Source organism: Lissotriton vulgaris, chromosome 4_1, assembly GCF_964263255.1.
Source record: "Lissotriton vulgaris chromosome 4_1, aLisVul1.2, whole genome shotgun sequence".
NCBI lineage: Eukaryota > Metazoa > Chordata > Amphibia > Caudata > Salamandridae > Lissotriton > Lissotriton vulgaris.
In genome coordinates this window covers 1490704536-1490776624 of record NC_141691.1, presented here as the reverse complement: position 1 = coordinate 1490776624, position 72089 = coordinate 1490704536, and positions in this window count along the sequence as shown.

Below are 72089 nucleotides of genomic sequence, written 5' to 3'. Positions count from 1 at the left end.
AGGTACATCAGAGGCAGTACATCAGTATGAGGATAGCAACAGGGCAGTGTGGACACCAGAGCAGGTACATCAGATGCAGTACATCAGTATGAGAATAGCAACAGGGTAGTGTGGACACCAGAGCAGGTACATCAGAGGCAGTGCATCAGTATGAGAATAGCAACAGGGCAGTGTGGACACCGGAGCAGGCACATCAGATGCAGTACATCAGTATGAGAATAGCAACAGGGCAGTGTGGACACCAGAGCAGGTACATCAGAGGCAGTACATCAGAGGGCATACATCAGTATGACAATAGCAACAGGGCAGTGTGGACACCAGAGCAGGTACATCAGAGGCAGTACATCAGTATGACAATAGCAACAGGGCAGTGTGGACACCAGAGCAGGTACATCAGAGGCAGTGCATCAGTATGAGAATAGCAACAGGGCAGTGTGGACACCAGAGCAGGTACATCAGATGCAGTACATCAGTATGAGAATAGCAACAGGGTAGTGTGGACACCAGAGCAGGTACATCAGAAGGCATACAACAGCAACTTACATCACACTATCAGGTGGATTGCGTGAAGTACCCGCATCGGACAGACTGGCAGCACCAGAAACCGGAGTGTGACACACAGCCACAGATGTAGTGACTGACACGTGAGCCACAGACCCAGACACACTGCCAGCACCGGATACATGAGTGTGAGACACAGCCACAGCCCGAGTGACTGACACATGGCCCATAGACCCAGATACACTGCCAGCACCTGATACAGGAGTGTGAGACACAGCCACAGCCCGAGTGACTGACACATGGCCCATAGACCCAGATACACTGCCAGCACCTGATACAGGAGTGTGAGACACAGCCTCAGCCCGAGTGACTGACACATGGCCCATAGACCCAGATACACTGCCAGCACCTGATACAGGAGTGTGAGACACAGCCACAGCCCGAGTGACTGACACATGGCCCATAGACCCAGATACACTGCCAGCACCTGATACAGGAGTATGAGACACAGCCACAGCCCGAGTGACTGACACATGGCCCATAGACCCAGATACACTGCCAGCACCTGATACAGGAGTGTGAGACACAGCCACAGCCTGAGTGACTGACACATGGCCCATAGACCCAGATACACTGCCAGCACCTGATACAGGAGTGTGAGACACAGCCACAGCCCGAGTGACTGACACATGGCCCATAGACCCAGATACACTGCCAGCACCTGATACAGGAGTGTGAGACACAGCCACAGCCCGAGTGACTGACACATGGCCCATAGACCCAGATACACTGCCAGCACCTGATACAGGATAGGGCTCAACTGATACACTGCCACTACCTGACACATGCGAGTCAACTGCAGCAGCGCCACTTGGACCACTGAAATGAAGAGCCACAGGGCTGTATGGTCCAGGAGGCAGGGTGGCTCTGGGAGCGGGGGATAGTTGCAATTGTCCGACATCGGATTGGGCATGTGTCAATGCTGTGTGTCTACGTTTCTTGTGGACATGTGACTGCACCCTGGACAGGACAGGACTGACAAGTGGGCCGGACTGAGAAGAAATATCACCCACCATGGGAGGTGCATCTGCTGGCGGGGGAATGCTCTCTGGCGACGTGCTGGAGCCTGCTTGTCGTTTGCTGTGTGGCTGCCTTGTGGCCTCTGCAACATGTGTCATGGGGGATGCTACTACAGGGTCCACCTGCATCCGTCCCTGACGGGCCCTGATGGGAGTGGAGGTAAGGGGTGACTCCACTGCGGAGACATCTGTATTCCGTTTCCCAGAAAACAGCAGCCTCAGTGCATCAATGGGTGATGTATGCCTGTCCTTGACAGCGCCACTGTCCATGGGAGATGCCTTGGCCCTTGGATGTACCATTTCCGTAGGAGTAATGTTGTCTGCGGACTTTCCCTGTTTCCTGGATGGTGCCCTGTTCCAGGCAGCAGACTTGTCGTCTGTGGTGTACATATCCCCAGGACACACCTTCTCCCTGTGTGTGTCCCTGCCCCTGGGAGTGTCCGTGCTCTTCTTAGGTGCGTTTGTCTTGTGACTGTCCTTGTCCCTGCCCTTGGTAGAAGCTCCTTCCTTCCTAGTCTCCCTGCCCTTGGTAGAAGCTCCTTCCTTCCTAGTCTCCCTTCCCTTGGTAGAAGCTCCTTCCTTCATAGTCTCCCTGCCCTTGGGAGTGGCTCCTTCCTTCCTAGTCTCCCTGCCCTTGGCAGTGTCTCCTTCCTTCCTAGTCTCCCTGCCCTTGGCAGTGTCTCCTTCCTTCCTAGTCTCCCTGCCCTTGGTAGAAGCTCCTTCCTTCCTAGTCTCCCTGCCCTTGGTAGAAGCTCCTTCCTTCATAGTCTCCCTGCCCTTGGTAGAAGCTCCTTCCTTCATAGTCTCCCTGCCCTTGGGAGTGGCTCCTTCCTTCCTAGTCTCCCTGCCCTTGGTAGAAGCTCCATCCTTCCTAGTCTCCCTGCCCTTGGTAGAAGCTCCTTCCTTTATAGTCTCCCTGCCCTTGGGAGTGGCTCCTTCCTTCCTAGTCTCCCTGCCCTTGGGAGTGGCTCCTTCCTTCCTAGTCTCCCTGGCACTGGGACTGTCCGAGCTCTCAAGAGATGCCTTTGTCTTCTGAATGTCCTTGTCCAAGGTAGTGTCAATGGAAGTGGGAGTAAGGCTTGCCTTGGGAGTACCTTGTGTGTGGGATGGCTGTGCAGCATGTGTAGCCATTACACCCAACCCCTCTTTTGGTTCACGTGTGTGTACTCCACTGTATCTGACGTTGTCTTTGTGAACAGATTTAGCTGACCTAGGGGATGGGGTCTGAGGCCTCCGTGCCTTGACGTGCTGGCTGACGCTGCTTCTAGTGCAATAACCTGTATTAGAGTCCTGGTCAGAATATTCACTCCCCCCTGAGACATCCAGTGTTGTAGATGGTGTAACAGAAGTACCACCCAGTCCATGCGACTGTACAATGGCAGACGACACACTGTTAGCCAATGACTGCACTGTCCTGTGTACACCAGCTAGATCACCATGCATACCTTCCATGAAAGCCACCACCTGCCACAACTTCCTATCGTGGTCTTGGAAAGTATTTATCATATTGGTCTGCCCCACACACAGCTGTCGCAGCAGATCAACAGCCTCTGCACAAAGAGCATTTTGGCTCACCGAGGCTGGGGCAGCGGTGTCGACACCGAACGCCACTCTGCTCCCCCTACTCCTGCGTGCACGAACAGTACATGGTGCAGTTGGCGGCAGGGTGGGCCCGGTGTGCTGTGTCCCGACCGAAGGTGTTGATTGCCCACTCCCAGTCTGTGACAACAGTGCTGACTCACCAACACTGTCGGAAGATGATGACGATGTCGTCTCCACATGCGAGTCCTCCGGGACGGTCCTGTCCCCCTCTCCGGCGCTGGCCCCTTCGGTGTCAGTCTGCGTGTGCGCCGCGACGTCTGATCCGGATGCATTGCCTTCTATCATATCCTCCGTCTGTGGCTGAGTGCCCTCTGCCAAAGCTGAAATGCACATGAAATGGGTGTAAGTCATGGGCACACTCACGTACAGTACTGCTACGGAATCCCCAAAGCCACTGATGAAAATGTCCATCGATCCCCCAACCTGCACACGGCCCACCCCAACCAGTCATCCTCACAGGAATTAAGTGGCGTTGGCCGTAATACATGTACAGCATGCAGACTGGGCATGAGCAACTACATCTGCACACCAGTCTTGCCAAGGGGTGACGGAGCACTACAGCATGTGCATGAACACTCAACTGCTTAGCGAGTGGCGTCTCAACATGCCGCACCGGGAAGTGAAATGTTACTGCGCCAATGTCACCAACATGCCATTGGAACGAGCCACACGATACACGGAAGTCACTAATGTGTGTGGGCAACAATACATGCATTGCACTCACAAGCAACATACACTGACAGTATGCTTACCGCCACGTTGCTGTTCATCCACACGCAACCGCTCGGACAGGTCAGGATGCGTCACAGCTATGATACGGTGCATGAGAGGGGTCTTGGAGTGTCGTGCCAGACGTGCCGTCCTTGGAATCATCCCTAGTGTCACTTCCGCTACATTCTTGCTCAGCCTGGAAATGTCGTCCCAGCGTTTGTGGCAGTGTGTATGTCGTCTATTGGACACCCCCACTGCTCGTACATCACGTGCAATGCTCCTCCACACGTCCTTGCGAAGGTGCAGCTTGACCTACCATGATGGGAGACAAAAGGGTGCAAGTCAGTGGACAGTTGGCCAGTCGCACAGATAGGGGCAACACATTTCTCTCTGCAACCATGCACATTTCGGCTCATTTGTTGGTCACACTTCACACCGCCAAGATTCCAGAGCCCAGGTGTCATTGAACACCTCATGCACAACAACTTATCCCCCACTGCACTTACCACCTGTCCGGGTGCGCCGTACAGGCGTCCGTAGTTGCGGAGCACACCGTCCACGAGGACATCAAGCTCCGTGGCGGTGAAGGGACGAGACCGGATCTCTTTGACTCTCGACATGCCAAGGTCACGGAGTATGGCACTAGAGCGGCAGTCAGTGGTCAGCTCCGCAGCAGCAGGTGGAGGTGATGGTCACAGGCAGCAGTCGGTGGTCAGCTCCACAGCAGCAGGTGGAGGTTATGGTCACAGGCAGCAGTCGGTGGTCAGCTCCGCAGCAGCAGGTGGAGGTGATGGTCACAGGCAGCAGTCGGTGGTCAGCTCCGCAGCAGCAGGTGGAGGTGATGGTCACAGGCAGCAGTCGGTGGTCATCGTAGAATGTATGCTTTTGCACATCACACATATATAGGGCCCTGTGGCCATGTCAGTGGCATACGGCGCCAGCCATTGGTCAGCCGTGGAAGCGTGTTTGGAATAGGGCCAATGATTGGCCCTGGTGTTGGGGTGAACAGCATACAGTACTTTCTGTTGGGCACATGTGGCCCATGTTCACACCTCTCATTGGCTGCACGTGCACAGACCGTCACGCTCACACACCCGCAAGTGCATGTGCTAGACTCCGGGACGGATGCTTCATTTGCAACAAAGTTCGATCACTGGTGCCACCATGGCGGGGCACGTATTCGGCGGGGGAGGTGGAGGCCAACACATCCATAAGCTGATGTCAATGCACATGGCAGTTCATGACCCCCCTTACAGTGACATTGCATCAGCCAGCCTACACCGGCCGGCCCAGCCCTGCCCAGGCCCGCCGTGCTGGCCATGTCAACTACCGCCGTTTCAGGCCCTGCCCAGGACCGCCGTGCCGGCCATGTCAACTACCGCAGTGCCAGGCCCTGCCTAGGACCGCCATGCCGGCCATGTCAACTACCGCAGTTTCAGGCCCCGTCCACTACCGCCGTGCCAGGCCCTGCCAAGGACCGCCGTGCCGGCCATGTCAACTACCGACGTGCCAGGCCCTGCCTAGGACCGCCGTGCCGGCCATGTCAACTACCGCCGTGCCAGGCCCTGCCAGGGCACGGCCGTAGTGGACGAGGCCTGAAACGGCGGTAGTTGACGTGGCCGGCACGGCGGTCCTGGGCAGGGCCTGGCACGGCGGTAGTGGACGGGGCCTGAAACGGCGGTAGTTAACATGGCCGGCAGGGCGGTCCTTGGCAGGGCCTGGCATGGCGGTAGTTGACATGGCCGGCACCTCGGTCCTGGGCAGGGCCTGGCACGGCGGTAGTGGACGGGGCCTGAAACGGCGGTAGTTGACATGGCCGGCACGGCGGTCCTGGGCAGGGCCTGGCACGGCGGTAGTGGACGGGGCCTGAAACGGCGGTAGTTGACATGGCCGGCAGGGCGGTCCTAGGCAGGGCCTGGCATGGCGGTAGTTGACATGGCCGGCACGGCGGTCCTGGGCAGGGCCTGGCACGGCGGTAGTGGACGGGGCCTGAAACGGCGGTAGTTGACATGGCCGGCACGGCGGTCCTAGGCAGGGCCTGGCACGGCGGTAGTTGACATGGCCAGCACGGCGGTCCTGGGCAGGGCCTGGCACGGCGGTAGTTGACATGGCCGGAACTGCGGTCATGGCCAGGGCTGGGCCGGCCGGTGTAGGCTGGCTGATGCAATGTCACTGTAAGGGGGGTCATGAACTGCCATGTGCATTGACATCAGCTTATGGATGTGTTGGCCTCCACCTCCCCCGCCGAATACGTGCCCCGCCATGGTGGTGCCAGTGATCGAACTTTGTTGCAAATGAAGCATCCGTCCCGGAGTCTAGCACATGCACTTGCCGGTGTGTGAGCGTGACGGACGGTGCACATGCAGACAATGGGAATGTTGAACACGCGGGCCGCGTATGCCCAGACGTAAACAGCGGAAGCAGTGCACCGCCATGGCGGGGTCAATGATTGCATGTCAGCTGACGATGCACCTTGTTCCATTGTCTGCAGCTGCATGATGACGGTTGTGTGCGTGATTGCGTGACTCCACATGTCATGCTCTATCCCATGTGTGTCCATACCATGGCCATCGGTGTGCCACAAATGTCCATCACATGTGCATGTCGACATTGGTTATTTCCCTACACAAGTTTATCGTACCTCACATCTACACAGTAGATCCCGGATGTATCGGCACATTGTGATTCAGTTGTCAGTGAGTGGTATATGTGTGATATTGACTATGGTGGGGGTTCACTTGTGTTCAGTGCATGCGTCTTGCCTATTGTGTCACCATGCATGTGATGTCCGTTTGGTCAGCATTATTGGTGTTGCCATTGGTGCATCAAGAATTGGTGTGTGTGTATATTTTCGCTTGTGTGCATGCACTTGCATGTGTGTATGTCATGTTGCGCATACACATGTGGGTCATGTCACATGTCTTGTTGGCAGTAATGTTGAGGTGAGACAAAGTGCATTGCACATGTTGCAACACATCATGTAGCTAGTGGATGCACATTGTTGCTACGTCAATCCATGTTGTAGTGACAATCAGAGATGTCACATATATGCTAATTAAACACTGCCTATTACATGTTGGATAGAGTGCGATGACATGTGAGTGAGTTGCACAGACATGCGTTGTATGTGAATTGACTTCCATTCCATTTACTCCAACACAGGAGGGCTCAAAATGTCCATCGCCCATACACTGTGATGGAGGATATGGTGGACGAGGAGGTGATCAGGAAATTCAGGCTGGATCGACGTCGATTGCTGGAGCTTGTGAACCAATTGTCTCCTCACCTGCAGCCGCGAAGAACCTATCCAGGTTCCATTTCACCCACGCAAAAGGTGATGGCGGCACTCCATTTTTTTGCAACAGGCACATTTCAGTACACAGTTGGACATGCCGGGGGAATGTCACAGGCCATGTTCAGCACGGTACTTCGGGATGTACTGACAGCCATGATGCTGTACAAGCATGACTACATTCATTTCCCACAGGCGGCAGAGTTGGCTGCAGTCAAAGCAGACTTCTATGCGCTGGGTCGCACACCACACGTTGTGTGTTCCATTGATGGCACGCATATTGCGATCATTCCACCACGGGCACGTGAGCAGGTGTTTAGGAATCGGAAGCACTTCCATTCCCTAAACGTGCAGGTGGTGTGCCAGGCCGACAACATAATCTCACATGTGTGTGCAAGATTTCCTGGCTCTGCACATGACGCCCACATCATGCGGAGCAGCATTGTCCCCCAACTGATGGCAAATCTGCGTCCGGCACAAGCGTGGCTTGTTGGTGAGTATGCTGTGGTGACAGGAGTGATATCTGTGTGGCATGGTGTGCCCACATATTCAGGTTGTGATGTTTTTCTCTCTCTTATTTCCACAAACACAGGTGACTCGGCTTACCCTAACAGGCCTTGGCTTCTGAGTCCAATACGCAATCCAACTACAGCGGGAGAAATGCGATACAATGATGCCCATGGAAGGACACATCGAGTGGTAGAACGAACATTAGGCCTGCTTAAGTCTAGGTTTCGGTGCCTGGATAAGACTGGAGGGGCCCTGCCTTACTCACCAGGCAAAGTATGCAAGATCGTGATTGCCTGCTGCATGCTCCACAACCTGGCTGTGCGCAATAACATTGAACTGCTCTTGGACCCAGATGAACAGCAAGTTCCTCGCCCTCCCGACCCACACATGTCGACTGATGAGGATAGTGGTGAGGAGGAAGGTGTGGACCAGAAGCGCCAGCTCATTGATCGCTACTTCCCTTGATTGTGAGTGTGCCCCTCTTGTGCTGCTTGTGTATGCCCTGTGTAGGTTTGCTGGTCTTGTGTCATTGTGTTGGGCGTCATCTATGTGTTCTGTTATGTGATGTATGTGTGGGTGTCTCTTCATTTATGAGTACATGCACGTCTCCATGATGTGTGTAGTCTCATCCATTCCTGTTGTGATGTGTGTGGTTTGTTGAATGTTGCACTGCAATGTGTTGGGATGAGTGTGATGGTGTTTCCTAACGTGTCTTTGTGGTTTCTATGTTTCCCTAGGTCACTCCCTTGCGGCATGATTCTGTACCAGTTGGATCCCTGAACCTGGTAACGTCTGTTTCTGATGCAATCATGTGAATAAACATAGAGGCAACACATCATTGAGTGAGTAAGTGGTATTTATTTTCAGATTGTGCATAGGTGTAGGTGCATATTTACAAATGAGTGAAGGGGTGGGGGAGTGAGAGTTAAAGGTTATTGCAGATGAAATGTCCGTGCTGACACCACATAGGGTGGTGTCTGCCTAGTGCAGCAGGCCTGTGCCAGGTGGGACCGGATAGTTGGCAGGGTGAATGGCAGGCTCAGGCACTCAAAACAGTCATTGTCAACTCCTCTTGGAGCGTGTGGAAGGAGCTTCAACACTGCTCTCGCCCACTTCCAGCCTCGGACGGCCCCTCCGTCTTTGTGTCGGGACGGAGTCAGCTGGGGGCGCAGGCTGATCAGGTACCACATCCGCCGCCAGTGGCGCAGGTGGCGGTGGCGGTGGCGGAGGCGTTGTTTGAGGGGGTGTGGGGAGGGTGGTGTTGGCGGATATCCATGGCATCCACATGGTGTTAGAAAAGGTAAATATGTCCACGAGTTGGCCAAGCCGCCTCTCGATGGCCCCCAACATTGCAGTGTTCTCTACAAAGTCCTGGTGGGCCCGGTCTGCCTGTGCCTGGCCACGTAGATAGTTTTCCTCCACCCTGGCTAGTGCTTCTAGAGACTGTTGCACGGCACTGGCTGTAGTTGTTTCATCATGCCGTCTTTGTGCTGTGCTCCTGCCTGCCGTATCTGGCCTTGCATCTCTGCTTTGCCTCACACTCTCCATGCGTGGCTGGGATGGCGCTGGCACAGCGTTGGGCAGTGGGTTGGGCAGGGTGGCAGGGGCAGAAGTGGTGGTAGTAGTGGTGGTGGAGGTGGTGCTGGAGGTGGCTGTGCAGGTCACAGTGGCCGGTGTTGTGGCAATGGCAGAGGCCGTAGTGGTTGGTGCAGGTGTGACCTGGGAGCCAGATGTCCCTGGCTGCCTGCTTGAGCCGGCACCATCCTCAGCCCTGGAGGTGGCTGGCCAATCGTCCCCTGAGACTTCTGAGTGTGGCGAGGCTGGAGGCCGGGTGTTTATTCCAGCTGTCAGATTAGGATCCCCTGCAAAACAAAAATGTGAGGATGAGTCATGTGGCCATTACCTGTAAAATTATTTTATTTTTGAAATTTAGTCGGCACTGGCACACACCCCACCCACCACCACCACCCTCCCTATGGACATGTGGGCCTGTTGGGAGTTGCTCTAGTGACCTCTAGCACACCCCACCCACCACCACCACCCTCCCTATGGACATGTGGGCCTGTTGGGAGTTGTAGTTCCGTCCCGTCACACACCCCACCCACCACCACCACCCTCCCTATGGACATGTGGGCCTGTTGGGAGTTGTAGTTCCGTCCCCTCACACACCCCACCCACCACCTCCACCCTCCCTATGGACATGTGGGCCTGTTGGAAGTTGTGGGTCCATCCCCTCACACACCCCACCCACCACCACCACCCTCCCTATGGACATGTGGGCCTGTTGGGAGTTGCTCTAGTGACCTCTAGCACACCCCACCCACCACCACCACCCTCCCTATGGACATGTGGGCCTGTTGGGAGTTGCTCTAGTGACCTCTAGCGCACCCCACCCACCACCACCACCCTCCCTATGGACATGTGGGCCTGTTGGGAGTTGTAGTTCCGTCCCCTCACACACCCCACCCACCACCACCACCCTCCCTATGGACATGTGGGCCTGTTGGGAGTTGTGGGTCCGTCCCCTCACACACCCCACCCACCACCACCACCCTCCCTATGGACATGTGGGCCTGTTGGGAGTTGTAGTTCCGTCCCCTCACACACCCCACACACCACCACCACCCTCCCTATGGACATGTGGGCCTGTTGGGAGTTGCTCTAGTGACCTCTAGCACACCCCACCCACCACCACCACCCTCCCTATGGACATGTGGGCCTGTTGGGAGTTGCTCTAGTGACCTCTAGCACACCCCACCCACCACCACCACCCTCCATATGGACATGTGGGCCTGTTGGGAGTTGCTCTAGTGACCTCTAGCACACCCCACCCACCACCACCACCCTCCCTATGGACATGTGGGCCTGTTGGGAGTTGTGGGTCCATCCCCTCACACACCCCACCCACCACCACCACCCTCCCTATGGACATGTGGGCCTGTTGGGAGTTGCTCTAGTGACCTCTAGCACACCCCTCCCACCACCACCACCCTCCATATGGACATGTGGGCCTGTTGTGAGTTGCTCTAGTGACCTCTAGCACACCCCACCCACCACCACCACCCTCCCTATGGACATGTGGGCCTGTTGGGAGTTGTGGGTCCGTCCCCTCACACACCCCACCCACCACCACCACCCTCCCTATGGACATGTGGGCCTGTTGGGAGTTGCTGTTCCGTCCCCTCACACACCCCACCCACCACCACCGGCCTCCCTATGGACATGGGGGCCTGTAGGAGTGGTTTAGACGTTGGTGAGTATGTGGACTGCATGCATGGGTTGGGGTCTGGGAGATGTGGCTTCAGAGTTGTGTGAGGCACACCGTGTTGTTGTGCTTGTGGTGCTTGGTTGGTACTTACCAGCCTCTTCTCCCTCCTCAAGTCCATCAAGGCTCTCAGGGTGCAGGATGGTCAGCACCTTCTCCTCCCACTCGGTGCACGGTAAGGGCTCCGGGGGGGGGTCCACCGCCTGTGTGATTGGCCCGGAGATAGTTCTTAGCTCTGATGGATTTCACTCGGGTCTTGAGGTCATGCCACCGCCTCTGAATTTCCTGCTTCGTCCTCGGGACGGTCCCGGAGGCATTGACCCTGGTGACAATCCGGTCCCACATGCTGTTTTTCCTAGCTATGCTGGTCTGCTGCACTAGGGCCCCAAATAAGTGGGGTTCGACACGAATTATCTCATCTACCATAACCTTTAACTCGGTGTCAGTGAATTTAGGGGTTTTTTTGGTGCCATGGTGCTCGGGGTGTGTGTTTATGTGAATTGTGAGGTGCTTGTGTGTGGTGTTTAGGGATGGTGTTGTGGGTCTTTGTGTAGAGGGATGGTGTTTGGGTGTGGGTTATGTGTATGATATCTGTTTTGATGTTGGCTAAGTGGTGTCTCCTGCTAGCAGCTATGCTGTGATGCAGATGATTTCTGGAGTGGGTGGGAGTTAATTTATAGTCTGTGTGTTGGCCCTGTGTGAATGGTTATTGGCAGTCAGGTGATAGGTGGGTGTGTTGGCAGGTGTGCATTATGCGGATCTTGGGGGTGGGTCATTGTGTCTTGTGATTGGTTTGGATGTGTCAGGTGGGTGGTCGTTCTTTTTCCTGTGTTTGGTGATACATTCCGTCGCAATGTATGGCATTGGTTTGACTGTAGGGATGTTGTTCGTGTTGGACTTCCGCTGTGGAGCATGGTTTCTCGTAGCATTGGTACCGCCGCGGACGTGGATCGCAGTGGCTACCGGGGTACTTGCGGAGTTATCCTAATTGCGGACACGTACACTACGCAGGTATCGCGGGGGAAGTTGTTGTTTTCCTGGTCATGTGCGTACGCGGCGGTCGGTGTTCTTTCGGTTCCGTCCGCCTGCCGCGGCCTCAGGTGTACTTCGACCGCCGCGGACGGAGATTGGTGTGCTCCGTCCGCCGCGATCGGCGTTTCTATCAAATTTGAACCTAATCGCTATTGCGGTTTTTCCGCGGACAGGTCCGGAGTATCTTGCCACCTTCCTCGGCGGACGGAACACGTTTCCGTCCGCTATCCTAATCGACCCCCAAATTTGGAATCGTCAGGAGGACACTACAGCTTGCACCACTCAGTGCTACTGCTAGCTCTGCCATAGACACTACCTACACAACTATTAACCGTAAAACTGCTACAAGTGTGACGTTTTAGACTGTTCGAGGCCCCCAGAGCTTTAAGAAGGCTTGGGCAGCTGGTGTTAGTTGTTTTTCATGTTTATTGAATTAATAAAACTACTGTTGTTCTGCTCATCTTTTAATTGCACAAACAGCGCCACCATGTGTCAGCTGTCATAAGTGGCAGTGTTGACAATTAGGTGCCGGAGTCAAGTACCGTAAACCACATGTGGCAGCTTCTCCGCTAAGACGGAGGAGCGTTGCTCCACTGCTATTTGAGCAGTGGAGAAACAAAATTAAAATGATAATAACAGGAAGTTATTTGTAGTGCCCCAGCGCAAGTCAGCATTCTAGTGCTGAGCATGTATCTACACGTAACACCCACCCACCACTGATGTCACTGGTCAGGTGACACAGCATTAATAAAATAGGCCGAGCCCACGTGCTCTGGGCCAGTTGCACCATACCTCCAGTGTGTCCGTGTCGCAGTCTCTATTAGCATGAGGTACTAGGGCCCTTCAAGACTTTACAATGGCGACGAGGAGGTGGGGGGACCCAGGGAGAGCCGCACGCGAGCCGGTCTCTCCCTGGGTGTGTTCGCGCGAGGGAGACTGGGAACATGGCAGGTGGGGTTGATTAGAGGGGAGGGCATAAATAGGTCCAGGGCAGGCGGGAAAGGAACGCGCTAGTGGGAGGCGGTAGAGGTAGGTTATTTTGCCCCACTAACCTTTCCCCCCTTTTTTCCCCCCTATAGGTCTTTAGGTTCCCCCCCCCTCTTTTTTGCAGTGCTTTCGGCGCTGCTGTGGCCTTCGGGCCTTGCCACTTTAGGACAGGTGTCTTGTTCTTTTTTGTAGGCAGTTTTCTAGTGGGGGGTGGCAGCCTGGAGCGAGTTGGTCCATCCTCAAAGGGCAGTTAAAGGACATTAGGGGGAATTCTTCAAGCGCTAGTGGGAGGCGGTAGAGGGAGGTTCTTTTGCTTTTCTCCCTTTCCGTACCTGTTGCTGTCAGAGGCCATTGACGAGTCTGCGGAGGTCCGGCGTGCTGTGCAGGTCCTCCGCGAAGCGGGTCGAGAGGATTTACTGTGGCCCAGAGTTCCTGGGGAGGCATGGGTGGGGCTGGCCCGCCCCTCCTGCAAGGCGGCTGCAGGCGTGGCGAGGGCGGTCTCGGCTTGCATTTCCCCACGACTGGAGGACGATGAGGACGGCGCTGCGGCCATGTCGGCGGTTCTGCCGGTGGTGGCTGCTGGTTCAGTGGAGTACGTGGTGCCCTCCCTGGAAGTACCGGGCGCCCAACAGCAGGTATGTTTGGCCCCCACTGGGGCTGCTGGCGTGCAAATGCCAGAAACTGGTCCTCGGAAGCTTGTTTCCGGTCCAGGGAAGACATGGCTTGGCAGTCCGGGCTGGACTATTCCCATGAGGCACAGGGTCAGACTGATTTGCATATAGCCATGTCTGAACTGGGGTGGCAGAGTGGGCTAAAGAACGGTGATGGATTAAACCCAGATCTTTTGACTGTGTGTGAGTGTTTGATTGATTCAGATGCTCCGTCCATCACCACCCCCTTTTGTACTGCTTTTCCATGGCAGCAACGCCGCCATGGAAAGGCACATCTTCACCTGCATAATAATATAGATAGGGATGTCTTGCAGACACCGCCACCATATTCAGCCCCTTTCCGTCTTCCGGAGTTCCACCACCATTGTAATATGGTGGGGGAAATGGGAGGTGGGCCGTGGGAAATTGCAGGCGGATTGCCACCGCCATGCGGGCGATGGCGATCCGCCGCTATACTAATAGACCCCTTAGTATGCTCAAAGTATTGCTAACCAATTGACCAACATAAATGGACTGAACTTAAGACAGACCATTGAGGTATACCTTCATTTACAACTTCAAAGAAAAGTGAGGAAACAGAATTCTTGGAAGCAGTGAAAAAATGGGTAAAACCAAAGAAGTAAATGCAGCCAAACATACTGTCTGTAATATAAATGAAACTCAGAAAAGCAATACAAGGACAAGATTCAGCCTGATGATACATACAGCATTGGAGCCATAGGTTTGGCCCAAGTGATAGACCTTCAAGATTCTCTGCTAGAAAGTGCGCAGAATTCTCTGAAAGAGAAGAGGGTATACCAATTTTTGTGTCATCAGGCAATGATAGACCAGCCATCTTTGATGAATAAACACTATACAGAGCACCAGGCTTTGAGTGGCAGGATTTGAGTGGAAATAATTTGAAGGAAATCTTTGAGGTGATGATGAAGTCAAATCCTAGAAAAATAGTACTTCTGCAAAAGTAACAAACCAGTCATAGGGATGAAGAAAGACATGATTGATTTGAGAGCAAATGGAATTCTACTATCTAAGTAAGAGGGTGAGATTGCAATATGATTTAACAGTATTTAGTGATGGTTAAAATTGCATGTTCATTGCTGCCAAGTGGCCTACTTATCTATGCAAAAACTTCAGCAAAACTGTTATTTTAGCCAAGAGCACAATGTATTTTGGGACTTCTAGTTTCACTTCTAACATTGAAGGATGGACACAAAATCCCAGCATACAAAGTGCTTCTAGCTAAGAAACCAGGACTTGCTGAAGGTGTCATGAATGACATGGGTTGAATTACTAGCTAGATATGATAAGGAAAAAAAGGCAGACATGCTCACCAATTTTTGTTAATTTGTTAGGTGCCCTCTAAAGTCCATCTCATACTATGCTATTTTGCTTCCAATGTATTTTTGATTTTACATATGGGATTTATTGCAAGACAAAAGTACCACAAAATATAGCTTTTCGACTATTGCTGGAAGAGGGCAATAGGGACACTTTAACATATTTAGCAATTGTCCCATCTTTTCTACTGCAGTCAGTTTGTCTACATTTGTCACAGGTGTGCCCTAAATTCCACTACAATTATTTAGCTTCCTTTAACACTTTGCAAAATAATTGTGCGAACGTATGCTTGCCATTTTGTGCCAGAAGTGATAAAATTATGTTATAAAAGAGGAGTGTATGGCATTCAAATGTTTTAAGACTACTAAGGCAAAAATAAAGCTAGACAGCTATATAGCAGAGAACAGATTTTCAGTATCTGCCACTTAAGGCTTATGTCTAGCCAGACTGTTCAATGTCTGTTGAGTACACTGCAAGCATGCGTACTGAACGTAAGGAGATCTATATAGATTACCTTTGTAGCTCCTTTACAGAGCATTATCATGACTTGGAAAAATCATGTTGTAACCAGACTGCCATCGATATGTCCCTGTTCCTTGAAAGTTAAGGAAGATCTTACTCATCTCCTCTTTCGGTGACCACCATAAAATAAGGAATTTAGCTGTCTACTTAGGCAGGCGTAAGGCTATTAAAGATGTTTATCCCTCAGAAACATTAATTTCTGCATAGTTTTGGCAATGCTGTTTCTTGACCAATGACAACTAGTGAGAAACTATGCAGGACTGAACCCGATTGTGAGTAATCTCCGAAAGCCGACAGGACTGTGTATTGACATGTAAACCCTACTTGAGAAGCTTACAATGAAATTTGATGAGTTATTAGCTAATGTGCATGTACCTCGGCATTGGAAAATGTATTCACTGTCAATGAAAAATAATGTACTGCTTCATATTGTTTTGCTCAGTATCTAAGTGTGGTAGCCCACTCCTTCTAAGTATGCGGGGGGTGGCCTATAATAAAATATTTTCTGTGTAAATGACTAATGTGGGAGATAAAAACAAAGTAATTATAAGGAACAAATATGAAGTACATTTAAATAATTTTATTGTAAGGCCTGTTATGCTTGACCAATGAGCTGGTGAAACTTAAAATTGCTTTGCAATTGTAGTGTATATGTATCTTTTCAAATGACGTTTTTTAGTATGAATGGTGACAGAATTAAACTTTGGTTGGAAGTGAACTGATATTTCACTTTCTGAAATGTTGGACCCCACTGACATTTTAAACTTTGTTTACTTCCAGTTCAGTGCTTAATTTGGAATCGTCAGGAGGACACTACAGCTTGCACCACTCAGTGCTACTGTTAGCTCTGCCATAGACACTACCTACACAACTATTACCCATCAAACTGCTAAAAGTGTGACGTTTTAGACTGTTCGAGGCCCCCAGGGCTTTAATAAGGCTTGGGCGGCTGGTGTTAGTTGTTTTTCATGTTTATTGAATTAAAAAAGCTTTTGTTCTGCTCATCTTTTAATTGCACAAACAGCGCCACCATGTGTCAGCTGTCATAAGTGGCAGTGTTGACAATTCGATGCCGGAGTCAAGTACCGTAAACCACCTGTGGCAGTTCCTCCGCTAAGACGCTAAGACAGAGGAGCGTTGCTCCACTGCTATTTGAGCAGTGCAGAAACAAAATTAAAATGATAATAACAGGAAGTTATTCACATTTTTTTTTCTCTGCGGGACTTAAGGCAGGTCAGGTGGGGCTGAGCAAACTGAGGAGTGATTTGCACTCCGTACGTGTGCATGAATGTCTGGCCGCCCCTCTTGGGCCGGCAAAACATTCTTGCGTACATACCATTTTCTCCACCTGTCTGTGTTGCACAGCCTGATAAAGAACATACCCAGGCTCCCAGGTACTGCTGAGTGGCCAAACAGGTAGCTCAGACCTATTACAACGCTACTCAGGCAGCGTTGTGATTGGCTGGGAGAGTTTGCTTCCAGTGCTGTGCAGACAAAGAGGACAGAGGAGAGACGTGTGGGGGTTGCTGCAGCAAAGGGAGGGTACGTTTATTTTTTTTTTTTTTTTTTTACCATTTACCCCTCCCTCTGTTCCGAGGCAGACGCCGCTGGAAAGCACCAGCTCAAAATAAGCTCTGCTCCAATTGCTTTGGTTTAGTTCTTTGTAGGATTGAACCCTAGTGATCACTTCAGCTGAAGACTTGCAAATTCATCTATCTGAGGTGTATGTGTTTTTGGCCGTGGCCAGTGAATAAAAGAAGAATTATTCTAGTTAAATTATACAGTGAAAACAATAGAAATTGACAAAATCCACTAATACGCCTCAAGATGCAAATTAAATCACTGAAAACATTTCCTTAGGGTTAGGCGGGCATCCAAAAAGCAACATGGCAATACGCGTATCCAGTTGAAACTGTTGTTTCTAAGTGGGCAACAATTGCCTTCGTTAATAGCTTTTGGCTAGTAATCTCTTTGGCAGAGCAGGCCAATGCCATCCAGAGAAACATGCGCAAATAATTGTGGTCCCTTTCACAATATGTGCAACACCAGATTCTTAATACTTTTCTCTAGGCATTTCAGTCTTAGAATCTAGACGGAAATTAGCTGTTCGTATGCAAATTTTTACTGATTAGCTTCATTGATTCCTTTGAATAAAATAATGTTTTTAGAATCAGGGCCGTTGTGGTGTGTGAACAATTGAATGTTCCACCAAGAAGAAGTCCTTATTTGATCCACTGAAATTGCATTTAATTAAACATTTTCACGGTCCGTAAAAATCCCCTTTGATGAGTTACTCCAAATGCTGTTGAACTGCTCTACAGTGTTTAAAAAGTAAAACATATTGGCCTGTGAAAGAAAATGCGCTTGAGAAAACATTTTCTATTTTCTCTTTTTCTAGAGTTCACAAATGTTCTGCATTGAAGACTATTTATTGTGCATCTACACATACTCAAGTAGCTGTAATTTAAACAAAGCATATCAAACTGACTCAAAGCAGGAATATATATATTTCCAATGTCAAACCGTCGCTAATAACGCATTAGCGCCGTGCCATGCCCAATCCAGTTTCTCTTTAAATTCCTGAGGTCTTCAATCTGTGGGGTGCGACCCCCAGGGGGGTCGTGGAGACATTGGAAGGGGGTCGCAGATGCTGCAATTCCTGGCATTGGGCTGATCGAGGGTGCTCATGGCAGAGGCCCAATTCTCACCGAGGTGTGAAAAACATCAAAGGCTCATTAACAAGTAGAAGGTCTTTCAAAGACCTGTCAAGTACTCGGGTGTGGCTGTGTGTGTGTGTCCCTGAAACGGTTTCAGCCAGGCTCACACACACACACACACACACGAGCTGGGGGACGGGGGGGGGGGGGGGAAGGGGGGAGGGAGTGGGTGGTGGTGGGGTCTGGGGGAGCAGGCTGTAGTGTAGCCCTTTGAGTATAATGTATGTTGCGCGCCTGGAGCTGTGGGTCCCGTGACACGTCCCGCCTCCCGCCCCCAGCAGGGAGGCACAGAGATGCCCTTCCATGGAAAGAAGGAAGTCGAAGCTGAGATACTGACCCCCTCCCCCCATCAGAGAGGCACAGAAAAGGTGGGTGGATGAATGATGGGTGGATGGATGGATGTAAGGATGTAAGGATGAAGGATGGATATGTGAAACAGTGGGTGGATGAATGATAGGTGGATGGATGGATTAAAGGGTGGATGGATGGATGAAAGGGTGGATGGATGGAAGGATGAAAGGGTGGATGGATGGATGGATGAAAGGGTGAATGGATGGATGAAAGGGTGGATGGATGGAAGGATGGAAGGGTCGATGGATGAAGGATGTATGGATGGATAAAAGGTTGCATGGGTGAATGATGGATGGATGGATGTGTAAAAAGATGGGTGGATGAATGATGGGTGAATAGATGGATGAAAGGGTGGATGGATGAAGGATGGATGTATGGATGTAAGGATGAAAGGGTGGATGGATGAAGGATGGATGAATGGATGAAAGGGTAGATGGATGGAAGGATTAAAGGGTGGACGGATGAAGGATGGATGGATGGATGGATGGATGAAAGGGTGGATGGATGTATGGATGGATAAAAGGTTGTATGGATGAATGATGCATGGATGTATGTGTGAAAAGGTGGGGGATGAATGATGGGTGGATGGATGAAAGGGTGGATGGCTAAAGGATGGATGGATGGAAGGATGAAAGGGTGGATGAAGGATGATGTATGGATGGATAAAAGGTTGCATCGATGAATGATGCATGGATGGATGTGTGAAAAGGTGGGGGGATGAATGATGGGTGGATGGATGGATGAAAGGGTGGGTGGATGGATGGATGAAAGGGTGGATGGATGAAGGATAGATGTATGGATGGGAGGATGAAAGGGTGGATGGATGTATGGATGGATAAAAGGTTGCATGGATGAATGATGGATGGATGTGTGAAAAGGTGGGTGGATGAATGATGGGTGGATGGATGGAAGGGTGGATGGGTAAAGGATGGATGTATGGATGGAAGAATGCAAGGGTGGATGGATGAAGGATGGATGTATGGATGGAAGGATGGAAGGATGAAAGGGTGGATGGGTGAAGGATAGATGGATGAAGGATAGATGTATGGATGTAAAGATGAAGGGGTGGATGGATGAAGGATGGATGGATGGATGAAAGGATGGATGGATGGATGAAAGGGTGGATGGATGGATGAAAGGGTGGATGAATGGATGAAAAGGTGGATGGATGGAAGGATGAAAAGGTGGACGGATGAAGGATGGATGGATGGATGGAAGAAAGAGTGGATGGATGTATGGATGGATAAAAGGTTGCATGGATGAATGATGCATGTATGGATGTGTGAAAAGGTGGGGGGTGAATGATGGGTGGATGGCTGGATGAAACGGTGGGTGGGTGGATGTATGGATGAAAGGGTGGATGGAGGAAGGATGGATGTATGGATGGAAAAATGAAAGGGTGGATAGATGTATGTTTGGATAACAGGTTGCATGGATGAATGATGGATGGATGTGTGAAAAGGTGGGTGGATGAATGATGGGTGGTTGGATGGAAGAGTGGATGGGTAAAGGATATATGTATGGATGAAAGGGTGGATGGATGAAGGATGTATGGATGGAAGGATGAAAGGGTAGATGGGTGTGAAAGTGTAGGTGGATGAATGATGGATGGATGTGATGAGGTCTAACAGGCGCATTTATGGTTGTCAAAAGTTGATGATGAGGAGTACCAGTTTCTAGAAACTTTTGTCGGAAGGGGGTCCTTACGCCTAAAAAGGTTTTACAAGGGGGTCCCGGCATCAAAAAGTTTGAAGACCTTCAGAATCTAGACTGTAAAAATAAACATGCATCGACAAAGCCAACAGATTTGTTTTTTCAATGAAAGTGCTTCTTTATTTGATTGTCGAGTTAGTGAGTGCGGTTTTGTGGATGGGCAAATAGATGAATACAAAAAGGTGTCCACTGTGGATGGGTGAATAGGTGAAAAGCAAGAATGAGTCTATCATTGGATGAATAAATGGATGTATGTATTGTATTGTATGTTGGATTTATATAGCACTTATCACCCAGGGGTCTCTAAGCGCTTGCCTTGGGAACCCGTCCTGGCTTTTCCCTGTGAGATAACCCCTACAGGGCATCCCCAAGGTGAAAGCCAGGCATCCCGCCGCGGGCCGTTGTGGAGATTAAGCAAGCTTAATGCCCAGAGTTGCAGAGTGTGAACCCATGATTAGGTCAGGCACCGAAGCAAGAATTATCGAGTCCGTGGACATTTGAACTCAAGACCCTGCCGCATCGGGAATTGAACCCTGGTCCCGGGTCTGACCTCTGCTTCAGGGTCTGCCTCCTCTAACCAGTGAGCCACACTTCTCCATGTATGGGTGAATGCATAGATGGATCAGTGATTACACATATGGATGGATGGAAGAAATATTTACAAAGACTGAGGTGTCACTTTTCCTCAAATGATGAGACACATTAAATACTGTAACAAACTGTCTCTCATTGTCATTCTGAAAACTCATATTAGGAGGAATTTACAACATCTGGTAAATACCTTACCCTGGGGTACTGGTATTTTCCGGATGTGGAACATTCCTCTCCTTATTCTGGTCAACTAGTAGTTAGAGCCTATCTAGTAGTCTCACAGAGCCCCAATGCTTGAGAAGCTGCAACAAAAAAAATGGGGCGACAACTCTTAAAGGTGAACTAACTCATATTCAACCAATGAAATAGCTATTAGAAGTAAAAAAGGAAAACCCCAGACTTAATGACTGATAGTTAAATGTAATCACTAGCTGAATGTGTAATGAAGGTAGATGATCAATACGTAAATGAGACAAAAAGCAAGAAATGTCTGTCGGGGCAGAATAACTGCCCCCCCTGCCCATCTTTTTGCATATTGAGTGTATTAGCTTTATGAGTCTGTTCCATTGAAAAGTTTTGGACACATTTCCTATTGAACCGATAAGGAAAGGGCAAAGTCTAGTGTACTGTTGTGGTTAGACTAAAGAACAGTGATGGTTTGGGGGTAAAATGTATGAACAAGTAGGTCAGGATTCCTAGTGATACCTCTCATGTAAGGTTTAATCAGTGGCGGCTCCTCCGCCTTAGAGGAGGAGCATCGCCGCACTGCCTTTAAGCAGTGAGACGAAAGGAAAAATAAAATGAAAAGAATTTGTTGTTATTATCATTATATATGAGTCACCGTTTTATATCTGCTAGAAAAACAAGAGAATTTGCTTAAACCTGAGTAGGCTATTCTTCATGGAGTTAATGTAAAGATTCTAGAATAGTCCCTATGAATTCTTTTTGTTTTAGGTTTATGCTGCTTCTTGTTGCTCATTGTTGTATTTAATCCAGGAATCAGTGAGAACATAAAATCACCCCCTGATAATTTCTCCTTCAATAGGCAGTAAAGATTAGAAAAGGTTCCCTAACGGAACAAGAGCATCCTCTACTGGGGTATAAACACTTACTAATGTTTGTTGCAAAGAATTCGGCAAGCAATTCACCCAACACCATCGGCCTTCAGAGTCAGCTTACCGTGCATTAATTTTTACGTTCGCGCTCCTATTAACATAGATCGCAGCCCCTTGAAGGACGGTGCACATTGAGGAGAAACACTTAAAACCCGCCCAAGTTTTAAACATATGGAACTCATTCAATTTGCTCAAAGGGATGTGGTTTCTGGCGAAAAACATTGCTGTCGGATTATGCCCTTTACCCAAGCTTCTACTGCTTGTTTCCTCCAGCCATAAGGCAATCCATTAACATCAAAAGAAAATAACTTAACATAGCATTAACTATTTCATTAGATACAAAAGTGCATGTGTAAGATAAAGTGTGTCTGTAAATCAGCAAGACACAGCAATACCCTAAAGGGCAAACTTCTCCCACCTTACCGCCATATTAAAAGTGCATACTTTGTAAAGTGCATTGTACTTAAGAGGAACTAACTACCCCAAAGTCCTAAGAATGTGTTTAACTCAGCCAGCTCAACATTCCAATGTACAGCGCTTATCTTAACCACCACATCATAACTTCTCAACCCATTCTTCAAGAATCCTGCATCAAACTGTATCTCCTGTGTCTCCTTCTTTCCTTCTGCATTCCCTTCTATACACTTCACTGCCCTGCCCCATCTACAAGCCCTTACACCCACCTGCCCTTCCTCTCACCCAAAGCACCCTCCCTCATGCCATAAGACAATCAACATCACAGTAGGGTATTGCTGCTTTGAGTCCAATTCCGGTCAAGCGCCCCCTCCCCAACTAGTCTTTACCACTCCCTTCTACAAATAGTGCCTTTCACTGATCTTTACCAATATATTCCAAATAGAGCTAGAGCACAACTCAAGAGAATGTGCCTATTCTGCTTCCAGCTCAGCCCAGATGCATTCAAATGATAGCATAATCATCATATTCTTCACAAAGAATATGTGGAGAAGTGTGGCTCAATGGTTAGAGCGGCACACTCTGATGCAGAGGTCTGGCCCGGGACCAGGGTTCAATTCCCGCCTCGTCGGGTCTTGGGCTCAATTTCCTCGGACCTGTTAATTCTCGCCTCGGCGCTTATTCTAATCATGGTTCCCCCTCTGCAACTCTGGGCAATAGCTTGCTTAATCTCCACAATGGCCCCAACTGCACTGGGATGCCTGGCTTCACCTTGCGGGTGCCCAGGAGTGGACATTTCACAGGGAAAAGCCAGGAAGGGTTCCACAGCGGTATGCGTTACAGTTGGGGTATTAGTGAGCTTTACAAGTACAAATTACATTGACATAAATATTGCACTACCCCAGTCAAGTTCTGCCACAGTTTTACCCTAATTCAACCATAGCCCACAATATTAGATTTCCTTGTTTATCTCAGCTAGAAAAGCTTGAGCTTCAGATACTTAAGAAAAAAAGATGAAAATGCCCCTTAAACAAAACCTTTAGCTGTGTCACTTAGTCCATCGAGGCCTGGGCGCCCAAAGCATGAAATACCACAATCCTATTTTTAAATTCCTTGCATCGCGGATCTGTCCCAAAAGCCATGTCAGAAAACACTTGAAGGTAAACTCACTCTTTACTGATTATGAATTTGCCCTGATGACCTTAGACTGGACGTTTTCTTTGTCTATGTAGTCATCAAAGTTTACCAAAATCGTATAGGGACACTTAGAAATTGTGTGGACTGTGCAATGGCAAACTGTGGGCATTCATAATAGTCAGTACCTGAGATACTTCTGGAAAAATATATGATTTTATCAGACATTCAGAAAGTGCATTCAGTCCCAACTGTCCTCTTTGCCCTCGGACACTGACGATCCTTAGGTTCGACCTCCAAGAGGAATTTTCCACTTGCTCTTGTTTCTTGAGAAGAAGCTTGATCTCCATCTCAAACCACATAGTCTGTGACAATATTACCTCCAATTTATCTTCACAACCTGCGATTCACTGTCCCAACTCATCATAGCAAACGTATCCAATGCCGCTTGCCCCTCTATTTGTCCCAGGTGCTGCTTGATCACATTGTACCTGCTCCGCCTGCTGCTGTCTCATAGCTTTAAACTCTCTTAGCAGTTCCTTAAGCAAGAGCATCATAGGGCTGTAGCTATGGTCCACCATATCATGAAACCTGTGGTAAGCTTCTGAGGTAACAGATTCTCTCTTCAACATAATATCTAAGTTTTAATTTCCAGAGCTAGTAGGCAGGCCCAATGATCGGTCTAGATCTTTTAGATAGGCTTTATTCTGGGCTCTCACTAAGGTTTACTGGGCTAAAGCCTCTGTCTCAGGTCTAAGTAAACCATTAGCATTCGCATTACTAGCACTTCGAGGTTCCTCACCTAAGGAAAAAGTATATTTTAACTTAACAATACCCAAGGGCCCTTATGCCATGGTGATGGTTGAAATATCAACAGATTAACTCTCCACATTTTGAACATAGCATACATTTCTAGTCACAGCCTGTCCACTCTCTGTTCTTCTTCCTATTCCTAATTTTGGACTACTTGTATCCTCTTTCGTCTATTCTAAGACCTCCACTTCCATAACTCCTTCATGCTGCCATCCACTGTCATAGTTGACAACAGTTACAAAATCTTGAGTCGGATCGGTCAGCTCACTTTGACCCTTTACATTGTCTACAGCCTCCATTATCTGGTCTGACTAAATGTCCTCGTCTTTGTCTATATTCAACAGTTGTTTTAACAGATGGTGAGAAGATGTTAGGTGTAGTAAGGTGACTGTAAGATCTAAGACATTTTTAGCCAGCAAGACATTTCCATTACACAATGTTGTGATGCAAACAAATTGGACACTTCTTTCAATATAGCGCCCTGCTGTCGCTTGCCACATTTCATCTGTCTAATTTTCACTCCTTTAGTAGGCATAATTTACAACGAACATCTTTGTGATAGGTATGCATGGGGATTCATGCAATAAATTGTGTTCTGCTTCCAAGACTCAAGGGCAGGTTAGGTTATGTTAATCTCTCACATTCCCTTTTTTTGGGTGGAGGAAATATCAATCATGCATCTTTAAAAAATTAATGGGCAGTCTGCCTTCACCTCCACTGCTACCGCCAATCAAATTATTAAGTTGTTGCTGTTGTAACTGCTGCCCGGTGTTCCCTTCTATGCAAATGCTTCCCCAGCCCCTGAGGCTCTAACCACTCTCCCCACTCTAATTTCTTACTGGCTTTAACCGGCTCCTGCTGGCATCTCGGCACATCCACTTGCGTCCATGTACATCATCAATATGAGGCTGCATCAGCTTAATACTGGACTACATATTCACAACGGGCATGACCTTCTGAGCGGCTGCCTTATTGGATCACAAATCTATTGCCCAACGTTCAATTTCCCCAGAAAGTCCCACCAGCAGTGGAACAGTACAAACGCCTCCATCATGGCCATCTGCTATCGGGGAGAAGGAGGAGTCCTGCCAGAACCAGAATGTACATTACACTACACAGGCAGCATAGCCTCAACAGAATCACCCAACCAGCCCCTGAACTCATTGGGGCCTTATTTCCAAGTTTTTGCCAAAGGACAGTGAAGCAGTCCTTGCAATTGCACTGCCCTATGGCAGAAGAAAAAGGCAGGATAGCACTGTATCTATTAGATACAGCACATTCCTGTCCTTTTCCCCTGTGCTGGTGCACAACTGGCTGCCATGCCCCAATGCATGCACCTTTGCATATTGCATGGGTGCGTGTGTTGCGGTTGATCCAGTGCAAATACCAATAATTGATCAGGGATCAATACTCAGCAATATCACTACAATGGCCCATACACATTCACCCAGTATCCCTAATGTGCTGGGGTGAATTTGTTCATTTCATCAAATATTTCTTTTATAAATCCCTTAGGGACATCCGTCAAATAACTAATATCAACTCTTCCTCTATTTGGTCGATGGACCAATTATTTGAAAAGTTGATGGCAATGATAAATACTAACTTACCTACCATTTAGTCATAATTAATTACAGACTCTTGGTAAGGTTAATAATGACATCATATCTCAATTTAAAAGTAAATGCTCATCTGCATTAGGTCACAATTACAAACATCAAATACAATGACAGGAAAAATTATGCAATTTATAAAGGCTCACTATGCAATGACATTGTGCAATGAAGGAGTGGATAGAGTAGGAGACACAAGATTCAAAAAAATGATTATGCCAAACAAGAGGGATAGGGATAGATGGAGAGACAATAGGTTCATCTAAAAATGCATATCAATGTATTGTTGATGGAGTGGATAGGTGGAGAGACAAGATTCAGAAACAAATACATTAATGCTGAGATTCTGAGAACAATATAGGCCAAATACAAACCTATTGGTCAGTAGGGAAAACCACTCCCAGGACAGAGGAGATGATGGAGGTTTCCCAAAAGGTAATAAGGAAACGCAAGATACAAGGACAGAAACAGGACAAGAACAGCTAGGCCTTTCTGCAAACCGAGGAACAGTGATGCATCTCCCCTCTTATGTCCTGTCAGCTTAAGCTTCTAAGACACACCCTAAAGGCACCCTAATTATAGTCTAAATTGACATGCCCATCCCTCAAATGTTGCATTTTATCCTCTAACTCGCACAGGGATTGGTGGGCTCGGGAGGTGGCGTTATCACGCCACCATGACTTTACCTTTATTCAACAACTTTATTGTGTACAACCGTTCCCATGGTCTGAATCTAAGCTTATTCACATGTTCCCCACACAAGTAACACATTTGCAATCTTTTTTATTATGAATTAAAGTCATTCGCAACTCCGGTCCCATGCTCGTGTACAGTTGTTAAACAAACAAGATGATGGACGGAATGTTGCACAATGGCAAAACATTCACCCCCAATCACAGATCTGGGTTTAATCCATCGTTATTTTGCTCACCAAGCCACCCCAGTTCAGACATGGCCATATGCAACTCAGTCTTGACCCTGTGCCTCATGGGAACAGTCCAGCCTGAAATGCCAAGCCATGTCTTCCCTGGACCGGAATCAAGCATTCTAGGGCAGGTTTCTGGCTATCAGCCATCTTCAGCCAGGATTGCTTGACTCCAGTGGCTTAGTGAGCAAGGGACCCACGTCTGGGCATACCCTTCCCACATAGGGTGATCAGCAAAACAAACAAGATGCTGGACGGAATGTTGCACAATAGCAAAACATTCACTCCCAGTCACAGATCTGGGTTTAATCCATCGTTATTTTTCTCACCAAGCCACCCCAGTATAGACATGGCATATGCAAATCAGTCTTGACCCTGTGCCTCATGGGAACAGTCCAGCCCGAACTGCCAAGCCATGTCTTCCCTGGACCGGACTCAAGCATCCAAGGACCAGTTTCTGGCTATCAGCCATGTTCTGCCAGGATAGCTTGACTCCAGTGGCTTAGTGAGCAAAGGTCCCACGTCTGGGCATACCCTTCCCACATACAGTGAACAGCAAATTGAACAAGATGATGGGCGGAATGTTGCACAATGGCAAAACATTCACCCCCAGTCACAGATCTGGGTTTAATCCATTGTTATTTTGCTCACCAAGTCACCCCAGTTCAGACAATGCCATATGCAAATCAGTCTTGACCCTGTGCCTCATGGGAACAGTCCAGCCCGAACTGCCATGTCATGTCTTCCCTGGACTGGAATCAAGCAACCTAGGACCAGTTTCTGGCTTTCAGCCGTCTTCAGCCAGGATAGCTTGACTCCAGTGGCTTAGTGAGCAAGGGACCCACATAGGGTGAACAGCAAAACAAACAGCAAAACAAACAATATGATGGACGGAATGTTGCACAATGGCAAAATATTCACCCCCAGTCACAGATCTGGGTTTAATCTGTTGTTATTTTGCTCACCAAGCCACCCCAGTTCAGACATTGCCATATGCAAATCAGTCTTGACCCTGTGCCTCATGGGAACAGTTCAAACCAAACTGCCAAGCCATGTCTACCCTGGACCGAAATCAAGTATCCTAGGACAGGTTTCTGGCTATCAGCCGTCTTCAACCAGGATAGCTTGACTCCAGTGGCTTAGTGAGCAAGGGACCCACGTCTGGGCATACCCTTTCCACATAGGGTAAACAGCAAAACAAACAAGATGATGGACGGAATATTGCACAATGGCAAAACATTCACCTTCTGTCACAGATCTGGGTTTCATCCATCATTATTTTGCTCACCAATCCACCCCAGTTCAGAGATGACCATATGCAAATCAGTCTTGACCCTGTGCCTCATGGGAACAGTCCAGCCCGAACTGTCAAGCCATGTCTTCCCTGGACCGGAATCAAGCATCCTAGAACCAGTTTCTGGCTATCAGCCGTCATCAGCCAGGATAGCTTGACACCAGTGGCTTAGTCAGCAAGGGACCCACGTCTGGGCATACCCTTCCCACATTGGGTGAACAGCAAAACAAACAAGATGATGGACGGAATGTTGCACAATGGCAAAACATTCACCCCATTCACAGGTCAGGGTTTAATCCATCGTTATTTTTCTCACCAAGCCACCCCAGTTCAGACATTGCCATATACAAGTCAGTCTTGACCCTGTGCCTCATGGGAACAGTCCAGCTCGAGCTGCCAAGCCATGTCTTTCCTGGACCGGAATCAAGAATCCTAGGACCGGTTTCTGGCTATCAGCCGTCTTCAGCCAGGATAGCTTGACTCCAGTGGCTTAGTGAGCAAGGGACCCACGTCTGGGCATACCTTTCCCACACAGGGTGAACAGCAAAACAAACAAGATGATGGACAGAATATTGCACAATGGCAAAACATTCACCCCCAGTCACAGATCTGGGTTTAATCCATCATTATTTTGCTCACCAAGCCACCCCAGTTCAGAGATGGTCATATGCAAATCAGTCTTGACCCTGTGCCTCATGGGAACAGTCAAGCCAGAACTGCCAAGGCAAGTCTTCCCTGGACCGGAATCAAGCATCCTAGGACCGGTTTATGGCTATCAGCCGTCTTCAGCCAGCATAGCTTGACTCCAGTGGCTTAGTGAGCAAGGGACCCACGTCTGGGCATACCCTTCCCACATAGGGTGAACAGCAAAACAAACAAGATGATGGACGGAATGTTGCACAAAGGCAAAACATTCCCCCTCAGTCACAGATCTGGGTTTAATCCATTGTTATTTTGCTCACCAAGCCACCCCAGTTCAGACATGGTCATATGCAAATCAGTCTTGACCCTGTTCCTCATGGGAACAGTCCAGCCCGAACTGCAAAGCCATGTCTTCCCTGGACCGGAATCAAGCATCCTAGGCTGGTTTCTGGCTATCAGCCGTCTTCAGCCAGGATAGCTTGACTCCAGTGGCTTAGTGAGCAAGGGACCCTCATCTTGGCATACCCTTCCCACATAGGGTGAACAGCAAAACAAACAAGATGATGGACGGAATGTTGCACAATGGCAAAACATTCAGCCCCAGTCACAGATCTGGGTTTAATCCATCGTTATTTTGCTCACCAAGCCACCCCAGTTCAGACATGGCCATATGCAAATCTGTCTTGACCCTGTGCCTCACGGGAACAGTCCATCCCGAATTGACAAGCCATGTCTTCCCCAGACCGGAATCAAGCATCCTAGGACCGGTTTCAGGCTATTAGCCGTCTTCAGCCAGGATAGCTTGACTCCAGTGGCTTAGTGAGCATGGGACCAACGTCTGGGCATACCTTTCCCTCACAGGGTGAACAGCAAAACAAACAAGATGATGGGTGGAATGCTCACCCCCAGTCACAGATCTGGGTTTAATCCATCGTTATTTTGGGGTGGTGTGGAGTGCAAAAACGCTGGATTTAGGCCCAGATCTCTGTACTGGGTGAATGTATGACATTGTTCTGCATTCTGTCCATCAACTGCTGTTTTTGCATTTGTCTCCCCGAGTGGGATGGGTATGCTCAGACGTGAGTCCCATGCTCTCTACACCACTGGAGTCAAGCTATCCTGGCAGAAGAGGGCTGATAGCCAGAAACCGGTCCTAGGATGCTTGATTCCGGTCCAGGAAAGACACGGCTTGGCAGTTTGAGCTGGACTTTTCCCACGAGGCACAGGGTCAAGGCTAATTTGCATATGGCCATGTCTGAACTGGGGTAGTGTGGAGTGCAAAAAACGATGGATTTAGGCCCAGATCTCTGTACTGGGGTGAATGTATGACATTGTTCTGCATTCTGTCCATCAACTGTTGTTTTTGCACGTGTACAGTAGTTGGCAGACGACTGACACACTGGCCTCTCTCCTTTATGTCATCTGCGTTGCACAGCACATCTTTTTCTCCTCATGGCAGAACAAATTCGCTCCTAACAGATACCCCCTCCCACAATAGCCAAGTTAAATCAGATGGTGTCTTCCTCTAGCACACTAAAGTAAATAGAAATTAATATTTATTAATTATGTGATAGCAAAACTATCACTGGTTATCTCCCACCATTCACCACTTTCCATTAATATTACCTTGCATAAGCTTAGTGCGAAAAGCGGCATTAATCTTTACTTTATAGCATGATGCAATAGGCAAAAATATTGGAGCACATGTGGCCTATACATGCAATTTCTTTTAAACCACAAAGTTATTACAATATTACTCATTTTCAAATTAGTTCGGGCATGCGCAATGCAATGTCCCCATGTTTATGTTGAGTGCACAATAATTTTTACTGTATCTACTCATTATTAGTAATATTATGAGGGTAATCAATTTGAGCAGGTTTCATTTTCGCAAAACCCTGATCCATCAATTTCCCATCTGATGGCTTTTAGGAGCCATCATAAAATATCTACCATACCAAGTGCCATCTTTATTTAAATGTAAAACTCTGTACTCTTTTCTCTTTTGATGGCACCCTCATCTAAATCTCTCATTAAGTCATAGTATTCTCCTTTCATCTCTTCTAATTCTATTTCTTCTCTTTTTCTCTTTCTTGCTCTTCTTTTATTTTTTATTTTCTGTTTTTTGTTTTCACCTTTCCACTTACAACATCTATATGCAGTTATTATTACTAAAGCCATGATTGCTATTGAGACTATTGGCATTGTTATTTTTCCTAATAGACTCTGTCAAAAGGCAGAAAACCAATTACCTATTGAGGATAAACTCTTACCAAGTCTCCCCAAACACTGTCAACCTCCAGTTGGGTCAAATCTTCGTGTAATTTCATAATATTCTTTATATATTTCTCAATTCCTTTACTCTTATCAGGGATATAAGTGCAGCAATGTTGGACTTTCGACATACCACAGACTCTACCATCTTTTCCCAATAAAATGTCACGGGAAAGTCGATTTTGCAAAACCATTCATCTGATTGCAACCATTTCTGTGTCGATCATCAAGAACCCACCAGCTGTATTGGTAGATAAACGATCAACCACTGTGGATAATTTTCGAATTTTGTGTGAATTCAGTACGACTCCAATTGAGAGTATCAGTGCACTAAAAATATCACCTACTATTTTTGAGAAACTTGCTCTTTTGTTTCGTGTTAGTCCTTGCTTTATTTCGTTCAGTTTATGATTGCTTAGGTCCAGGTGGGGCACCTTAGGAAAAACTATAGCAAAATAACAACTTCCATACCAATGTGCAGGCAGTCTATAATAGGCTTTCTTGCCACATACATAATTTATTCCTGGAAAGACAGGATCAGTTGCACCCTTCAATCCCCAACCTCTGGTAATTTGGAAGGTATGCTCACATTCACTAGATATAGAATAACAACAGGAGGGAGGTAGAGTATAGAGATAGGATTCTTACTCCACGGGCACTGTTACACAAACAAAAAGAATCCTAAGAACAGTAGACAGGGAGAGTGTAGACCACAGATGTGGGGGACACTCAGTGTTTTGTAAAATACCCCTCACACACCAACAGGCCCCTTGGTGTCATGCTTCATCATCGGGGTCTTCGCACCCCTCTAACGGGATGCGGCGTGCTGCAACCTGCGACTACGCGGGAGCACTGAAAGGGTAGACAATGTGTGGTGCGTGTGATGAAAGTGATAGGGTATTATGGACGTGAGTGGTGGGGTATGGTGAAGGTTTAAAAAGTACCTGGCTCATAGGTGTCAGGAACTTTATTCACAACCTCGGGCTGGTACTATTAAAAGGAGTGCAGTGTGAGGTTAGTTGTCGTAATTATGGACATTACCTCTGGTGTGCGTCGACATGTTTCGGAGCATGTGCTCCTTCTTCAGGACGGGGGCACAACTTCCCCACCTCACTCACGTTTCTCTATGAAAAAGTGTAAATAACTAAAAGTGAAAGATTATTTACAGTGATAAACTAAGGCTATAATGTGCCTACAGCGGTATTGGTCAATGCAGTTGCATGACCTGAAAGGACAAAAAATATAGAGTAAATTTGGTTGCCCCAGTGGGCTGGCTCAGACAGGTGCAGTCACCTGGAGCCCCAAAGATGCATTGATCCTGTAAGGGAAAAGAAAAGACATACACTACACACAACAAAAATGACACACATTAGGTCAAGATAGCCCTATGGACATACTCATTATGCAATGTTTTCTGGCTTCATGAGCATTTCAAGAACGTCGGGGTTGGTTGCTAGATTCGTAATCTATATGGACAAAGAGATGGTTTCAGTATCTTTTACTCACTGTTTTGGTGGAAATTGGTGATTTTGTTTGTCTACTCAATACTCGCAGAATCAGGACGAGATTACCTCCGTGTTACCCCTTACGCTGCTCCGCTGGTAATGGTTATGGGAGAGCGCCCTGTCTTATATAGGCCTGATTTCACTGATTGGCTGATTGTCATACGTTAATTGTCGGATGCATGACTAAGCCCATACATGGGTAATCCGATTCTGCACCAGTTAAAATTGTCGCCTTATGTGGTATGCGTATGGCATGTATAGAAGCCGATCGCTGTGCGCACGCGTTCTGTTAGGCCTTTGGCGGTCTGCGGGGCTCATGCGTGTAGACGCATCTCGTTGCTGCTAGCCACTGCGCATGCGCAGTAATTCCGTTACATTACTCAAGATCCAGCGAGGTCGCTCGCTACTGCGCATGCGTTCTTTCTCATTACAGTTACGCTAATCACGATTTAGCACGGTCGTACCTTGTGCTTGAAATTCATTGTTTATTTATAATAAGGCCGGGAGCAGTTCTAAAATTGCCTGTGAGATGTTTTGGGCACGTATAACGGAAGTGGTTGGTAGTTCAAATATCCTACCGAGGTGTCCCTATGTGGTTTTTATAACACTCATGTGTAATTCCACAATGTGAGTGGCCATAGGTCAATCGGGTTCTGTTAGCAACACGTTGGTTGTGAGTGAGTAGGGATTATCAGGTTCATGGCCCGGATTAATGTAAATTCGACAGCTGGCCCCAGGGAACATCATCGTTGAGACCATGGATATGGGTACCCAGACGGAACACCCATCGTTGTTTTTTCTGGAAAAGGCCACTTTCGGATGGCAAATGTTCAATTATCGTCCATCGCAAATCATTCACACAATGTTGCTTTTCCAGATAATGGGACCCCAATTTGGTGGTTGACTTTTTGCAGCGTGTGTTGCTTTTATGTTCTCCCACTCTAGTTTTTGCAGGTCTGGTGGTCATGCCAACATACTCCAAGCCACATGGGCATGTTATCATATATACGACATTCTACGTATTACAATTCATGAATTGCCGTTGTTCCCATGTTGTTCCATTGCTGAATGTCAAGGTATTGCTTTTTTGTGTGAGATGGCAACTGCTGCAATTGCCACATGGAAAATGTCCTTGAAGTCCAATTGTGGTCTGCCTAGTTGCCGAATTTTGTTTAGGTCTCGTGTGGACCAGTATGTCCTTGAGGTTTCTTCCTCTGGGATGTGCATGCATTGGTTTCTCGAGCTCCAGATTACCACAGTTCAGTATCCTCCAATGTTTGTTAATAATTTTTGATACCTCATTGGACACGGTGGTGTAAGTCGTGACGCTTATGGGTCTTTTGTTTGCTTCTTTATCCTGTGGTTTATCTTCTAGGAGTGCATCCCTGTGGTTGTTCTTGGCCCTTTTCATTGCCTTATCGATGGTTCTGATGGGGTATTGTCTTTGTATCAATTTCTTTTTTAAGTCCCCTGCTTGTGTTTTGAACTGGCTTAGTTCTGTGCAATTAAGTCTTAATCGCAAAAATTGTCCATATGGTAGGTTCTCCCTTAGGTGTCTGGGATAAAAACTGTCATACCGCAACAAGCAGTTCCTGGAAGTTGGTTTGAAGTGTGTGGTGCTCTTTAATCTGCCATCTTCAGTGTAGATATTGAGATCCAGGAACACCATGGATTCGTTCGAGATTGTACTTGTGAATTTTAAGTATGCATTTTGGTTGTTTAGCCAGGTCACAAAGTTGGAAGCAGTTTCTAAATCTCCGTCCCAAATGATGAAAATGTGGGTTGTCTGTGTGCAGTATTTTATGCTGCTCTAGGTGGTGGACATACAGTCCAGCTAGACTTGGAGCAAATGTACTGCCCATACTTGTTCCATGGGTTTGTAGGTAGATGGTCTGGTTGTACTGGAAAAAGTTTTGTTGTAGTGCCAGAGAGATGCATTCCAGCACTAAGTTGCGTGGAGTTTGATACCTCCAAGAGTTACTGAACAGTACTTCCTCTACGATTTGGAGTGTTTCTTCATGTGGAAGACTAGTATATGAACTCTACGAGTGGGAGAGCAAAAAAGCAACATACGCTGCAAAAAGTCAACCACCAAAATGGCGTCCCATTATCTGGAAAAGCAACATTGTGTGAATGATTTGCAATGGACAAAAATTGAACATTTGCCATCCGAAACTGGCCTTTTCCAGAAAGAACAACAATGGGTGTTCCGTCTGGGTACCCATATCCATGGTCTCAACGATGATGTTCCCTGGGGCCAGCTGTCGAATTTACATTAATCCGGGCCATGAACCTGATAATCCCTACTCACTCACAACCAACGTGTTGCTAACAGAACCTGATTGACCTATGGCCACTCACATTGTGGAATTACATAGGAGTGTTATAAAAACCACATAGGGACACCTCGGTAGGATATTTGAACTACCAACCACTTCCGTTATAAGTGCCCAAAACATCTCACAGGCAATTTTAGAACTGCTCCAGGTCTTATTATAAATAAAAAAATGAATTTCAAGCACAAGTTACGACCGTACTAAATCGTGATTAGCGTAACTGTAATGAGAAAGAACGCATGCGCAGTAGCGAGCGACCTCGCTAGATCTTGAGTAACATAACGGAAACACTGCGCATGCGCAGTGGCTAGCGGCAACAAGATGCGTCTACACGCATGCACCCCATAGACCGCCAAAGGCCTAACAGAACGCGTGCGCACAGCGATCGGCTTCTATACATGCCATACGCATACCACATAAGGCGACAATTTTAACTGGTGCAGAATCGGATTACCCATGTATGGGCTTAGTCATGCATCCGACAATAAACGTATGACAAGTCAGCCAATCAGTGAAATCGGGCCTATATAAAACAGGGCGCTCTCCCATAACCATTACCAGCGGAGCAGCGTAAGGGGTAACACGGAGGTAATCTCGTCCTGATTCTGTGAGTATTGAGTAGACAAACAAAATCAGCAATTTCCACCAAAACAGTGAGTAAAAGATACTGAAACTATCTCTTTGTCCATATAGATTACGAATCTAGCAACCAACCCCGACGTTCTTGAAATGCTCATGAAGCCAGAAAACATAGCATAATGAGTATGTCCATAGGGCTATCTTGACCTAATGTGTGTCATTTTTGTTGTGTGTATTGTATGTCTTTTCTTTTCCCTTACAGGATCAATGCATCTTTGGGGTTCCAGGTGACTGCACCTGTCTGAGCCAGCCCACTGGGGCAACCAAATTTACTCTTTATTTTTTGTCCTTTCAGGTCATGCAACTGCATTGACCAATACCGCTGTAGGCACATTATAGCCTTAGTTTATCACTGTAAATAATTTTTCACTTTTAGTTATTTACACTTTTTCATAGAGAAACGTGAGTAAGGTGGGAAAGTTGTGCCCCCGTCCTGAAGAAGGAGCACAAGCTCTGAAACATGTCGACGCACACCAGAGGTAATGTCCATAATTACGACAACTAACCTCACACTGCACTTCTTTTAATAGTACCAGCCCGAGGTTGTGAATAAAGTTTTTTTCCTGACACCTATGAGCCAGGTACTTTTTAAACCTTCACCATACCCCACCACTCACATCCATAATACCCTATCACTTTCATCACACGCACCACACATAGTCTACCCTTTCAGTGCTCCCGCGTAGTCGCAGGTCGCAGCACGCCGCATCCCGTTAGAGGGGTGCGAAGACCCCGATAATGAAGCATGACACCAAGGGGCCTGTTGGGGTATTTTACAAAACACTGAGTGTCCCCCACATCTGTGGTCTACACTCTCCCTGTCCACTGTGAGTAGGATTCTTTTTGTTTGTGTCACATTCACTAGAACCAATGAAGTAGTTATTATAGTTAGTCTTAGTTCTAAGAAGACAAATCTTCCTTTTCTGTGACCATTTCAGAGACATTACAGCGTATTTTTCGCCCTTCTCATAATTTTCCTCTCTAAAGTCCCATGAGGGTATTCAGGACTTTTGTGCAGCAGCTTTCTTTTGGAAACTTTCTCTTCTATTTTCTACCATCTCTACAAAAATGTTCTCTTCAACCCTTAAACTACAGATTAAATTATTCTTATAAGCATATTCTATGTCTAAAGTTTTAGGAATATTGAAACATTCTCCCATATACCGTGCATTCTTACCACTTAACACCTTGTTAAATTCTTGAAAATACTAAGTCTATATTGGAGAAGTGATACTTCCCCGTGACATAGCATAGGCTGGTAAGTACACTACAAGACACACCATAGGTTAATGGAAGGTGGTGATAAGTCACTCCTTCAGAAACAGATGAAGGTAATTGCATGCACACATAACAATCACTCACATTCACAGCTTCAACATTCTCTTTGTAAAGACATTTAACGTGAAATCACTTAATGATTTATCATGATGGAGAATGCTTCCATCAAAGGGTACAATTTTAGAAATTGGGTTACATTACTGACATCTTCACTTGTTACATCATTAGTATTGTTTCTTTTGTCAGTTACCATTAGAATAGCTATAAGGACAGTTAATAGTATCCACATAAATGTTAATAACAAGACACTACATAAGCAAGCTTTAATGTACCTATGTTTTAAACTAGGTTTTGGAAGTGCAGTCACTTCTGCTTGAGCCATTTTTTTCTTTTAAAAAATATAAAAATCTATCAATACCTCTAAATTTCGAAAGAACAAAAAAAATAGTCGTGTAATCCTACACTTCAAGGCGTTCTTCTTTACACCCTTTTGTTTATTCTTTTTCTTCGGTCTGCTTTGAATATATATTTCATTTTCTTTAAATCACCAAGATTGCACCTTAATTTGTCACAGTTCTTTAAGGAGGTCTTAATTTGCTTTCATCAATTTGCTCTGTGGCAGAATTTTCCTTTTCTTTCACTTGGATCTGAGCTTTCAATTTCTTCCATTGTCACGTAAGTTCACTCAGGTGCTCTGTATTTTCTCCTTGGAATTCTTACTCTTCGTCTTTTCTGCACCGATTCTTTTCCTGACTCTTCTTGATCTGTTTGACTTGAGACCTGATTACTTTGTTCTGGCCTTTTTCTTGACCTTCTTTTCACACAAGTGTATTTTAGTCTTTTCACTCTACTTGGCCAATTACCACCTTTCCTTGGTTTCTTTGCTTTGACCTTGTTTTCACCTTCTACATCTGGTTCACAGGTTCTTTTGTTTGCCCTTTCTTCAGGCTGATTTTCTTCTTGATTTTCAGTTTCTTCAGGTTCTTCTGTTTCTACAATAACTTCTCTTTCAACTGTGAACTCACTTCCTTCTGGTTCAAATATAGTTTCACCTGTTTCAGGTTCAGCTGGAAGTTCACTTTCTTCTGGATCATCAGTGAACTCACTTTTCTCTGGTTCAACGACAGTCTCTAGAACCCTAGAATCACTTGTCCACTCTACTCGACTTGTGCTTGGCTGTTCACCATATGTTGTTTCGTCAGAATCTATCACTCTAGATTTATCAGCTTCACACACTTCAGCCACTTACCTTGGATTTTGATTCACCAGTTGTGGCTCTTTCGTTCTTTTAGGTGGAACTAGGGTTTGTTATGGTGTGACTTGCGTGAATCCAATTTGGTAAGACAGCACACTTCACTGCTGTTGTCGTCACCAGTATGATTTGATAGGGTCAGTGCCACTTGGGGTCTAACTACCATTTTCTTATGTGTTTATTGACGTAGACCCACTCGCCAGGACTCTGATCATGAGCTTGATTTAGATGTATTGTTGTGGCATCTTCTCCAACCTGGTGAGACATAGAACGTACCAGTTCAGCCAGTCCTCTGCAATAGTCAATCACCAGATCATCAGATTTACTCATCAGTTTGTTCGCTGGTATATATGCCTGTCTCATTGCTCTTCCCATGAGAATTTCATGGGTAATAAATCCAGTCTTTTTGTCAGGAATGCTTCTCAGACTCATCAGCACAAGGAGTGAAACATCAGGCCATTTCAGTGATGTGGATGCACACACTTTCCTTAACCTGGATTTTATAGAGCTGTTAATTTGCTCGACTACTCCAGATGCTTCAGGTCGATAGGCACAATGCAGCTTCTGTTCAATTTTGAATGCAGCACAAATCAGACAAACTAACTCATTATTAAAATATGTTCCCTATCTGTCTCCAAAATGACTGGAATTCCAAATCTAGGGATCAGTTCTCTCATAAGTAGTTTGGCTACTGTGAGGCTGTCATTTCTTCTTGTGGGGTAGGCTTCCACCCAGCGAGAGAATAAGCAAACAATGACTAATACATATTTCAGCCCATTGCAAGGGGGAAGCTTGATAAAATCAAGCTGGAGTCGGGTAAGTGGACCTCCCGCTCTCCCAATTCATCTCAAACTTACAACTGTCTTTCTCCCTGGATTTCGCTGCTTACATATAATGCACCTCTGGCAAAGGCTCTCTGCTAAGACCCTGAACTTTGAATTATACCATATCTGCTCGAAGAGTCTGATCATTGCATCTCTTGCAATATGTGCATGTCCCTGGTAAACCCTGGCCATTTAAGAAAGCAAAGAGTCTGATAAAACCAGTCTCTCATCCTGATAAACCCATAGTTCATCATCTGCTCTTTTTCTACAGCCTGTAAGTTTCCAAATTTCCTTTTCCTCTTCCTGCATCTGCCTTACTTAATCCCAAGTTTCAAATGTTGTTGTAGTTATAAACATAAGATGGCATTCGGTATTTCCTCTTTCAATTGATCTGTTTAAAGCCATTGTGTTTCGTGCACAATAACTTGCAATTTGGTCTTCATATCTATTGCCTTTTGTCACATGATCATCTCCTGATTGATGTGTGGCACATTTGACTCCTGCAATTCTTTTGGGCAATTGAAAAGCATACACTAGCTCTTTCGCAATTTTACCATTTTGAATAGGGAACCCGAAGAAGTCAGAAATCCACTTAGCATCCATAGCTGGCTGAAATCATGGACAATTCCAAATTCATATTGGTTGTCTGTGAATATTGTTACTTTCAGGCTTTTGGCAACTTCGCATGCCCTAGTCAGAGCAATCAGCTCAGCTATTTGGGCGGAGTTTACTCCTTTTAGACAGGATGCTTCAATAACTATTCTAAGTTGCAAACAGCATAGGCAGTGCATAATTCACCTCTTTCATTCCTCAAACACGACCCATCAGCAAATATCTCACAATCTGATTCTTCCAGAGGACTATCCTCTATATCTGGCCTAGGTTTGGTGCACAACTCTGTCACATCCAGGCAATCATGATCCGCTTAATCTTTTACTTACTCACAGCGATAATTGGGCAATAGAGTTGCCGGATTCACTGTAGTGCATCTGACCACAGTTACATTTTCAGCACCAAGGATCACTCTTTCATACTTAGTCAGCCCACTAGAATTCAAATACTGAGTTCTAGTGCGAGTCAAAAGAATCTCAACAGAATGCTCCACATACACTTTGACAGTGTAACCCATCACAATCGGTTCACTTTGTTCCAGACTCATGCAAGTAGCTGCTACTGCTTTCCAACATCCTGGCTGGGCAGCAGCCACTGTATCCAAAGTTGCAGAAAAATATGCTACTAGACGTCGGCCCATTCCATGTTTCTGAGTTAGGACTGAGAGCTCACATCCATCTCTCTCACAACAGTTCAACGCACATTCTTTTGTATATTCTGGCATTCCTAATGCAGGTGCTCTACAGAGACTACTTCTCAATTTTATGAAAGCATCCATACCTTCATCATCCAAGGCAATCAGATCTTTCACATCCTTTTGTGTCAACCTCTGTAGAGGTTTTGCAATCAGTGAGAAACCACATATCCATTGGCGACAATATCCAACCATTCCCAAAAACATTTGCGCATCTTTCTGAGTTCTGGGTGGATTAATTTGTCTAATCACACGGTTTCTTTCTGGGGTTACTTTTCTAACTCCCTTTTCTATTTTGTGTCCAAGGTACTGTACTTTCTGTTTACAAAATTGTAATTTTGCTGGGGACACCCTTTGTCCTCCTTCTGCCCAATGGTTCAATAAGGCAATTGTGTCTTTCACACATGCCTCTCGTGTCTTTGATGCCACCAGCAGGTCATCAGTATATTGAACCAAAACTGAATTTCCTGGCATGACTAAAGTCTCTAGCCATTTTTTTAAGATCTGTTTAAAGATTGAGGGACTCTCTGTATACCCTTGAGGAATTCGGCACCATGCAAAACCACGGTCTTCGAACCGGAAGGCTAATAAATATTGGCTTTCCGGGTACAAAGGAAGAAAAAAGAATGCTTGGCACAAATCAATCACAGTGTTCCATTCTGCATCACAAGGAATTTGGTAAAGAATCACTGCTGTATTTGCACCACTGGACAACAGGGTATTACAATTGTATTTATTTTGCGTAAATCCTGAACTATTCTGTACTTCCCACTGGGCTTTTTGATACCTATGATAGGGGAATTACAAGGACTGCTCATTATTTCTTTTAGGATTCCCTTTTCAATAATTTGGCCAATAACTGGAGCAACTCCTGCAATCACTTCTGTACTCATTTTGTACTGAGGTGTGTTTGGATACACAGCACGATTCTTCACTATTACCTGAATCAGATCTACTCTTGTCATTAGGCCAATCTCCTTTCCTGTAAAATCCCACATATCTGGATTTACTGTACTCTGTAATTCTTCAGGCTGATTGTCTTCAGTGAAAAGAGAAAAATACTAATTCACTTCTGTCCCTTGCTTTGCTAACATCATCTTAAACTCAACATCTTCCTCTGGGGCCTGAAATGTAATTCCATCTGGGGTACAATAGATGGTGCAGTTTCAACGATAGCCATCGAGATTATACCACTACTATAGTTTGCCTCCTGCTGGGTTGCACTGTCCCCCAGGTAGAGCGAGTATTTGTTGTCGGGGCATCTGTTCAATGAACTGAGGCCGTTCACTTTTGAGGTTTTTCTCAGTACATTTGAGTGTCCACGCATGCGCCCATGAATAACGTCTCGCTGCCGTCTGCGCATGCGTTAGGGAGCAGTGACTTCCATAACGCCAACTATCAGGATTACATGGAATCCCCAGTGCGCGGTTAATGAATTACCTTATCAACGAGGAAATATAAGTCGGAAGGGTGTGAGCACTCTTCACCTCCACTTCCGCTCGCGTTTGTCACGAGAGCACCGACGGACAGGTGAGACATAGTGTGCTCGCTATGAGCTGAGTGTGGTTGATTTTGCGGTGTACTACTTAGTGCAGAAGGACTAGGCAGAGGCTTTACTTTACGTTTTTTGCTAAGAGATTGGCACATCAGTCTCTGCAGTCTTACCTAAACATGGCCCGCTTATGTATATCTTAGGTGGGGCGAAGGTACCGTGTTGGTGGATATGTTGAGAGGTTATTGCCTCTGCTTTTCCTCTCTCATATAGTCTAGTTGAGGTCGTGGCATATGTGTGCAAAGCAATTCTTTTGAGAAGAACACGGAGACCAATCCACCGGTCGGTGCTAACGGCCCGCTGGTGTCTCTCCTTACCCTTGGGGTCTCTTTTGCGTGTTGGGTATTGGGTGTCACTTTTTACGTACTAGCACACACTAGTGAGGTTATTTGTATAGAACCATTGGGTTAGATACCGTAAAGCTGTGTGCTTACTGTGTCTTGTATTTCTATACTTTAGAGCGGGGCCTCATTCCCCCGAGCGGTTGCCGGGTGAGGTGAGGTCGTCACCCACACAAAGCTGGGTGAGTATCACCGAGAGGAAATGCCTCTGAGTGATTGAAGCTAATATGCTTGTTGGATTGCAGAATATAAATTAAATTATTTCTGCTAGTGTGTCTGCATTGTTTCTGCGTGTGCGTTGAGGGTGGTCGTGTGGGCTAAGGGTGCTGTCTGCCATACTATTATGTGTTTTTTCTTCACTTGACAGGAAGATGACATCTTTTTCCATCCAGTGGACATTTAAGTATACCACTTTCTGGTGTTATGTAATTCTGTAATTATGTATCAACAATCAAAAATTTGTTTGTTAGTTATACACACCACATGTAAATTGCAGTAGCTATTATTTTGTTTAAGGTCCTGAAGAAAGCTGAGCCAATGGCTCTGAGAGCTGAAACATGTCGACCACATTTTATTAGCGCCTATGGGTAGCATCACTACTCGGCGTGTTTTTAATATTGACACTTGGCCCTTTATGTTAAGTTTTTCTTGGTGTCCTGGTAGTTAATTTTATACAAACCATTTTTTGTTGAGCACTGCACTCTGTCTATTCATAATACTTTTTGGTGTCACAAGAGGTCGACTCCTTTGACAACCTTTTTCCCTTATTGACACTATTGGTCGGATTTGGGACAGGCTGATCAACAGTTCCCATATGACGCAAACTCCGCCACATGGGTGGTCTGATGGGAATTTTGCTAGTCCCTCTATGTGACCCTTAGTAACCTGTTTTGACAGACCCTGTGTCTCATACGTGCACCAACATTGCCGCCCAGTCACTATTGTAGATACACATCATGTGTAGACCTTACCTGCTCTTTTTGTGTTTTGCAGTTAATTTTGCACATCAAATCTCTTCCCAAGAGATTTACCGGGCTCAAGTCACATACCACAAACTGATGCATGTCTTTGAAGTTTCCAATATGAAATTCTATTGGGTTTGTGACTGGCTTATTCGAGAGGATAGTTTTTCCCGAGAGCAGTAGGTTCGGAATTTCTGCTACTCGCACAGTAGAATGGGTAGCACCATTGTCCACTAAGAATGTAATGTCATTACCTTCCACCTTTCCGTCAACCAATGGACCTGACTGATCTACCGCCAAAGATGCCCCAAGTAGAGATGAGTCTGAATCACTCCCATTACATTGCATCCAATACTGCTGACTCACACCTTGATTCTTACCAAGCGGGTTTCCTCCAAGATATCCGGAGTTCACATTGTACCTCTGCCCCTCAGCATTCACATTACTTGATATGGGAGCTTGTGGTACCTGTAACTGTTGAGTAACTATCTGCTTCTGCTGCTGTTGATTTACACCCACCTCATTCTGCATCTGTGGAATTAAATTTTGATTTCCGCCTTTATTCTTTTTAGCAGATCTACACTCATTCCTCCAAAGTCCAAACTTTTTGCACGCATCCCTTCCCTTTACCTCCTCTGTGATTCTGTCCATTCTGACTCTGTCCATTCATCTGACCACTTGCTTGAATATTACTGTTTTCTTGTTGCTCTGCTACCTTCACTTGCACCCCGTTCATTTTCTCCTTTAACTTTTTATGTTTAGTATCAATGTCATCACTACAATACTTTGCATATCGTAGGATTTCATCCATTGTCTTGTTTTGTCAACAGATTAAATGCTGCTGTATCATGCTGGTAATCTCAGGCCTCGCTCCAAACACAAAATGTAATCATAGTAGGCATGTACTGACTCCGTTGACTCTTGGGTAGTTCTGTCAATCTTAACTCAATCTGTTTCTTTCGTAGAGACTTTCCCTTTACATAAGTGATCACCTGTTTATATTTTTTCATTACTTTTTCTGATGGTGCACCTGTTTTAGGATCCCTAGGGTATTCCTTTTTTGGCCAGTCAACAGTAATCTTACATTATGTCCATAAATCAGCTGGAGCAACAACATCAAACAGACTATCTAAATCTTTTAACAACACTTTTGATACTTTTACAAACCTGTCTACCTGTTTGTACCATTCAACTGCTTTTTCTCTTAACCTAAGAAAATCATTTGTGAAAGACAATATATCCTGCCTTGTCCAAGGAACATGCACATATCCACCACCAGTGACTTCTCTCATTGGAAACGCCTTTTCAACCTGTTCTTTTTCTTTCATAGGAAACATTGAAACTCCTTTACTAGTTGTATCTTCCTTCTTTTTTGTCCATCTAACTTTCCAACGATCTACATGTCCCTATTTCTTCAAGATATTCATTAATTCCTTTATCTGCAATCTTTTTCCGGATGCGTTCAAACTTTCTAAATCTTTGTCAGTAAAACCCAATCTGTATGATTTCTGCAATACTTTCGACTTCTCTATGTCTACTCCATACTCACTAGCAGCTTCCGATATTTTCCCATGCAAGTTCTTTGCCCTCCAGGTAATACTTTCACACAGAAATAACAATTCTTCATCACGATAGGTCCCTAATCTGTCTGGGCTTATTGTTCCAATAATCATCTCTTCCAAAACAAATTCCAACTGATTCACATTTATAATATGTGGTTGTGGTTTTGGCTTTGTCATTTCTTTTATCCAATTATTTAATTCTTCTGGTGAGGGACCTGCTGAACTCCCTGCTATTGGAGTGTCATTTGGTCATATATTCTTCTCTGCTCATATTGGATATTTCTCTGAGTCTCCTTTATCAGCTTGGTAATCGGAAGATTTAACAATGCAGTATTCTCATTTGCCTGTCCATCCCCATTCCCACCACTCCTAATGCTGCTTCCTGGCACGGCTATTGCATGCACTTTAGACACATTTTGTCTATCTCCCTACAATGGAACCACAGGACCAATTGTTACTAGTACCATCAATGCTTCTGTATTCAAACCTAACTGATTCATTTTCTGAACCTTTTCTAGTCTAGCCTTATTCAACATCTTTACTTCATTTTCTTTCATTACTTTCGCTATATCTGAAAGTTGCGGAGGCAAGGGAGTGCCCAATTGCGGAGCACTTAGAGTCACTACCCCTACATTTTCTTCATATGGCGGAGGTTTTTATTCATGTTGACCTCTATCAATTCATCATCATCAGATTCATTCATATCAGCTCCTAAACTTGGAGTCTCTAAATGGTATCTTTTCTCCTTACATTTACTTCCAGTCTGCTCATCAACCATAAAAACTAGGTATAATCCTTCCAATACTACAGCTCTTCTCCATACTTTCCACTTTTTTTCCCTGCTCTCAAAGGGGTATTGGAACATCATACTCCTGTAGCCTCTTTTACCAATTTTATATTTTTCTCTCTCAAATGCTCCCACTTCAAATTCTTCCAATGCTTCGTACTGAGTCACTCTAGCGTTTGGGACTAAGGAATTCATTTGATTTCTCAAATTGCAATATCCTTACATTAAAGGTACCATGTTGCAGAAAAGCTAAAACACCATCATCTTTTGTATATTCAATCCAATTTTCCAACCATATGCACATTTGATATTCTTGCTCTAGCATCATAAAAAATGCAGGCGTTTTTGGGGGTGGAATCGGAATTCCCTCTCTAGTCAGAATTGGTTTGTATTTCTTGAAAAAAATCTTTATTTTCTGCATTACCTTAATTTTCTGGCTTCCTCCACTAATGGGTCTTATCATGAACAAACAAAAACAACCTTTACGTACTTCTACTTATTCTATTGGTTAACTTTCGTCCTATACAGCGTGTCTCACACCAAGCAACAAATCAGAGCACTGCTACGTAAGCAAAGTCTCAACCAATTCTAGCGCGACTCACACCAACCAACCAATCACAATCCAGTGCATGCCCGCTGCCCGTCCAAAGCCAGCGCAGCTTTTTCTGACGTCAGTATCACTTCTTCTACTGACCCTCCCTTGACAAAATCCTATGGCAATATTTTTCTGAGGTGTCTTAATCAAAATTCCAATAGTACCAACACAAAACAATGCTACTTTGCCCATCCCACTAAATACAGAGATAGTTTAACTCTTTCAGAGATTTTCTCACTCCGAGTCCAAATAACCACAAGCGCTATTCTTACCTTTCAGACAAGCTGTAGGTGGACCTATTACTCTTCTAGGGATAAAACCAAGATTTCACAAGAGGACTTTTTGATGTGAAAAGGAGTCTTGCTTTTCTCCTGGAAATAAGGCTAGAATTTTGGAAGTGGACCCTTCACTATTCAAATACTCTACTTACATACATCATTTGACTAAATATAACATTTACAGCCCGCTTTAGCTTTTAGGCATTATTTCAACAGACAAAGTACTTCTGCAGTGTGATTTCATTACCATACTCTTCTTCCGCCTATTTCCAGCAGATTCCTTCCAGGGTTTCCTCAGGTATCTCCGTACTTGTACTTCTAGACAACATAGAACATGACACTAACTTTTCGGGTTAAGAACATATAATCAATAATCATTACCAAACCAATCAATAATTACACCATAGTCTGATACCGAGAAACTGATCCAGCGCAAAAAACAATAATTGATCAGGGATCAATACTCAACAACATCACTACAATGGCCCATACACATTCAGCCAGTATCCCTGATGCACTGGAGTCAATTGGTTTGTTTCATTAAATATTTATTTTATAATTCCCCTAGGGACATCCGTCATATAACTAATCTTGATATCAACTCTTCTTCTACTTGGCCAATGGATCAATTAGGTGAATAGTTGATGGCAATGATAATACTAACTTACCAACCATTTAGTCATAATTAATTACAGACTCTCCGTAAGGTTAATAATGAAATGTTATCTCAATTTAAAATTAAATGCTCATCTGGTCACAATTACAAACATTGAATGTCATGACTGGAGAAATTATGCCATTTCTATAGACACACTAAGCAATGACATTGTGCAATGAATGAGTGGATAGAGTAAGAGACAAAAGATTCAGCAAAATGAATATGCCAAACAATAATATACCTAACCGAGGGATAGATGAAGAGACAATAGGGTCATCTAAAATAATGCATATATTGTTGATGGAGTGAATAGGTGGAGAGACAAAAAATTCAGAAACAAATACATTAATGTTGAGATTCTGAGAACGATATAGGCCAAATACAAACCTATCAGTCTGTAGGGAAAACCACCCCCTGTACCCAGGAGATGATGGCGATTTCACAAAAGGCAATCAGGAAATGCAAGATACAAGGACAAGAACAGGACAGGAACAGCTAGGCTTCTCTGCAAACTGTTGAACAGCAACGCATCTCCCCTCTTCTCTCTTGTCAACCTAAGCTTCTAAGACACACCCCTAATGGCACCCTGATTATGACTTTACCTTTATTTGGGAAGAGGTGCGGCGCAGCGGCCAGGGTGCCTAACTCCGGACCACGGGGTTCATGGTTTAATCCCCGGTGCTGGCAGCAGGTTAACCAAGCACAATGTGACTCTGGGCAATAACTCGCTTAATCTTCCAGAGGGCCCCCAGCACTGGGACACCACTTTGGAAGTAGCTGTGCGCTTTACATATACTGGTATTTCATATTTCAAATTCAACAACTTTATTGTGTCCTACAGTTCCCATGATCTGAATCTCAGGTTATTCACATGTTCCCCACACAAGTAACAAATTCACATTCTTTTTTAAAATTAATTAAAGCCATTCGCAGAGAACATCTCCGGTTCCACGCTCGGGTACAGTAGTTGGCAGGCGACTGACACACGGTCTTTCACTTCCTTATGTCATCTGCGGTGCACAGCAAATCTTTTTCTCTTCATGGCAGAACGAACTCGCTCCTAAACAGCTCCCCTTCCCACCATAGCCAAGTTAAATAAGATGCCGTATTCTTCCAGCACACTAAAATAAATAGAAATTACCATTTATTAATTATGTGATAACCTAACCGTACCTCCCACCATTCACTACTTTCCATTAATATTACCAAGCATAAGCTTAGTGCAAAAAGCGGCAATAATCTTTACTTTATAGCATGAAGCAAGAGGCAAAAATACTGGAGCACATGCAGCCTATTCATGAAATTTCTTTTAAACCACAAAGGTATTACATTATTATTCATTTTCGTGTTAGTTCAGGCATGCACAATGCAGTTTCCCCATATTTATGTTGGGTGCACGTTAATTTTAACTATATCAACTCATTGTTAGTACGTTTTATGGGGGTACTCAATTTGAGCAGGTTTCATTTCGCCAAACCTTGCTCCATCACAGTGATGATTGTTTTTGTACAGGAGGGGAAACGTTTCTGCACAAAAACAATCACAAGAGGCTTTTTTCTTTTGCTATGTGTGCTACAAAATAAAGGTATTTCAGCACATTGCGACTCCTTTACCCCTCCCTTGGGGAGGCATATATTATTTGTGCTGCCTCAGAGTTACGATTCCTCATAAATCGGGGGCATTGTCAAAACTCCATGGGTGTTGCTGGGAATGCCCCACAGCAACACCGATTGCAAGGCCCTTTAATGCAGAAAATGATATTTACAAGGCTGCATTAAGTCACTCAAAGTAGCTTAGTGCTGACTGATAAATATGGAGCAGACTCCTGAGCCACTGGAGCATCACAAAAAATGATGCTCCTGTGGCACAGCCTCATTGTAAATGAGGCCCATGAGTGTTCTCCATTTGGCTTGGTGTTATGTTCCATCCTGAACTTAAATGTAAATTGAGCTATGGAAAATACTTATTATAATTCAATTTTGATTCTGCTATCTTGGATGGTGTTCTGGTCGTGAGTGCACTGGATGAATCACAAACTGTTTTCAATTTGTGCTATTTCACGTCCTTCACTGTATTATAAAAGCAAACTTTTGAAAAGCCATAATTTGCAACCATTTTTGTTTTTGCTGATTTGATGTAACATTTTTTTGTGGTGGTGATGTGTTCTGTTGTTTTTTTTTGTGCTTCTGTGATTTTGTTCTGAATTATTGCAATGTAATCTCATGTGGCTGCATAGTTGGGTTATTCATTTAGCAATATGCCCTGGTATGTTGGAATTGGTCATGGTACTTTCTTTATGGCACTGTGTTTGTCTGTTGTTTACATTAGATGCCATGTTCTCTTTGTTATACATGATTCTTTTTTTGCTGACCACTTAGGTCACATAGGCGACCACCATTTTGTGGATCCTCTGTCTCTATGAGTGTAATGCGTGTCATAGGCACACATTTTGACTTTGTTTTCTATTCCTAAGTCTTTGGTTATCATTTTATTCCTCTTTCAAAAGCCTTTTGCTAGTTGCCACTGGGCAATTACAGTAACGAGAAAGTTTCCATAGGAAATTGATTTTTAGGTTTGCAAATAACATTGACGCTGTCTGTTCATTTAAAACATGATCCATATAGAATTGCTTTGAACAGTCTAATGATGAAGCTAAGTCTGTATAATATAAAGGTGAATGATAATGGAGGTTTATTACCCACGGTCTTTAGAAATAACTACGCATCCACTATTGATTATATTAAGGCTTCTGAAACTTTAGATATAATCATTAAAGGCTTTGAGACTATCTTCTCTGAGTATACTGATCATGTACTACTGGAAATTAGAGTGTGCTTAGCAAAGAAAAGTAACACTTTGTTGAAAGCTGGGATTTGATCCAATCCTGGCTACTAAAAATGGTTTTCTCAGTCAAATGGGAGAAAGTTGATCATTTATTGTTTCTTCCATCTATCCTGCAGCACACTATGGAGAGGTTGACTTGACTCCGAATGCCGATAGCCAGGAACCAGCTGCATAAAGCTCTTCAGCAGCAACCAAAGGATATGGCATCAAGAAGGCTATCACATGTGCACTTTAAACAGACTATTGCCCATAGCAACTAACTCATAAACTATGTAGAATGGGAGGCTCTGGTACGGGCCAGCACCCACACAGATAGTAGGCCTTTTTGGAAGGTTATCAACAATAATTATTTCAGGGAGTCTAACAACCCCTCAACAGAAGTACACATAGCAGAGGAGGAATGGGTTTACCATTTCACTACTATCTATGATAGTTACTTCATCCCAAGTGTGGATCAAGGTACCTAGAGGACAAATAATTCAAAGCGCATCTAACAGTCTGTTAAGTTGTCTAAGGTCAAAAGGGTCTTGGACAAAAGCAGACGGGATCCCCCTGGATATGTTTTGTGATTAACAAGGTCTATGGGGAGGAGCTTAGCGCGCATCCAAGATGGTCGCGTGAGCACAGGGCTCCCCCGACCCTCGCCACTCCTCGCAATTTATCCTAATGATATCCTGATTTCTTGGACGGACTCTCGAAGATGAACCTCGACTGAGTCCATAACTCTTTCCAGAATTTAAATCGGACTTGGGTAACCGAAATTACAGCACTTTGAACTTTTGAGGCCCACCTGGAGGCTGTGCCGGGGACTTGGCGACTTGTGGATCCGGGACGAAGTTGAACAACAACGGCCGTGGAGCCTCCTCGGTGGCTGTACCTCCACTTTCGGTTTCGTTTCCGGATCCTGGCATGGTCTGATTGAGAGACCGTTTCGCCATGGGGGCCAATCCAGCCTCCATTTGGTGTCAGCACTGCTTCCTCATTATAGCCCTTTTGGGTCAAGTCGTGACTCTCTCTTGGCCGTACGAGCCAACTTTTGTGGTCTGTTGGTGCCTGGCCTGCCGGCGGCCATTTTCACCTGGTCTCGTAGGCCCCTCCGGGGCGCATCTTCCAGCATGGCGGACAGGGGTGAAGCCGAGAAGCGGAAGACCAAGACGCCTCTTCGCGGGGGACCGGTCCAGACAAACATTATGGACCGGTACACTCAAGCCAAAGGATCCCCCGGGCTCTCCAGCCATACCCCGGAGGATGCCAGAGAAGACCCTTCTGCTCCTGTTGACTTGTCCCTGCAGGACATTATGGGCGCCATCACCGGCATGAGGGAGACCATCGGCCAGCAATATGAGGCTCTGGCTCGTAAAATTGACACGGTCGCCATTGACGTCACTCTGATCAGGGCCAACCTGTCCAAGACTAATGAGAAAGTGAAGTCATTGGATTTGAAGACTTCCAGCCTCACGGCCGATGTGTCGGAACTCCAAATCGAACTTGGCAATTTGAAATCGGCTAATGACCTGATGTCCCATCAGCTGGAGGATTTCGAGAACAGGGCAAGACGCAACAACATTTGCGTCATAGGTGTTCCAGAAAATCCCGAGACTCACTCGGTTGACCTCCTGGTTGAAGATCTAATCCTCACCCATCTTGCCCCTTCTGGACTGAGCAAGTTTTTCGCTGTGGAGCGTGCACATCGTGTTCCGGGCGGTAAGCCCAAGCCGGGCGCTCCTCCGAGGCCTATCATCACAAAACATTTTCATTTCAGAGACCGTGAAGCGATCTTGCAGGCATCAAGAGTGCACGGCCCGGTGAAATTTGAAAACTCCTCTGTCAATTTTTTCCTGGACTTCACTCAACTTGTCCAGAGACAAAGGATAGGCTTTCAGGGGGTTAAGCGACGTCTCCGAAGTATGCAATGCTTTTCCCTACCAGGCTTCGAGTGGAATATGAGGACCGGACCTTCTTTTTCGATCGACCGGACAATGTGAGTGACTGGTTGGATTCCCTGCCTGGCCGAGGCGATCGGAGAGAGCACCCTGGCGGTGCCTCGGGTGGTGAGCCTACACAGAAGTGACTTTTCGGTCTCTGATCTTCGAACATCGGACATTGCTCAGCTGGGTGCTATTTCTTTTGTATATTTTGCCTTATAGTAGTCCACGTCTGGGTGGCGGGTGGGGACGGGCCTCTTTCCTCCTCCAGGGTCTTTTTGTAGAATGGGATTGTTAGGGCGACAGGCACATTGCATTTTGGGGTGTCTTCTTAGTCTACTGCAGGGGTGCGGGGAGGGGGAGTTGTAACGGTGGTAGTTGGGGGGAGGGAGGGGGTGTTTGTGTTTGTGTTTTCCTTTCTCAAGGCTGCATATTGGTTCTTTCTCTGCTTCAGGTGTACTGCTCTTTATGGGGAGACTCATGCAACACTTGTGGGGATGGGGGGTAGTGGGTTGAGGTTCATATCTTGGAACGTCAATGGATTGGGGGATCATATAAAACGGGGTGTTGTACTGCAATATTTACGTCGTTTGTCTCCTGATGTGGTACTCCTGCAGGAGACGCATTTGGTCGGCAATGTTTGTCATGCTATGAATAGGTGGGGTTACCGATTGGTTGCCCACTCCGGGTTCACCACTGGTTCCAGAGGGGTTGGTATTCTGGTCCGGTCTTCCCTCCCTCTAGAGATTGATAATGTCATCCTTGATGGCAGAGGGCGTTACGCCGCCCTCACCGGTAGGTGGAGGGTTTACAGATGAGGCTTGTTTGGGACGGTCGGGCACGCATCGTTCTCGCAAAACTAACTCTCCCCTGGTATGACGGGGGCATCGCGCTCCTGGACATCAGGAGGTATTATTGGGCCTCCCAGTTGTCCGCCATCAACCATGCTACGTATGCACCCGGTCCAAAACCGGCTTTCGAGATGGATAAATATCTGTTGCCTGGTGGCGACTTCAACAGAGCGCTCTACTCTCGGACGGCGGGGAGGAAGCTAACGGGACCCACTAAGATTGCAGTGCGTGTGTGGAAAGATGCCAATGTGGCCATGGGATGGAATGATCGATTGACGCGAGCAACCCCTTTGTTTGCTTCGGAAAGATTGGGATGCCTCTGGACAACGAAAGGTTTTGAGAACTGGGATACGATTGGCATTAGCAGAGTGGGTGATCTCTGGGTGAAAGGTGCGGTCAAATCCTTTGCGGTGCTTCAGAGTGAGTATGAGTTGAGTGAGAGGGAGTTCTTCAGATATGCACAGGTTCGCCACACTTTGCTGTCGGTCTTCACGGCCGGTACCACTGTCCCTGAATCTTCCCCACTCGAGGACCGTATTCTTGATGGTCATCTGCCCGATAGTACGATTTCCTTGATTTATAAGAAATTAATCAACAATCGGGCGGATCTCCTCATGCGTCTTAGGGAGTGCAGGACCGGAGATGGGTTGGAATTGGATGACGAGGACTGGCAGTCCACACTATCCTCCCCGAAAGAGGTCGCCATTCCTTCCCGTCTCTGTCTCGTCCAGCTTAAATTTCTTCACCGTGTGTACGTAACGGGTCCTCGTTTGGTTGCTATGGGTTTTTCCTCGGATGGGTTGTGTAAGCGCGGGTGTGGAATGAGTGCCACCTTCCTTCATATCCTTTGGGAGTGCTGTGAGGTCGCGGCGTATTGGCACCGTCTGCATGCGGTAATGGAGTGTGTCACTGGGGTCGCTCTGCTGCCTGAGGCTCGTAGATGTTTGTTGAATGTGTGGGAGTCGAATGACTATAACATTGCCCAGGCCCGGTGGGCGGCACTTGGGAACATGATTGCAAAGAGGGATATTGCACAGCTTTGGGGTTCCCAACGGCCTCCCACTGTGTCAGTATGGAAGGAGAATATGGACTGGTGCATGTTTAGAGAGAAGACGGTATACTTGGCTAGGGGCAAGCCTAGGGCGTGGAGTAAAATTTGAGGCCAGTGGAACACCTACCGAGGGGACATCTGTACGCCCCTTTTGAAGACACACCGGACATTCCTCTGTCCCCCTGATCCAGAGGTTCCTAGAATATTGTACTCCTTTTGCTGATTGTCCTGACTTTCCCACTGCCCCCCCTCGCCCCCCCTGGTCATCTCTATTGTTCTCCTGATTCTCTATCCGGTACGGCAGGTCTCCCCCACCGGAGCTCGACATCTTCTAGAACGTTTCTCGCCTTGAGTTTTGTTTCCTTGTTTTTCTCTTTGTTTCTTTTCTAAAAAAATTAAAATATTTATATCCTGCTTATCTCCTGAGTTGCCGAAATTATATCCTGTAATTCTATTGGACCTTAGGGATCAGTCGCTGCTTTGTGACGTCAAGTAACTGATTTACATACACTAGCGGTCGGCCGCTGTGGTTGTAGGCCCATATTTGTAATGATGTTGTTTTGCACAATAAAGTTTTTAAAAAAAAACAAGGTCTATGGGTTCTGCTGCTTGCAAACATTTGCAATGCTATTGTGTTGACATGACCTCTTCATTGAAATTCACCATTATAATTCCATTCTATAAAAAGGTGATAAAGCCCTACCAAAAAATGATCAGCCCATATCACTCTTGGTTGCTACTGCAAAGGTTATGGGGTGTATATTACTTCACTGACTGGAAGACTGGTCAACCACTAATAATAAATTAGTTGACACACAATATGGTTTTAAAAAAGGGGTTTTGCACAGTCCGCCAATGTCTGAGTTTGAGAATATTATTATAGGGAAATACACAGTGGCTAAAAAGGGTACGAAATACATATAATTTATGGACCTCTCAGCAGTGTTTGACGGGGTTTCTCACTCAAATCTGTTGCTAATTATGGTGGATCTAGGGGTAGAGGTGGGAATCATCACTTTTATTAGGCAGCTGTACTGTGATGCTAACGCCCGGGAGTGAGAGGGACACAGAGAATATTGGTTTGCGCCCCTTCCCAGTTTTACTTTACACAGATGATGCAATATTGATTGCTAGAACAGGGATGGGGATGCAAAACTTAACTGATGATTATATTGCTCTTTAAACCCAGGAAAAAACACATCTGCTATGCTGAAGGGCTTGAAATGAGTGAAATCTTAAACTTTTCCTACCTGGGGATCCCCATGATAGCCAATATGTGTGATTTGAGGGACAAATCTGTTAATGGGGTATTTTATTAAAAAAAATTGGGTACTAAGGCGATCAGGTAACTCCTCACCATATATGAGAGTAAACGTGTGGCTGTGGCTTCAAATGACGATGGGGAATGGCTAATAGACAGATCATCCAAACGGTGGAAAATTTCTTTTTTTCAATGTTTTAGCTCCTCCCCCAAGTTGTTTGAACTTCATTTCTCATTCTGAAATGGGGGCCCATTATATAACAGATGGATTGAGATGGCTCCAACTCTGTTGTGGCACTGTATATGGTTGCAAGAGGAAATGGGTCTGAACAAACTGATCCTTCCGGATAACTTGACCTTGGCCATGCTCTGGAGATCCAGTGGTTGAGATATGTAAAGTCTTGCTGTGAGAAGATTGGTTCGCAGATCTTTTCAACAAACAAGATTCTTGCAGGAATGCTTGCTAGGGGCAGGTTGAAACTCTGTGCTCAGAATAAGATCATGATGGAAAGATGGGCAGTGCAAAAATCAAAATTATCTGTTATTGCCTATAATATGATGTCCAACATAATGGGTCTGCCATCTTACCTGGTTATTCTGACCAGATTTTGGGCTACTTTGTTGCCACTGATGGTGGGATACCCTGTTAATTGCTATTCCTTGGCAAATCGTTTTCCATGTCCCTGTGATGGTGTGTGTTCCCTAATGAATGTGCACATTGTATTCCTTTGCCAGTATTATGAGCTGCCCAGAAAAAAACTGTTCTATCTCTTTTTAAAATATATAATATTAAACAGTGCGGACCAGCTCTGCTATTTCTGCAACAACTTAACAACCCTCTGGTCTACTGTGCAATGAGTACTTATCTTTGGCAGATTTTAAATATAAGGAATACTTTCGGGATGGACTCTTTTTAACCGATTTCAACCTTTGCATGATTATGAGTCTTATCGTTTATGAATTGTTATGCAAAATGTTTCTGAAGCTTCATTTTGATGTACTTTTGCTATTTCTTCAACAACTAAACAACCCACTGGTCTGCTGTGCAACAAGTTCGTAGCTATGGTACTTTCTAAATAAGGAAAAATTTGCAGGTGGACTCTTTTTAACGGAATTGTATCTTTGCATGATTATGAGTTTTATTGTTTATGAATGGTAATGTGAAAATTTGATGATGATTGTTTTTATGTACTTTATGCTACTGAAGAGTAACAAATAAAGTTTATTGAAGATGATATATATATATATATAAATAGTTTTATCATCATCAACAAACTTTATTATGATGATGATATAAATATATATAGCATCATCATCATCAATAAACTTTATTTGTTACTCTTCAGAAACATAAACGTATATAAATACACTTATACACTGAAACTCAAATTCATAATGCATCCTGCAGCAAATCAATTAAAATAACATTTTAAACGTCAAGAAGGACGATGGCATCCGCACAGCTGTACACTGCCTGCTGCTGAGTCCGTGTGACAGAAGTGAGTCAGTGCCTCCTTTGCCTCACTTACCTCCACCTCTCCATCCTCCCTTCAAAGGAGTACCCCTTGCCGGGCCTGGCATTTGTCCGCAACATGAGGGCAAGGTGGCGCTGCAGCAAAAGCGCAAGTACTGCCTCCTCCTCCTCACAAAAATGTTGCATTGGATTACCCCCCTTGCACCAACATTAGGAGTGGGAGTGGGTGTCCCAGAGCTCACTTCCTGCCTCTGCATAACTGAGGGAGATACGCAGGGGGTTGACAGAAATAAACTAAGCAAGCAGTAGAAAAACAATTAAATAAAGCACAGGGGTAGGGAAAAGAGACAAAAACTTATTGTTGGGGTGTCAGGCATCCGCCATCAGTCTAAAAAAAGTCATTGGCAAAAGGCAACATTTTTGGGGGTGTTGCAGAAAAGCGCACATTATCATAGTCATCCTTGACACCGAGGGGACTAATTGTGTGTGCATATGCTCCTTGTGAAAGAAAAACATGCTGTAACTCAAAGTGAAGTCAGCCAGTGGTTAAAGTGTGCTAACCCACTGCCACATGATGCATACTGTGGTGGCTGCAGTGGTGGCAAGAAATATGTGAACAACAGGCATGGATGAAGTTTAGCTGAAATCTCTAAAAATGATGATGGTATGCACAAAATTGCAGTAAAATCAAAATGCTAATATCAGACCGAAAAAGTCCAATCAGTCTAGCTTAGGCGTGCAGCCTTTTGGCTTTGCTAATGCTTTTTTGAAATAGTTATATAAAACTTTCTTACAAATAGAGAGCATTTTCAAAGGCAAATAGATAGAAAGGGTTGCTAAGACAGACAGACATGCTTGCAAAGACAGATCGAGTTATCGTGTTTCATAGATAGATGGATCAGGCTAAAGGATCAAAAGGCAGAGCAAGATTTTGCAATATAATAGTTAAATGTCTATACAAGCAGGACATGCAAGAGCACTGAAAGCACACTAGAAAGCCAAACAGCTCGGACATAAAGACAAAGTTGGTTTCAAAATATAACTGTCGTGCTAAATTAAAATGCCTTCTAGCATGATATACAGGTGTGCTGTTGAAAATGCACTACATTGTGTCATGAAGAGCAGTTTTAAATCAACACAATTTGGTATGGTGTGAAATCGCAGCAGTCAGATAAAGAAAGAACATGGCAAAAAACGTTTATAATACCATTAGCATGAGACATGAATTAATAAAGCTTGAGTGTGCCCTGTGGTCAACATGGAAGAATTGCTAGAAAGCTATCACATCAGGCTCTAAACACAAATGAAAACCAAAGTAAAAATAAAACCACTGTCACTGAGGAGAGCTTAATTGTGTGTGGATGTTCTCATTTTTAAAGGAAAAAATGCAGTCACTCAAAGTGATGTTATTTAGTAGAGGGTTTTCCCCATACTGTATACTGTAGTGCATGGAAGAAAAATGTGAGTGAAACAAATACAGACAGCTTGCTGAGAGCCTCTGTAACTAAACATAGTAAACATATTTGTATCTTTAAATCAAAAAGTTTTTGATAAATCCAGACATGAAAATGGGAGAGGGAAACGAGAATGGGATAGATGGAGTAAGATTGCTGAGGAAAGTTAGTGAAACAGAAAAAGGCAGGACCAGGCTGGAGCCCCACCATAAAAAATGGCAGCACTCTCATTGCTTGGCATGCTGTTTTGCACTATTTTTAACATAAAATGTGTCTGTGTAAATTTTGTATGCGAGGCGCACTTTGAATATTTGTGCATAATTTTGTGCAGTTTTAGGTAATTTAGCACACCACTACTAGACAAAAGGACAACATGGTAAAAAACAAAGAAGGTATTGGGCAGTCTGGCAGTCATCAGGCTGTGCCCTATCTCAGATTAGGCTAAGAAGCCTTCCTGTTCCCTATCCCCAAACCCCATCAGGGGGCAGAAATCCCACAAGATAGCAAAGACTATATTGACTTTGAATGGTCTATGTTTAAGCACAAGTGGGGCAATGCTTTTTTCAGGAGAGGTGTGGGAACATTATGGTAAGAATTTTTGTGGATCCCTGCAGATTCTCAAACCTTTCCTCACAGAAATATGAGGCAAAAGTCTATATAAGAAAATGTAATGGGATCCATGGAAACCACCCTGGGCTCCTCTTGGTGCATAGTTTTCAGAAATGTCTGGGCTTGATAGGTTTCTTGTGGCAAGAATTTGATGTTGTCATGTTGCGTTTAGTGCCCTTTCCAGCATGGGTGATAGGCTTGATCACACAAGGAGAGCACTGTTTTTCTCAGATGTGTGGAAGCACACAATAGTAGAACATTTGTTATCAACAATTGGATTTCCCTCGATTTTTGGCTGCCAAATATAAGCCGGTGTGCAATAAAGAACGCATTTCACAAATTGCCCTCTGACTGATATGAAAGTATGGTGAACCCCAAATTCAGATGTGTACAAATACACACTATTCCTAAAGTCAGTATTTTGTGTACAGTTTGAAAATATATAGATTTGCTTCATACCCACTTTTCATTAATTAGATTTTACTATATTATTTCTGCATGGTTGAGTCCCAATGAAAATTCATTACAAGCAGGAATTAATTTTTTAGCTCTGGCTATTACATGTTTTTGAACAGCCATAAATACTATGGGCCTTATTTATGAGGCCCTGCTACACTTCTGTGCCACCGTTGCATCAATGTTTGTGACGCACCAGCGGTTTAAACAATATGCCACTTTGCGCCCTATTTACAAAGTATCTTAGCTAAGCAGATGCGCCACTTTGTAAAGCCCTGCGCTACATTATTCCTGCATCAGGTATATTGTAGCGCAGGGTAGGTGATCCCCTCTGTAAAAGTGATGCAATAAAATCTATCAGATTTTACTGCGTCACTTCTAGGATGCCATTGCGTCAAAACCTTAAGCCTGCCTCACAGCAGGCGTAAGACTGACGCAGGCCCTTTCCCATGTGCAAGGACACATTGCTGGAGTTGCATCTGTTTTCAGACACACCCCAGCACTGCGTCACTTTTGTGCCTACAGATATGTCAGACTGACGTATCTGTAACTCCTTTGGACATGGAGTGGCATATGTTAACTACGGCACATCCATTGTGTCGCAAGGAAGGCACAGTGAAAACTGTTGCAGCGATGTTTGTCGCAGCTGGGCAACAGTTTTCATAAATGAGGCCTGGTATGTTATTTTTGTAAATGGACCATTGGAACAAAAAATTATAGATGAAAGCTCTGTCCCCGATTGCTATTTTTCTCAACTTGTTTTCAGTATGTTTCTATTTCAATAATTAGTTTCTTTTGAAAACCCATATGCAATCCACACAACCGACCCCTTGCTGAATTCAGAATTGCGCCTAGATTTTCAGAAAAGTACAGCATTCTCGGTTTACTCATTGGGGTGACACCTGCTTCCACCAAAAACTGCAAGTATGTAGAAACCTCACAAAATAGGAAAAATGCTTACCTTTTAGAATAATGCAAACATTGTGGTAAATATTAGTTTTCATTTACAACTCTGCTTGTTTCTGAAAGCTGGGATGATGGTAATCGTTTTGTTGATTCCTTGATGCCATTTTTTTAGAAAACAATATTCTTTCTTGTACAACACTTTTTTCCTAAGGAAATAAATACATTGTTATCCACAAAACCTGGATACCTTAGGATTCCTCAAGATGTAGGTGAAAAAGGGAAACACATTTTCCCGGTTACCTGGGAGTGGAAGAGCCTCAGCAGCTAAGGATTAAACTAACTCTTGCAATACACACTTTGCCATATGGCCCCTGTGGCCTACCACCTCCCAATACCAGAAGTACAATAGCAAATACGCTGATATATAACTCCTCCTTCATGATTGCACTGAGCAGTAGAGAAATTTCTAAGAAGTAGTCTGACCAATTTATAAAAGCAACTATAAGGCCAGATGTATGAATTGTGGTTTTTAAAGAACTGATCTATGTTCTATTAGGCCGGTTCTCAAAAATCTGAATTATATGGGGTCAGCGTCTGACCTACCTTGAAACTGACACTGGCTACAACTGGGGGAAACCAGAAGGAGGATGGCCTGCTGGGGTCACCAGGCCACCATGTCTGAGATTATTTTTAATAATGCAAACTTTTTTGTTAAATGCATCCCATTTACTGCGCACGAAACAGGACTGTGTTTTAAAAGAAGAGTGCACTTTTTTGTTTGTTTAAGAGATGACAGTGGTCCCCTGGACCACTGCCTACTCGTGAACAAACTTTTTTGCATTCACAAAGTGGAAGGGGTCCTCACTTTTGAAAATGCATTACTTTTTCCTTGGAAGTGTTGCAGAAATATTAACGTTTTGCATCCACATTTTGGTCAGAATAAAAAAAGATACCAATTTGGTATTTTGAAAGGTTGCCTGCAACATGCCCTTTCAGATACAAATTGTTATTCATTCATAATGCCAAATTGTAGCTTTTCCAACTGTTAACAATCTTTATACATCTGACTCTAGGTGCTTGACTTTATATCAATGTGTAGCTTACATACCAATGCTTTGTAAATGGGAATGCAATTTGTAATGCAACCTATGTGCTAATAGATCTCACCACAAATTGTATCCCTCTGATTGACTATACATGAAGAGATGGAGACCTTCAAGGGACAGCAGTCCTCCATCCCTGCATTTTCATTCCCAAACAGGAAACCTTTTTTTGTACAGCAGAACATGAGTCATATGAGAGCAACTGTTTGCCATTTCCAAATAGTGATAGAAATTGCTATTTGTAAATAGCAAAATAAGATGTACGTAGGGAGTGTTCCACTATTTGCAATTCCTACAAATTTACAATCTCAATTAGAAAATGTCCTGTTTAGAAATTGCAAAGATGCGATTTCCAAGTAGGAAATAGAAATTAGGAGAAGTTGCATAGTGGATGCAGAACCAAGATATTTAAAAATACAGGGTGTGGCCACAAATCAGAAGCCTAGGAAGGTGCTGAAAGGAAGGTGTGATCCTGTGTGACTACCGGCAGTGAAAATCTAATTTACCAACAACACCATGTTTAAGGATAATGGAGATAAGGACCTTGGCAGAAGGAAGTAGGAAGTTATATTTTTAGATAATGAGCTGCTGACAGAGGAAAGTGTAGCATGCGTGGATCAGCTATTTGGAAAAGCATAATTTTTCTGTACCTGAAGCACAGAAAACCAAATTTTGCTACAGCATCCTGGAAAAGGTGAACTCATTTGGTTTTACCCAGAGAACCAGACCTGAAATAAGGAAATACCAGAGCTAAGATCCATATTAAAGAGATTGCGTTCAACAAGATGGCTGCTGGCTAGTGGCACCATTTGTAAACCCTCCAAACATCCTCCTCCCACTCCAATGGAATCACTTATTGAGGGGACTCTTTAACCTGAAAGTGTTGCGGGAGTGTCAGACATTGGCACCTCCAATCCTGAAGGCTCCAGCCAAGTTAAGTAATGTTCTTGTATATACTTTTCCATAACATATTGTTTGTTAGCTTTCAAGTACAATATCTTAGCTACCAAAACTCCATTTAGATGTTTGCTGTAATTTGGCAATGTATTATGCGAGTTGTAGTACAAGTAAATGTTATGGTGTACTGTGTGATGATTAATATACTACACATATCTAAATATAATCTCCATGTCACAAACACATAAATCACATTTCCAATAATATTATGCTAATTTAGTAACCATTTATTTTCAATAACTATATCAAAACGTTTCCAAAAATCACATCCAGGACATGTATAAAATAATAGAGGCCGATGAAGCAATTGACACATGTGGAAATTGAGGAGAGCTAAATTGCTACTGCGACATCCATAACTCCTACTCCAATTACTAAGATAGCAAGCTTGTCACCACTACCATACTTTTGATGAGGAGCAATCACATGGCAGTTACAGAACTACTTCTGTGCAGAGGACACACAGACAATGTAGAGTCCAACTAGTAACAATTTACAATGAGAATGTCTCAGATGACATGTCTGACAGTTCTCAATTATTTGGTGGCCTGGCGAAATCAATCATCACAGTACAGCGCCTGCAAGCCAAACAGATGAAAACAGTGAATAGGCATCTTTAAAGCACATCACATTAAATTCTGCAATTGCAGTAAGGGCAAGAACTTTGGATTGCTGCTATGGAGACGGAGCAGCATATGCAAAGCCACAGGCACAAGCAGCACATGACACACTATGACACATTTACAAAATCAATCAATCAGAGAGAGTAAAGCATTGATATGAGATGGAAGAAGATTCCAAGTTTTAGTGGCACCTGCAATGAATTTTCTTCCTCCTCAGCTCATCCTCTTGAATCTAGGGACCACTGACTTCCTGGCACCCGTGGTTTGAAGACGTCTGGTAGGTTTAAAGCATTTGAAAGTTTGTCTCATGTACTCTGGCCCAATATCATGCAAGGCTTTGTAGGCAATGAAGAGAGCCTTGAATTTGATGTGATTTCTAACTGCTAACTGGTGTAGCCCTCTGCTAGCCTAAGAGACATATTGAAATTTGGGAATGCCCATGAGCAGCCTGGCTACAGCATTTTGCAAGGTCTGTAGTTTGTTAAGATATTGTTCTTGCAAATTGAAATACAAACCATTGCAATGGTCGATTATTTAGAAGACTAGGGTTGTGAGTTTTAGCATCTTAAGGAATGAGGGGGAGAATTATTTTGATCATTCTCAAGTTGGTAAATGAAGATGATTCCACAGAGTTGATCTGATTTCCATAATTCAATCTGTTATCAATCACAACTCCTAAATTCTTTGCTTTTTTCACTGGGATTGGAGTTGGTCCTAGTTCCTCTGGAAAACAAGATGGGGCCCAAAAGTAGATATTATTAACAAAAATAATCACCTCATTCTTTCCAGAATTTAGCTTTAGACAATGATATCTCATCCAGTCACAGATTGCATGTATGCTATTGTGGAACTTGCTACTGATCATGTCTGCATTGCTGAATGTTGACACCATGATTTGAGAATCATCAGCATAAGAGGTAAGGGACCCTCCAAAGACTTTGATTAGTGTTTCTAGCTCTGTTCTTTTACGTATGGGTTGAACAACGTGGGGCTAAGCGAGGACCTTTACGTAACTCACTTGGAAGGGAAAAAGGTTTTGAGGTGAAATGATCCAGAGTGACTGTTTGGTCTATTCCTTCCAAAAATGAGTTCAGAATGGTGAGTGCTGCTTTTTTTTTATCTCCTCAAGATGATTGATCAATACCATGAGATCGACTGTATAAAAAGCCGCCAATAATTTGAGGAGAATAAGGGCTGTGGTTCCTCCCTCATCCAGAACCGCCCTAATTTACATGTTTGCCTTGATTAGGGCAAACTCTATCCTGTGTCCAGTTCTGAACTCCAAATTTGTTGGGTCCAGAAGATGCATTGTCTCCTGGAACAGTATGAGAAGGATAAACTATTAGATTTTTTGACAAACATACTTTTGATCACTATGAACTGAGTTTGCAATCCTCTTACCAAGTAAAACAACATCATTAAATTCACCCTGAAGCAGATGGGTATTTATTAAACTGTGGCGGAACATAAAGGAGTCAAATGTGCAGCTTGCGAATCTGGCAACAAGGTCAGTTAAGATCCATGGGGCATCGCACACTACTTGCACATTGAGTGAATGGGTGCTTTTCCTGATTCTATAAAGGAATAAATGAATTAATTTGCAAAGGGGAGACATATGGCAATATGTGTGCCATCATCACAACCAAAAATGTTAGGAAACTGTTCTACCCCTTAAAAATCAGTTTTGTGTGCTGTTTATCTAGGGGTATTTTGGGGGGGAAAAGCATATTTGTTCACTTTGCCCGACATGATGTTTAAAAACCTATGAAAAATATAGAAAATTCAATTTGTGACACTTGCCCTGCCACAGTTAAGACTCCCTGGTAACTGCCAGAAGTGAAAAGGTCCAGACAGTACAATACCTGCACATGTGGCGAGATCTCATATCTTCGGACAGGTGGAGTTTGTAGTTGAGGTTGTAACTCAGCATTAAAATCGAAAATTACCTCACTAATCAGTCTATATTTCTCATAAATCTCCTCCTCAGTCTGTTCATTATGAATGGCCCTCGCTCTAAATATCCTCTCCTGGCTCCTTCTCTGCCTACCAACCAGAATCCTCATCCTCCTTGCCAAGACATATAAAGCCACCATTCTGAAAGAGCCAGATGCATTTGGGGTGATTTTGTATAGTTTGCAGCTGGTTACCACCTAATAAACATTGGTGGTGATTGCATTTCTTAAATGGCCATTTTGCGACTAATTGCAATCAGGAAATCCTTTGTGCATAGGGGTGATTACGATGTCGGTTCGAAAGCCTCCAACCGCTAGTTGGAAGGTTTCCAACCGCGGTCGGAGGCTTTCCGACCGACTCGGTCGGTTTGCCGTCCGACCGACCGATTACAATGTTGCCGGTCGGAACATAAATCAGCCGGTCATTCTGACTTGGTTCCGACCGGCCCTCGGAGTCTTCCTGTTGGTCAGAACTGCACCATAATCAACTATGGACGGCGGTTCCACCATTGGAATTATGATGTCAGTTTCTCACAGCCTTTTCGACACAGATGTCAGAAAGAGACTATTGGGGTCCCTAGCAGGACTCCTTTGCCTCTGCTGTCTATGTTAGGGGTCGAAGGGGTACCTATGGTACCCCACTGTACAACCCTGCACTGTGTGACAGGCACCATGGGGTGCCTGCCACAGGGTGCAGGGATTTACACACATACCCATTTCTCCACAGGAGCCTGTATTACGACCAGTTTACAGCTGTGACTCAAGCTCCCATAGAGAACAGTGGGAATCTGACCGAACAGTTTCGGTCGCATCGTAATCAGGCGGTCTGAACCACCGCCGTCAGGTCGGTCGGTCCCAAGCCCGAGACGGTGTCGGTCGGAGGCAACTCCGACCAGCATTTTAATAAGCCCCATTGTGTTAGAGAATTACTATTTGGTATTACCAATTTGCAATTTTCCAAATTCGAAATGCAAAAAATTTGATGTCTACATGATAAAAATTTCAAACTGCACCATCGCAAGTGCGTTTCGTACATATCAAAACACCATTTTTCATTTCCTACCAGCCTGAACTAGAGATTTGCACTATTAGAAAATGTGAAATGCCCTTGTACATATGGCCCAATGTCCTTTAAGGTGACCAGTGCAGCTTTAAACACATACTTTCCCATTTCGGAAGACAATGAACCACTGCTTCCTCCACCCGGGACAGCCGTCATTATTCCCAAAGGAGAACAGTTTTCCCTTTACCAATCATATGCCACACTCTTTCAAGTGCTGGTATCTGATCAATGGTTTGCAATTGCAGTAACAAACCATTGATACATTCCTCTCCAAACGGCAAGGAAGAGGGAGGGTTCCCCTGTCACAACCCTTCCTATTTGCAATTCGGAATGGGCGGTAAAAGTACTTTAGTCTGAGTTAATTAAACTTTCCAGCTTGTAAAGGGCATTTGCATATCAGTGGCGTAACGAAACCTGGAGTTTGAATGGCTCCCCCACACTGCGGGGGCTGCGGGGGGCTGTGTTATGCCCCTTTTGCATATATAAAAATTTATTTTGCAAGCGCAAAAATCTGGGACATTGCGAACCGCCGGTTTTGTGACTGCAAACTATCTTTGCACATTAGGACCTACGTTTTGTGATATAAAGGGACTATATTAGCAACAATTAAATGCTGACATTTAATCTCATCCTCCTAAAACAAAGCTTGCTCTCCATTTCTTGATATATCTGTTCATAACTGATAATGCAGAATCAACAAGATTTCTCTCCTGTCTGCAGTAGTTGAGAATTTTATCAGTTTAGTCAATCCTATGCACTTAAAAGATTTAATGGAAAGAAGCAAACTCAATTTATTTTTTAATTCAAAAGTTTTAGCTGAAATCAACGGTATGTTATGTAAGGTTTTAAGCAGTTCAAGAGAAGTGGAAACGACCAGAGTTTTACAGAAGAATATATATTTGAATATTTAAAAATAGCTCTCTGAACAGTTCTCTGACATATGTTAACATTAATTATAACCTAGTGTGTTTCAAAGACCTTAAAATTGACCCTGAATGTGAAACATTTACTTAAGAACTATTTTTGGTTCTGAAACTCAGCTGCAGATTTCATTAAAGTGAACCAATGATTCACTCTCTATTTTAGATAAAGTTAGAGGAAGTGTAGGGTGGTGGAAGAAAGATGCATGTGGTGGAAACACAACTAGGCGATCTTGATGAAGCCCAATATTCAGTAATATCAGCGATGTGGCATGGGCCCCACGGGCCTAGATGCAAGAGAAATAAGCTTCGCTGACTACTGGCTGGCTAATAAAGTGCAGCAATAGTCACTGGGCTACCGCACCTGCTTCATCACTGATAATTTTGCCCCTGTAAAAAACTTTGTGCCAATGGATTTACTGTTTTTCGGATTAAGTAGTGGTCAAAAACTCTAAGGGGCAGATTTACAAGCCCCCTGCGCCATGTTTACGCCGCCTTGAGTGACGCAACAGCGGCGTAAACGTGACGTATCCCTGCGAGGCATTTACAAAGTGACACATCTAGGGAGATGCCTCACGTTATAAAGCCCAGCGCCACAATGGGGGCGTTCCCACGCAGGGTGGGCGTTCCGGCGCCTGTGCGCCTCGCAAAAGTGCCTGCGTGAAATCTACAAGATTTCACGCAGGCAGTTCCGCTACGCTGCTACGTCAATTCCTTACGCCTGCTTCAAGCAGGCGTAAGGACTGACGCAGCATGTTAAATATTGGGCAGCCCTGAGCATTGCTGGGGTTGCGTCGCACTTGCGACGCGACTCCAGCGATGCGCCGCCCTTACGTCACGAGATGCATCACGCATCTGCCTACCCTTGCGCCACGGCGCACCGCATTGTAAATGCGGCGCATCTGCCGTGACGCAAGGGTAGTTTTGCATGACGTATTTGCTCTGGCGGGGCGCCAGGCCCAAACGGCCTGCCACAAACTTTGTTTAAATCAAATATTACCCTCTGGTCAGGAACATTGGCCAATCTCTTCAATTACGCATTAAGAACAGCCACAATCCCAGAGTCATGGCGGGGAGCCATAATACACCCAATTTATAAATCTGGATCTCATGCACACCCGAGCAATTATAGACTCACTGCCCTCCTGGACATTGAAGCAAAACATTACGTAGGTCTTCTATTAGAGGACCTAAGGTTATGGGTAAAGGACAATCTAAACAATACGTAAGAGAGGGTCCGAGGGAAGTGTTTAATGACAAAACAGGCTAATACCCCCTGTAAGACTATCTAAATAACAACAAAGCCTGTAAGTCAATTGGTGCTGAGGTATGGAAACTGACACTGGTGTGATTGCACAGAAGTGAATCCAACAAAAGACTATCAACTGTAGCTGATTAAGTCCTATCAGCCCACCAGATGGCGGAGCCTCATCATGTAGGACTCCAACACCAAGGTAAGTGTGCAGTCGCCCAGATGCAATTTAGCGACGCATTACTAAACCCTGGTATGGTCTCTACAGTTGTTAGACCAGAAGGTGAGGCTGATATGTGCAGTGCAAAACTATAAACAAAAGTGGTGTATGTTAAAATGGCTATCAAGGCAAACAAGGACCTTTATTAACGTTTGCCTGGACGTCAGATTAAAAATAGTGAGAAAACAGTGTGAAAAGATCACTGTTTGACTTGCTTGGTGGAGAACTGAGTAAGATATAAAAGGGCCAACATGTTTCTGCCTTAGATGTGAAAAGTCACTGGCATTCGTCAGGGCCGGATTGATATCTGCTACTGCAAGGCACTATGATATGTGCTAAACTAATGAAAATATACAACAATGTGAGAAAAATGAAACCGTCCTACCACATCTTCTCATTATGGTTATGGTGATGCGATAGGGCTTTTCCTGTAAATGCATAAGAAAAAGAAAAAGAAAAAGAACAATGTAGACATTGCATTTATACATTGTTCCAGAACTAACCATTCTATAGTGAACGATATACCGCACACAACCAGTGAAAACTCTCAAACCTCAGACTGGACCATCACTCATTGGTGATAGACACATACATGGTGAATTGTAATACGTCACCCAGTGGTTAAAAAAATGTACACAGATTTAACACTTACCCAGCTGTGTGTGGGAAGTGGACCTCACCTCACCCGGCAACTGCTCGGACGGATAAGGCACCGCTCTGAACATACAAAGACAATATCTGTAAAAGATGCATGTCTAGAGGATACTACCTCGGTATATTATTAAAACCCACATACTTTCTCAGCTGTTTGTCACATATCCCCCACCGGTGTCTAAGGTGGCCACATCCAACAACTATGGCATCTACTCTTCCAGTGTATTCAAGGGGATGTTTGTCAATTGTGCTAAAGCAACTCTTATTTCCCAGCTCAACTACTGAGTAATAATGTTCAATTGCTCCTGTTTGGAATCAGTGAGGAAATATTACCTTCCTGTTTGCTTACTAAAGACCATCTCCACAATAGAGTAAAGATGTTAGTTAGTGTTATTAGAGCTTAATAAGAGCTTGATAAGAGGGAATCCTCCTGTTCTTATCTTTTATCAGAGTGGAGGAATCACACAATAAACTACTTAGCCTATCCAATTTAAATAACCCTGCTTACCTGTCCGTCGGTACCTTGTGGCTGAATCACGAGCCGAAGGGGAGGCACCGGACGGACGGTCTGGCGTCTATTTATAGCGCTATACCTTCTGTAATTTGGTTCAGCTGTGTGTCAAGGTGTATGCGCTGCAAATGCGCGATACACACCTCACTGCATCCTCGCGCATGTGCACAACACTGTAGTCAAGTAGCGCGCGAATCAAAGTCAGACTGCTCGCGCGTACCGCGCGTGCGCATTGACATTACGCTTATTAGATCTGTCTCCGCAAATGGTGAGACGCTGCCATCTAGCGCGCATGCGTGAATACAAGTACGCCTGCTTAAGCGTACCACGCATGCGCGTTGACACAACGATGTCGTAAACTGTCTCGGCAAATGCCGAGACGCTACTTATGGCTGGCGCGAGTTCACAAATTAAATCCCCGATCCAGTTATATTAATCATATGTTGGAAAGAGAAGGGGGCGCGGTTGTGTTGCAAATAACACCGCGGCTTGATAGTGAACTAGTCGAACGGGAGCCATACAGAGGGATATTATTCAGCCATGTTAAGGGTTGAAAGCTCCAGTTGTAAATAAACTGGCCAAGGGAGCGTAGATGAGCGCTGATGTTGCCGAAAAACGGTGGTGGCTAAATGTACACCTGGAAGTTAACACAGTCCAGGGCCAACTTACAAGTAGACCATAACCCCTGCAAAGGACAACAAATTACTAGAGGGTTTGGGTTGATGATGAATATATCATCAAAGTGTCTGGTGTATGAGTCAAAGATAGACCAGTAGATTGTGTTTAACTTAAGAACCTGAAAAATGATTGATAGAGAGCCTGGTGTCATTAGCGCCACGGGTGGATAGTGGTTAAGCGCACAGAACCCAGCTCGTTGTGACTACCAAGAGCACAAAGAAGGCAAGTGGTCCACTCAAATAGATAACCAGGGAATGTTGTCATTCAATCCATGGACATCAGATTGTAATCTGTGAATCCACCGTTGCTCCTTCACAAAGAGAAAGTGGGACACATTGGTGATGTGTGGTGGGATATATGGCTGTTCCAGCACTAACCACAACATATCCTCAGGTCTGTGTTTCGCTTCAAGGAAGTGATTGGTAAGTCCAGTGGATTGCTTCCTGCATCGGATGGTGCTTTTATGTTCGCTAATGCGAGCTTTAATCATCCGCGTTGTGTGGCCCACATACTGTTTTTTGCATGGGCAGATGATCAAATAAATCAGTTTTTCCGAATTGCAGTTAGTGTGCTTTGTCAATTTCCAAGGTCTATTGGTGCCAATATCTACTGTTAAGGTTTTGAGTGTCTGTGGACAGGCAGCGCAACTCCCGCACGGGTAATGGCCTTGAACTGGATTGCTGTTCCAGATGGTATTGATAGTTGGTCTTCTCTCGGTGCGTGGTCTGGTATGCACCAGATTATCCCGAATGGAGGGTCCTCTTCTGAATGCAAACAACGGGCGAGGTATTGTTCCAGCTGCTGTATTCAGAATCTTCCAATTTTTGAGTATGGTTTTCTTCACCTGGTTGGAAGATGTGGTGAAAGTTTGGACCATAGTCATCTGGTCTCTTGTGGTCTCAGGCCTCTTGTGTTGCAGAAGTGCCTCACTGTTGTTGTTGAAGGCTCGCTTCCGAGCACGGCGTGTCAGATGATCCGGATAATGCCGATCTTGCAGATTAAGTGCTAGTTCCTTCGCATGCTGTTCGTATAGGGCATTGGATGAACAGTTCCTTCTCACCCTGAGAAATTGTCCCACAGGTAGATTCTCGCGAAGGGACTGGGGGTGGAAGCTCTGATAGGACAACAGCGAGTTCCGTGCCATTGGTTTCTTGAAAAGCTGACTCTGTAGGCCGCCTTCTGCCGGGAAGATCAGGAGATCCAGGTACGCCAATTTGTCCTTGCTGCACTCCATGGTAAACTTAAGGAACTGATTCCTAGAGTTTAACCATGTATGAAAAGCCGAAACCTCTATTGACGTCCCTCTCCATATCACCAAAATATCGTCAATATAACGTTTCCACAGTACCACCTGGTGGATGAAGGGGTTACTGTGGTTCAGTACATGATCTTGTTCGAATTGATGCATGTAAAGGTTTGCCAGGCTTGGCGCAAATACACTGCCCATTGAGGTCCCTGAGACCTGGAGGTAGAGATCATTTTGGTATTGGAAAAATGTTTCCATCATGGCGATTCTCGCGCACTCCATAATGAAAGCGACGGGTGTAATCGTGTCCATTTGTTTGGACTCTAGGAGGTTCCTAATGATGTCCAGTGTTTCTTGTTGAGGGATTGACGTGTACAATGACTCAACGTCGAAGCTCACCAGTAGATCTGTCTCAACATTGAATTCAGCATTGGCCAGGAGTCTAAGTACGTTACCAGTGTCTTGGAGGTACGTTGGTGTTTCCTGTACAATCGGTTTTAGGAAAAAATCTACAAAAGTAGATAAAGGCTCGAGTAGCGAGCCTATGCCCGAGATGATGGGCCTACCAGGAGGCGGTCTTTGTGCCTTACGAATTTTTGGAAGGCAGTAAAAATAGGGGGTGACCGGATGCATGGTGATTAAATATCTTGCTTCATGAGAAGTGATCCAGCCTTCTGCCATTCCTTCCTCAACCAGACTCTTAATTTCATTGGAGATTCTAGGGGTTGGATCTTCATTGAGGAGATGGTAAGATTTGGTGTCATCAAGTTGTCGCTGACATTCTCGTTGGTAAGCTATAGTGTCCTGTAGCACTATGGCTCCGCCTTTATCAGCCGGCTTAATAGTGAGAGATCTGTCATTTGACAGAGCAGTAAGTGCCGATTTCTCCAAATTGGACATGTTGTGGAAGGTCTTCCGTCGATGTTCAGTGTTCATAATGTCATGTGTCACTGCTTGTTCAAAGGCTAGGACATTAGCTGGCACTTGTTGGTTCAGGGGGGTGAACGTAGACTTGGGTCTAAGGCCAGTATTCTGTTCGCCTTGATCAATCATGTTTGGCTCGTTCAGGTTGGAACTGGGTGACTTGAAAAAGAAATG